The following is a 72,089-nucleotide window of genomic DNA, read 5'->3' as shown; positions in this document are numbered from 1 at the left end:
GCCCAGCAGGTCCAGGCACCAGCACCACCACCCCAATACTCCCAGAAACAGCCAGAAATGGGGGTGAACTGGAGCCCAGTCTGTGATTGTGCTGAAAACGGAGAATACCTCTGAGCTTCTGCCCTGTGGACCACTTCTACCCCAAGACCATGTGGCCTTAAAAACATTAAATCACATAAAGAAGCAGAAAAGTCCCTCTCCTACCTAGACTTCCAGAAAAATGTGCTCTGCCAACATCTAGACTGATCTTAATTCTGCTAAAATAAGCAATTTAGAGCTTCCCTGACAGCTCAGTGCAAAAGAATTTGCCTAAAGTGCAGGAGACTTGGGTTCAATCCGTGGGTCGGGAAGATCCCCTGGAGGAGGAAATGGCAACCCACTCCAGTATTCTTGCCTGGGAAATCCCATGGACAGAGGAGCCTGGTGGGCTACAGTCCATGAGGTCACACAGAGTTGGACACAACTAAAAGCAACCAAACAACAAGAACAATTGAGACACCATGGAGTGAAGCAGGGACCAGAGCTGAGCTGAACTTCAGGAGAGGCAAGTGGTGCCTGACCCTTGCAATGCCCAGGGACCTGCATGAACACGTCCTCTCCAGCCAGGGCAGCCCCCTAGGAGTGGTGAGTGTTCACAAACACCAGCCTGCGACCCTGCTGTCTGGGGTGGAGGGGTTGGTGTACCCAAGTCTCAGCTTTCTCAGGGTCAAGTGGGGATGACGATCTTCAGAGGCCCCCGCACCTGGGAGAGGACACACACCTGTTCCCAAGATAAGTCAGGCTCCTCTGGGACAGGGAGGATGAAGGAGAAAGCAGGGAGGCTCTGTCTTTATGCAGACTATACCCACCCAAGGGGCAGCCTGGACAGTCTGGAGAGTTGTCCAGGACACGCCACTGGGTAGAGTCCCTGAACCCCAGGCCTGCGGGAGGCTCCCCTTACTCTCTCTGTATCCTGCTGTCATCAGAGCATCAGTCACTGTCTGGAACTGTGTGGTTTATCTCTTGACATAGTTCTCTCTCTCCCTCTCTGGAAGGTAAGTTCCAAGAAGGCCAGGCCTAACCTGTGTCACTATGACGTGGCGAGGACTCAGAAGACACGTGGAAGAAAGTGGGGAAGGGAGAGAGGAGTTAAAACTGAGACAACCCCTCACATTCCCCCAAATGGAGACAAAGATAACGCCACGTTATAACCACACCTGAGCATGCCCCCAAAGGTGGTCCCCGTAAACACCTCCTGGCCAGCGCCCAAGCACAGCCCTGGCGCCATGTTTTTAATGGTTCAATTTTTATCTAGTAAAAAAGAATTGGCACCAAACTGATAATTAAAACATTAAAAAGACTGTTGAGTGTTTATTTAAGTTTTTCTAGGCCTATTTTCTTAAGGAAACATGCCTTTCAGCCAGTGATCTTGGTTGAGCTTTAACGACTTATTTATGGATCGCATTTTAAATCCCCGTTCTGCTGATTGAAAATAGCACTGTCTTTGGAGGGAGACTCCAGGGTGAGATAACTTCCTGAAGCTGGTGAACATTCACCCCATGTCCCACTCAGAAGGAAGTGTTACCTGACTTGGATTCGCTTAAGCACACGTCCCCAGTTTCAACTCTATTAAGTTGTACATTTATACACCATTTACAGTAAAGCCTCCAAATTTGATCACCAACTTTCTAAAGTCTGAACAGTCACGGTTGCGCCCTCCCAGTCCCTCTGAACCATGCCCTTCCTGCCCTCTCAGTTGTCCTGTCCACTCCTTCATGAAAACGACAGCTCCTGGCCCCTCATCCACCGTGAACCTCCTCTGTCCTGAGCGGGCACTTCCATCCTGAGAGCTATCTGCCTATGACAGACAGGGCCTGTGTCCTTCCCCTGAGTGTCCAGAGCGTGGTGGCGTGGGCAACCTCACCGTGGACAGCTTGCCCAGAGGAGGCAGTGCAAGAGTGCGGTGACCGTGTGACCACATGACATGAGGACTCCCTGGGTTGAAGGCCACCAGCCGAGGGCACAGACAGCAGCAGGATCCAAGCACCCTGCCCCACAGCTTCAGAGAGGACCGAGGGCGGTGGATACCTTGTTCCAGCCCAGGAACCCCCCTGCTGGCTTCTGATGTACAGAAATGTGAGAGAAACTGGGGTGCTTGAAACCAGTATATTCATGACAACCTGTTACGGCAGCAATGGGAAACCAATATGCCATGGAGAAAAAATAAACTCTTTTGGAGAAAAATAAACACTTTGAGAAATATTTTTTAAATAAATTTTCAAATTCTGTCCTGGTTTTCCTGATTATTAATAAAACTTCTCAATAGGATAAGTTGCAAGAACATGGTAGTTGTTATTCTTAATTTTTCCATCTCTTGCTCTAGTTTCCATGCTGTTCTAAGCTGTAATTTAAGGTGAAGCTGAAAGACCACGAAATGGAAAGCTGTCATAAGTGGTTCTCTCAAGTTGCCTGGACCCTGGGACCAAAACCTTGTTGGTGGCTTTTTTGGTTTGACCCAGTTAATTCTCTGTTCACTGAATTCTTTATTATGAACATACAATGTAATAACCACTTTCTATTTTTAAAATTGTTAATAGATCTTTGCATCAAAGCAAAACCGCAAACTCTTATGCATTAAAACTTCTCTTAAAATGAAAAGAATTTTTTCAAGCATGCTTTTTCTTCTTTTACTCAAAACTCAAGTTTTACTTTATATTTTTCTAAATTTCATTTTTGGTTGCACTGGGTCTTCATTGCTGCAAGTGGGCTTTCTCTAGCTGTGGCAAGCAAGGGCTACTCTTCATTGAGGTACACGGGCTTCTCATTGTTGTGGCTTCTCTTCTTGCAGAGCACGGGCTCTAGAGTGCTCAGGCTTCGGCAGTTGTGGCACACGAGCCTAGTTGCTCCGAGATACACAGAATCTTCCCAGACCTGGGATCAAACTGCTGTCCCCTGCATTGCATGGCAGCACCACCAGAGAGGTCTGATTTAACTTTTATTGGTGTCTAATTGATTTATAATGCTGTGTTGGCTTCTTCTGTACCACACAGTGAACTGTACATCACAGTTCCCTACAATCCTTCTCGGGGCCGTTGATCACTCTGCAAGAGGAGGAGCTGGGTGGCTTCAATAATCACACCTGCCCTGCCTCTGGCCTCTGACCTCAGCATCAGGTGCCTCATTCAGCTGGAGAGCTGCAGCCCAGGGCTAGCAGGAGGCCAAGCCTCAGCCATCACTGTGGCCCTGGCCAACGGCCACCTCGGGTCCTGACCTCAGTCCCTTGCATCTCCCACAGGACATGCACAGCATGCTGAGGTCTGTGGTCACAGCGGGAAGCAGCTATGGTCACTGTGGGACCCCAGTGACGCTGTGGGGTCCCTGCTCTTCCGCATCTGATGAGAGCCTCCCAGATGGTCCTCCTCCGATGCCTCTTGAGAAGCCCGAGCTCAGCACTAAGCTGAGGTGCCAGAAACAAGAAGGGGCGGGGCTGTCCTGCAGGGCCCTGGGGACCCTGACTCACTCTCACAGTCAAATTCCAGACAAGAGGAATGTGGCAGGTGCTGAAGTTGAACCAGAGCTGCTAACAAGGTTCTGTGACTCAAGGAAGAGGCCAGCAGTATCATGAATACTCAAAAGAATGATCTTCCTTGTCCTCTGCATTTGATGCCTTCAAGAAATAAACGCGTTAGCCTGAATTAAAAGAGTATAACATAGTAGTAGTAGTTGAAGCAGTATGAATCGCTTTTTGTGACCCCATGGACTGTAGCCCACCAGGCTCCTCTGTCCATGGGATTTCCCAGGCAAAAATACTGGAGTGGGTAGCCATTCCCTTCTCCAGGATGTATAACATAACAGAAATAAAAACACTAGATAATTTACCATCGTGTATGTGTCTGATACTATCCTGAGAGACTTACAGACACTTTATTTTTCACAACAGCCCTATGAGGCAAGTACCATTAATATTATTACTTTTACTGATGAGAAAACCCAGGCTGAGAGAGATAGGAACTCATGCATGATCACACAGCTCAAAATCACAGTTAAAAGCATGACGGAGGGCGGAGGTCACCTCCAGGCCATCCCCCAGGCCTACCCTGTTCCTTGTAGCCCATTCGAAAAGGCAGCCTCATTCATCACCAACTACATCAGCCTGCAGTCCCCACCCCGGCAAGGGGTACAGGAGGCTGAAGGGATGGACACATGTGGACATGTCTAGACCACAGTGCTCGGGACACCTGCTCCTTTTCCTCTGCCCAACGGCCGTATTTGTGCAGGTCCACACACCCAGCCTCATGGAGAGCATGCCCGCATGGACCCCAGCCAGAGGGGGCCAGCCCTGACCTGGTCCTGCTCACACCACCAGGGCGCTGATGCTGTGGTTCCATGGACTTGACTGAAGCCGGCCATCTAACTACATTCTTCAGTGTAATTTCAGAAGCTGCTATTTCATGAGCATGGGCACTGCTATTACGGCCTAGTCGCTAGGAACCTCTGTTTCCATGATGTGGAGCCTGGACAGGGACAGTCAGGCACAGAGACCCTGAGCTTCGGCCCAGGGGGAATTTTCTTCCTGTGATACTGAGGGCAAACTATTTGGCTGTTTGAAAGCTAAAAATAAATACAACTTACTGGTTCCAAACAGTGTTTGTGGGAGTTCAGCTCCAAGATCCTGGCAGTTTGGAAACGAGTTGTGTTTGTCAAACAATTAGGCCACAAGGTTACAACTGCTTTTTCGATTTTAAATAATAAAAAACAAAGTATTCTGATTAAAAAATGGACAGCTGTACAGTAAACTCTCACTCATTTTCCCGAGGATATCAGGAACCTAGAGACAGGACCTTGAGATGGTCTTTTCAGCATAGAAACTTGCTCCACCAACCACAGCATTCTGCCCAACATTGCAGAAATCCACAGGCTTACTCGCTCAGGATAAAAATTAGGCTGCACCCTCCACAAGCCCTCTATTCTGCCGCAGGACAGAACAAATGGTTTCTGTCTGTTTTAAGCTCCTCATGAGAAAGAAGGAGATTTAGAATGCGGATTAGCAAATGTAAATTCAATGGTTAGGCAACGGGAAGTTTAAGTGTGTTTTGATAACGTGGCCTCTAAGCTGAGCTCCAGTCTCCACGACCCAAACCCACAACCTGGGCTGGCCACCCTTCTCCCCTCCACTCCTTCCCTTAGTCCTGCGACCCTGTGACCGACTGGGAGCTGCCACCTCAGGCCTGTCCTTGCCACCACCCGCAAACCTGGCCCCCTGCTCCCCACACCCTTCCCCACCTGACTCCAGGTGGGGTGAGTGACAGGACAGTCACAGGGAACCAGCTCCTCCCCGGGGTGGGGGTCTGGCCTTGAGCCTCCTTCCTGAACGTCAGAGACCTGGGCGTCTCCCCTGGGCCACTCTGTGCTTGCAGAGAGCACTGCCCCGCACGGTAGTTAGTGATGCGGCAAGAGTTACCACAGCTTCCTGCCGGGGCCATCACGGCCCAAGTGGCCGAGGCCTGCGAGCCCTCAGCGGTGACCCTTCTGGGAGCAGACCCAGGTACCGAGCCCCAAGGTCTCAGAGCTCAGTTAGGGACACGATCGTGTCCACCACCAACACCACACACACACCACGCGCACAGATACACGCACACCACACACACACACATACAAACACAGACACCACACACACACATACAAACACACACACACACACACACCACATACCACGCGCACAGATACACACACACTACACACACAGACATACAAAAACACACACACAGCTCACACACACACACACCACATACCACACACACAGATACACACACACCACACACACACACACACACAAACACAGACACCACACACACACATACAAACACACACACACACACCACATACCACACACACAGATACACACACACTACACACACAGACATACAAACACAGACACCACACACACACATACAAACACACACACACACAACACCACATACCACACACACAGATACACACACACTACACACACAGACATACAAAAACACACACACAGCTCACACACACACACACCACATACCACACACACAGATACACACGCACCACACACACACACAAACACAGACACCACACAGACATACAAAAACACACACACAGCTCACACACACACACACCACATACCACACACACAGATACACACGCACCACACACAGACACACAAACACACACACAGCTCACATACACACATACACACACACACACACACCACATACCACACACACAGATACACACACACCACACACACACATACAAACACAGACACCACACACACACATACAAAACACACGCACAGAGCTCACACACACATACAACGCACACAGATACACACACACCACACACACACATACAAACACAGACACCACACACATACACACACACACACAGCTCACACACACACACCACATACCACACACACAGATACACACGCACCACACACACACACAAACACAGACACCACACACATACAAAAACACACACACAGCTCACACACACACACCACACACAGACATACACAGACACATATACCGCACATATATACACGCACCACACAACCACATCACACACAAATACACACACACCACACAACCACATCACACACAGATACACACACCATATACACAGACACACAAACCACACATACAGACACAAACACATACATCATACACACAGCTCACATACAGATACACACACATCACACATACCACACACACAGCTCACATACACACAGATACATTCACACGGACACACGCAGAGATACACATACACACCACACACAAAGACATACAGCCACACATTACACACACACACACCACACCGCACCAACACCACTTACACTTACACACAGACACCCAACCTCCTCTCCTCCCTTACCTCATCCAGCTCAACAGGCTCCTGCCAGCCCTGAATTCCACAATCAGCCGGAGGTCCCTGCAGGCTGGCTCTGAACCCGCAGCCCCGCCGCACACACTCGCAGCGCTCCCTGCAGGCCCACAGAGAAGACACACGACTGCACCCAGGAGCCCTCTTCTGGCGCCTGCTCAGCAAAACCGAAGGATCAGATCCCATTTCCCCAAATGATGAGAAAGTGAACACGTCTGAATTCGAGAACCTGCGCGTGCCTTCTGACTGGTATGCTTCTGGACACACTCTTTGAAAATAAATCACAGAAAAGGAAACATAAGATGTGAACTGGGATCCGATACTGCACGCTGACTGCGCACATGATGTCTATAGTTTATAAAGTGCTTTCACACGTGTCATCTTATTTGACCATCACAACCACTCTGTACATAGAACAAGTATTTAATTTCCATTTCTCAGAGTCAAGTGGAGGCTCAGTGTGCAGGGGACAAGAATTCAGCAGCCTCAGATCAAGATTGGTCCCACTGTTTAACTTTATACGTTTCCTGTTGCACTTTCTGTAAAACATGCAGGAAAAATTCCAAAACAGTACAAGGCTGAGGTCTCTGTTTATCCAATTTACAGTAAATGTGGATTTCCCCCCTTTTCAAAAGTGACAGGTTGAATGAGAATTGCATGAGTAATCGAGTTATTTGTCTTCTTCATTAAACCACCAGCAAGAGCTGGTTATAAAAGTGCTTCAGCGTGAGGAAGGGGTGGTCCTGGAGGGTCCTCACTCCCCCAGCCACCAGCCCCCTTGTGGATTCAGGAGACCCTGGGGTGGTTTATGAGGACACTTCGTGTGTGGCTGCCAAGATGGCAACATCTATCTGGGTCCTTTGTGTGGGACCACCGTTTCTCCACTTCCCTTGCCTCTCTTGGTTGGTATCTGGACATTAGAAAGAACAGCCCCCTCTCCTGGCCACCGCGACCTAACCACTTCATAGTACAAAGAGGACCCCTACCCAGCCTGGCCAGAGACTCCGGAGGCTTCTTGAATCTCCGTGCTAAACCAAACCACCGCCTGATTCTTAGTGGCACCCTGGAAGCTGGAGCGAGCTGGGCCCGTTGACACCCCCAGGCCAGCAGGATGAACGTTGGCTGTTGTGTTCCTACCCACCTCTGCGGGAAGCAGCTAAGAGCTGGGGGTCCCCTCCTCCTGCAGCCCTGGGTGGGGGAGGGATTACACCTGGAGGAGGTCTCAGATTTTCCTACCAGCTTTAACAGGCACGTGTCCCTGTCAGTGCTGGGCACTGATGGGCACAGACCACCACCTGCTTCACGGCCAGCCCTCGGCACAGAGGGGCCACCCACAGCCCTGGGTGCCAGGGGGCCTCACTCCCCTTTTCTGGAGGTCAGCAAACTTCCTTCAGATCATCACCCTCAGCCCCCATGGGGCCACACATGCTGCGAGCCTGCCACGCCTCTCCCCCTTCGCTCCGCAGCCACGTCCTGGTGGCTCTGAACTGCTCTGCTGGGTGTGACCCTGAGTCACTCCTACGGGCTCCTATCCACACTCCCAGACCAGCCAGAGCCAGAGCGCAGGCCAGGCGTCCAGGTGCCCCCAACCAGGAGGGACAGCCCCCAGGAGGGACATAGGCAGCAGGAACCAGGCCCCATCTGCAGAGGCACTCGCCCTGGAGCCAGACAGCAGCCAGTATTCTGGAGCCGGGACAAAGGCTGGTGAGGAGAGGCCTGGGTGGGCGAGGCCAAGGGCGGGACCAGCCTCTCCAGCCTTTTCCAGTGAAAAGAACTGGGTTTAGTTCTCAAGACCCGACGTGCGGAAGCAGGAGCTGCAGCCAGGGAAGCGGGCAGTTTGGCAGCCCCTGCACTGGTTTCTCAGAATTGCTGTGTCTTCTTCCAGACCAACCTCAGGAGAGCCACAATTTAAAGCTGACTTCATCCGGGAGAGTCAAGTCATGCTGGCAGTTCTCTGCAAGGGGGAAGAAAGACAACTGACTGCTTCCCAACTCCCTCCCGTGGACAAGAAGCGAAGTCACGACACAGGCTTCTGGGAGCTGGAGGCAGAAACATGGGGAGATCTGCTGAGCTGCGCGTGTGTGAGTTTGGAGAAGCAGTGCTGAGGTGAAGCGTCCAGAGACTCTATTGAAGCAGCTGTTTGTCTTTGCCTGGCCAGGCCTGCACCTCAGGGTCACAGGAGAGGCTTCTGTGTCCTCTACAAATCAGGAAACTGGGCCAGTGGAGCAGGACCTTCAGACACCTGGGCCAGGAGGGCAGGACCTGGGCTTCAGGAGCCTGAGGGTGTGCCTCTGCTGCCTGCAGGGAGACAGCCTAGTCTGAGGCCTCCGTTAAGGAGACATACTCGCATTATTAATATACAAGATGCACCTCTGACATATGGCTTCACAATGCACCCAAGACAAAATCTCAGGCTCGCCCAGCATCCCCAGGCACTCGCCCCTCTGGTGCCCACTCTGCACTCAGAGAAAGGCCAGTACAGCGGGAAGCAGCCCAGGGGCCCAGTTAGAATTGAGGGGGGGGGTGTGGCGGGGGAGTGCAGCTTCTACTGGGGAACCATTTGGAGAAACGATGTTGTTCTGTTGTTCAGTCACTAAATCATGTCCAAATCTTTGTGACCCCATGGACTGGAGCACTCCAGGCTTCCCTGTCCATCACCAACTCCCAGAATTTGCCCAAACTCACATCCATCGAGTCAGTGATGTCATCCAACCATCTCATCCTCTGTCACTTCCTTCTCTTCCTGCCTTCTGTCTTTCCCCTTTCCAATGAGTCAGTTCTTCGCATCAGGTGGCCAAAGGATTGGAGCTTCAGCTTCAGCATCAGTCCTTCCAACGAATATTCAGGACTGAGCTCCTTTAGGACTGACTGGTTTGATCTCCTTGCAATCCGAGGGACTCTCAAGAGTCTTCTCCAACACTACAGTTCAAAAGTATCAATTCTTCGGTGCTCAGCTTTCTTTGTGGTCCAACTCTCACATCTGTACTTGACTACTGAAAAAACCACAGCTTTAACTGTATGGAACATTGTTGGCAGAGTGATGTCTCTGCTTTTTAATATGCTGTCTAGGTTTGTCATAGCTTTACTGCCAAAGAGAATGTGTCTTCTAATTTCATGGCTGCAGTCACCGTCTGCAGTGATTCTGGAGCCCAAGAAAATATAATCTCTCACTGCTTCTACTTTTTCCCCATCTATTTGCCCTGAAGTAATTGAAGACAGGAGGAGAAGGAGACGACAGAGGATGAGATGGTTGGATGGCATCACCGACTCGTTGGACATGAGTTTGAGCAAGCTCCGGGAGTCGGTGAAAGACAGAGAACCCTGCCATGCTGCAGTCCATGGGGTCACAAAGGTCAGACACGACTGAGTGACTGAACTGAACTGAATGGGACCAGATGCCATGATATTAGTCTTCTGAATGCTGATGATGACAGAGCACAAACGATTAACCCATGTAACGTCACAAAGGGTGCAAGCCCCTGACAGGAGCCTCAAACTTCCTGGGACAAGGGGTGCCCTACGAACTTCAGGGGTTATTCAGCCTTAGTGGAAGGAGCAGTGAGAGCAGACACACAGCCTGTGAAGTTGCGGACCCCCCAGGCAGGCAAACTGCAGGGAGCGGTGGGCCCCCTCAAGCCCACCTGGGGTCCTTCCCTCTCCTCGCCCCTCCCCACATCAGCACGTCCCACCCTCCACCTCCTCTCACCTCCTGATGCCAACCCAGAGGTTCCCTCAGAACTGCAGCCCCTCCCTGCGGCAGTGAGAGTCCAACCATCCCTTCAGGACTCCAAAGGCTCCCCTGCAGCCACCAAACACTGATGCCCACGGGCAGCTGGCCTGGTCCTGCCACACCAGGAGCCCCAGGCTCCAGCCCCCACCCCAGCCCAGACCCGTGGGAATGCACACTAACCCAGTCCCCAGCACCGTGACCACTGGCGACTTGCCTGCTCACAGCCCTGAGGACCCCACAGTCAAGGTCAGAGCCACATCCAGACCTGGTGCTGGCTCCCCACGGCAGTGTGCAGACAGGAGAGGAAGCTGGGGTCTCACTAATGAGAACACTGATCAGGAACTTGGGCCACTAACTGCAGCATGGGGATGAGAGCCTGTCACCTAGCAACTGTTCCACAAGTATCTTTAGAGGAACGAACATGGCCTGAGAACATGGCCCGTCCAGGAGCCATGGTGTTTGTGTGAGCAGGAGGAGTAACAAGTGACAGAGAACACAGGGGGATGAAAGGTAGAAGGCCAGAGGGGCTAAGACGTGTTCTTTGTCCTGAAACCAGTAAAAAGCTACTGATAGAGCTTGATCCAGTGCAGCAAATGACAGCAAATGGTTCCCAAGAAATCAGAGTAGAGGTGGAGGAAGGGTTAGAAAATAGTTCCACCATTTAGGCCAAGAACATGGCCCAAACCAAGGGGGTGGCTTTGGGACTGGACAGCACAGACTAGGCTGGTTTGTGAGCTGTTAGTGATGAAAACTCAGCTAGGCTTCATCTTCCACTGGATGCCACGTGCAGGAGGGAGGAATCCAGGGTGAATTAAAGATTTCTGAACAGACAGAGGGGCTGCCAGTCAGGAAGCAGGGCACTGAGAAGGGAGCCCTGGTCCAGGTTTGGAGAAAATGAGTCTGATTCTGAAAATGCTGAATCTGACATCACACACCCACATGACGGCGGCCAGTTGCAGTTGGAGGCCCAGGCTTGGTGCTTGGAACAGTTTGAGCTGGAAGCACGGCACGTAGGTTGGATTTAAGCCACAAGAGTGGATGGGCTCATGCAGGAAGGCCATAGAGAACACGGAAAGTAAGAGAAGTCTGAACACAAATCCTAATGAAAACTATGCCGCGGTGCAGGTGGGGAGTGCCATAGGAACAGGAAAGGAGCAGAGAGAGAAAGACCAGGGAGTGGGGTCTCATGGACATCCGGAGAGGGACAGAGGCAGACAGCAGTCCAGTGACTTGGAAGTTGCAGTCCAGTGACTGGGCAGTCGTCTGGAATCTTGGCAACATGACCTCAGGGGATGGCGAGAGTGGGGGAAGGAGGGTGGAAGAGGAGAGGAGACCGCAGAGCGTCCTTGAACCAACCTTCCAGCTTCCAAGTATGTTCCCGTCCGTCAGTATAGAAGTACTGCTGACTGGACAGCGCTGGCATCACTGCCCTAAAATGCCACTAGAAAGGTGACTTAACCTTGTCACATCTACACAGCCATCTTTACTATGAAATCACTTCATTTGGGAGGATGCAACTTTTTACATTTCTAAACTTTATTTTATTTATATTTCTGGTCACACCACAAGGGGATCTTAGTTCCCCTACCAGGGATTGAACCTGGGCCTTGGCGGTGAAAGTGCCGAGTCCTAACCTCTGGACTGCCAGGGAATTCCCAGGGCACAACTTTTAAAAAAAAAGATCACAATATAAAAATAGGAACCACAGAAGTGCGTGTGTGAGGTGTCAGTGGAGAATATGCCGTGGAGAACTTTCTGTGTTTGTATCTATATTTTGCAAAGCCCTACAATATTTCATAAGCTATACACTTGCACTAGAAAGTGCTCACTATCCTCTGACAGAAACGAAGGTGGATATTCCAGGATTCGCTGTGCAGCACTGCAGGGGATATTTAATTTTTATTCATCTTGTGTCCATATGCAAGCATTCATGCAAGTTGTATGCCAAATATGGAATGGCTGAGTCAAAAATGTGCATTTAAAATTTTTCTAGATTCTGCTAAATTGTGATGGCTATTGCCAAAAGCCAGCATGATGACCACAACAATATGCACCTCAGGACCTGACCCCACCAACCCCAGGACAATGTCTATCTTCTTAGCTTCCATAGAGCTAACCAGTGAAATGTGGCATTGTGCTGAGTTTTTAATTTGCAGTCCCCTAATTATTAGGGACATCAAGTAGAAAGGAGAAAGGGGGCATTTCAAGAGAACAGCTCCTCCTCCCAGGGACTGCCAGGGAAGGTGGGAGAAACTAGCCAAATCCTGGTGCTCTGGGTGACGCGGCTTCCATTACTTCTTCAAAGGAAAAGATACGCTTTATCCTGCAAACTTTTGTATACCTCACCAGTGTGCGTGCCTCACCTCTGATGACCTTTCCAAGGCAACTGCCACACGGCCCAGCTCCCACTTATGGCCAACAGCCCAGACGTGTGCCCACATCTCACTGACACAGTGACACAGTCACACTTCTGATTGTTTTCACTGCAGTTTTTAATTCCTCACAGGCCTGGGCCATGTGTGAGGCCTCTGTGTGTGTACCAGACCATCTTCCAAGGAACTGCCACCAATCAGACAACAGACACGAATCCAAACAAACGAACCCCCTCCTCCAGACCTCTGACACAGTGCAGCTTCCAAAACAGCCACAGGCACAGACAGCTCAGATCTCTGTTGAGCCGGAAGAGGTAGAGACACTGAGTTCCAGAGTCCAACACTGGCCCCCCCCACCCCCTGCCAGCCTGAGAAACTCTCTGCATGAGCGTTGGGGTATCCGGGGACCACCAGAGCATCGGCCAGTCTCCTCACTTCGGGGTCCACTGAGCCACGCCCCAGCAGACAGTGCACAGGTGAGGCTTGTCACAGGCACAGGTTCGGGGAGCAGGTGGATGCTGGAGCCGGGCCGGGCAAATCAGGGATTCTGCCTCCACGGCCGTAGACACTGCCCTCGTGCGGGCATGCTAGGTGGCCTCTGGTGTGTCATCACCTTCCCAAATGGGCAGTTTCCTTTCCTGAGAATTTGGGATAATGACCATTTTGGGGGACTCAGAACACCATGGGAATAATTGCAAATTCTGGGCAAACATTATTTGTGACTATTTCATCGCTGCAGTGAACATCCTCAGAGGTATAATCTACACACAGAGACAATGCTGTCAATGCTGCAGCCCTGCCCTGAAAGGCATGACGCCCTGAATGTCCTTCCTGGGAGTGAGGGTGGCCAGCTCTTGTTCCTGAGACTCCACCTGCCCCAAACGTATGAGTAAGGGCTCGGGGATGAGGGGAGAGCTTTGTGAAGAGACAAAGTGAAGAAAACCAGAAGTTGTGACCAGACACATAACAGCAAGAGGCCGTTTCCTTGGGGTCTGGAGCCAAGGGGAGGGCGCAGTGACCAGGTCATCAGGGTCTTAGGGAGAGTGGCACAGGCGTCTCTGGGCTTGGCCAGTCAGCAGGGAGCAGGGATACACACCCTGAGCTCGTGCCTCTGCTCTCCAACATCCCACTGGTCCTCCCATCAACTGAACCCCCAGAACCCGGAAGGAAGCAAACCTGGGGCCTGCAGTCGACGGCAATCAGAAGTCCACTCCCAGAGCACAGAGCACAGCAGGAACGCTGGAAACACAGTGACCTGGACACTCAGGAAAAGGAGATGTCATTCATAGACATATTTTTCTTTTTGCTGCAGCAACAAACAGCCCCAAACCCCAGGGACTTTTGGTAACAGCCACGCGTCTGTCCAGGGATGAACCAGTTCAGGGTGCTCCACACCGTCCTTCCTGAGGCCAGCAGAGCCCCCCCTCACCCCCACCACCGCCCCCGCCCAGAGCACGTCCAGCCTCGCGGACAGAGAGGCAAACCCAGCCAGCTGCAACAGCGCCCCCTGCAGACGGCACCCACTGCCTGAAGCCCAGCACACAGCCGCTCTGGGCCCCAGGATGTGGTGACCACTGTGAGCGGCTTGTAGGAGGACAGCCAGCATATCTAACAGACGTGAACATGATGTAACTACCAGGCTGTGAGGGGTACCCACACCTACCTGGTTCTCACACAAAGAACACGGCTGCCCCTCCCCAGGGAGAGCGGCCCTGAAGACTCACTGGTCACCACCCCCCCCCAAGATGTCCTCACCACCCATCAAGCATAGCTTCTCAGAGCCCAGAGACTTGTGAAAGCCTGACCCCAAAAGCTATCTCCCCCTTAACTCACAGCATGTCAAAGTGTGATAAAACCCCAGTCCCACTGGAAAAGGGAAGGTCAACCCCAGCTAGTGGAATTTTGTGTACGTGTGCGAATTTTTTCGGGAAGCCATCCGTAATCGATAAATGTCTCAAAGAAATTCTGAATTATAAATAAGTTAGGAATTTGAAATAAAAAGCATAGTACCTACTGAGAACTCAAACTTTCTGCTCTGGTAGAAGTCTCTTATGACAAAAGCATCGTTGGAACACACATTTCCAGGTCACAGAAGTTGACTAGGAAGAGAGGTCACCACTTGCGTCTCTGATGCCCTGCTCTCAGGAGTGGAAACTGAGAGGCTTCAAGCAGATGTGACACCTCCGTTTCCAGCACTAACACTATTTTGTCTATTTGCGTGAGCTCTGGGAGTCTGGGCAGAGCCACTTAATAGTTCACCTTTAAATGGTTAATTTTACATTATACAATTTACAATTTTTTAAGAAGTATTTTAACTGCATGTTGATGCAATGTCAGAAATCTAGTAAAACATCTTGGATGCTCAATGTAAAAGGCAGAGGTGGGTCTTTTCTGAGCCCCGGGTGCTCAGTCCCAGACCTGAAGCCCCTCCAGGAGGCTCTGAACTCCAGGGCTCCGAGAAGACTGAAGCCCATCTCCCTGCTTCACACAGAAAAGCACTGAGGACCAAGGATGTAGCAAATGCTTAAGAAGCTCCGGCATTAGTGGAAGATCAGAGACACGTTCCTTGTTTCTCCCATGTGAGAAGACACCTGAGCACAGCAGCGTGGCAATACTTAGAGGTATGTGGACAGCTCGGGGGGAGGCTGGCGCCAGGTCACCAGGCGGCCTGTACCATGGCCGTCATGTCTGAGGACCGAACTAACACAGGGAAGGTGAGTGCAGGAGACGGTGGGGCGGGGTGTGGGGGGTGCAGGAAATAATCTGGTTTATAAAGTGGTGTGAAAGTCGTGCACACACCTGGGCTTCAGATAAAAGACAGACACGCCTGTGTACTTGGGAGTGATGATGTCACAACTGGTCAACACTTGGCCTCGAAACTCGTCATACAGAAGCCAGGACATGTCCCTGGGGCTCCTGTAGCAGAAACACAGCCACCAGGACCAGTGTCTGGACAGGAGGGTGTGGTCCTAGGCTTGGAGCAGGCAGAGTGACCAGCATGGTGTGGACTTAGTCCCCGTGGTGACCGTCAAACCCCCACCCCCCGGCACCTGCTCCCACTCTGATCGCAGATCCTGATCACCAGTAGAGCCCAGGTGGAGGCAGTCCGGTGGCCCTGGGTCACAGCCTGTCAGAGTTACCCTGTAGGTTCTGAAGTCGAGAAGACAGGACTCTTCACTTAGCAGACACACACACTGCCGAGATCCCTCTGTGCTTCCTTCACGGTTATATTCAGAGGCACAGCGACACCTCTGTCCCTGCAGAGCTGAGGTCACATTCAGCGAGAAGATGCCCACACTGCAGGGGAGACAGCAACACTCACCTGTATCCGAGGCATCTGGGTCCCTGTGGACAGGCATCCTTCCCTGGGGAATAGTGTCCTCCGTTCTTTATGAGGGTGGGTACTGCCCTCTGCTGATGACTCAGAATTGGGGGAGGGCAGCTGCCTGGTGCAGGCAGAGCAGGCATCTCCCTGACACCCTCCCCAATCCGTCCCCTCTCGGCTGGTGGGGGGAGGGGACCGGCAGGCAGACCCTCACAGCTGTGTCCAGCCCCCTGCCACCCGCTCATCACCAAGGCAGCGCCCGTCACAGCCTGAACCCTCGTCCCCGCAAAGCTCAGGGTCACCAGGGAGACCCCTGAGCAGAGACATGTCAGGGACCTAGGCTCCTCAAAGGGAACAGGAATCCAGGGGCAACCCTCCTGGAAGTCACGGCCACATACAGGGTCCCTCAGCCCAGCACTGATGCTCAGAGTGGAGCCTGACCCTCACAGAGAAGCTTGTCACTCGGGACAGAGCGCCCTCCCCAGCGAGGCCGTGTGAATGTGTGTCAACCCCATGAGGCGCAGAGCGATACCACCCGGGTCCCCTTCCAGAACAGGGTGCCCCCTTACGGACTGAAACAGAAAGTCAAATAACACACAATATTGGGTTTTCAAATACACGTGTGGGTCTTTACAAGTAGGAAACATAATAAGAAAGGATCTTCTCGAAGTATCTAAGGAGCCTATGCTGTTTCCATCTTTCTAAGTATAGAGAAACCATGTCCTAATATTTAATGGGGCTTCCCAGGTGGTTCAGTTGGTAAAGAACCCACCTGCTAATGCAGGACACTCAAGAGACAAGGGTTCTCTTGTCTTAGTCAGGAAGACCCCTTGAAGGAAGAAATGGCAACCCGCTCCAGTGTCCTTGCCCGAATCCCATGGACAGAGGAGCCTGGTGGGCTACAGTCCATGGGGTCGCAGAGTTGGACAGAACTGAAAGAAAAGTGGATTTGTTAAGATGAGTCTGTTGTCTGATGACTGGGTTAAAATTAAGATTTCAGAACATGATTTCAGTTCAGTTCAGTCGCTCAGTCGTGTCCGACTCTTTGCAACCCCATGAACCACAGCACGCCAGGCCTCCCTGTCCATCACCAGCTCCCGGAGTCCACCCAAACCCATGTCCATTGAGTCGGTGATGCCATCCAACCATCTTATCCTCTGTCGTCCCCTTCTCCTCCTGCCCTCAATCTTTCCCAGCATCATATGATTTAAATCACTACAAATTCTTTCCTTGGAAGAATACTTTAAAAAAAAAATCCTTTTATTTCTTGAGATCCCCTTAGGCCATGAAGTTAATACACTCAACAATGCTTGTTCTGCATTTAATTATCCACGTCCTCCTTATTCCCACACCCAGAAGTATTCACTTCACTTTGTCCCTATTGGAAAGAAACGAAACTTCTTGGCAGGCAACCTGAACGAACAGCATCTAGGGAAGCAGCTCAGACCCGTGGGTCGCAGGAGCCTCGAGAACATCCTGCAGAGGCAGCTCTTGGCCCATCCTCCCCGGCGGCCTGAGTCACGACACAGCACTTCCTCTGGGTCCTGGGCTCAGCTGCATGGCCTCAGTCAAACCTCCGGTCATGTACTGGGTAGGGGGCCACTGTCACTGTCCCTCTTCCAGAGCATCAGCCGGGCCTGGACCCGACTCAGGCCTCCCTCACCCACAACCACCAGGCTGGAGACACAGCAGGAAATGCCCAGGGGCCTCGGCCTGCCCCTCACTCGGGCCCCACAGCACCGTCTGTACACACAGCAGCCCCAGGAGCACCTGCTGAATGCCTGTGCCTCAGGGGCTTGGCCTGGTACTGGCAACTCCTCCTCAGTCTCCCAAGCCCTGCAGTGACCGCTTCAGGTGGTTTTCAACAGGTAACACTGGTCTCATAGAATGAGTGGGAAGTGTTCTCTCCTATTTTTTTGGAAGTCTGTCTGAATTCTCCTTAAATGTCGGGTGCAATCCATCAGTGAAACCTTCTGAGCCTGGGCTTTCCTTCGTGGGAAGTTGTTTTTATTACTAATTCAGTCTCTCTCGTGCTAAGCCTCTTCAGACTTTTTCTTGGTCTGTAACTGGTACTACACAGCTTTCTAGGAATTGGTCTCGGTTAGCTGATGTGTCCCCCAGACCCCCTCTCAGCCCTTTTACTGGGGGCAGAAGAGGGACTGAGAAGATTCCCCCAGGGGTATGGACGCAGTGTTCCCACACAACATGGAGAAGTCCCCAGCCTGCAAAGGTTCTCTATGTGGCCGATCAGCTGCGGGACATGGCCAGGTCTGCGGGAGAGGCCCCAGACCCCTGAATCAAGCCCCAAGCCCGGCTGGGCAGGCGCCCCTGGCTGAGGGGCGGGAAGAGCCAGGCGCAGTTCCTCCACTCCAACCAGCTCAGCCGCAGGGACCCCCGCCCAGGCAGTTGCACGTGCTTGCTGCCCAGCCAGGTCCCACCCCTTACCTGGAGCTCTTCTTACCTGAGAGCCTGGGCTCTGGGACACAATGCTCCTCCATCGGTTCGGGCCATTGAGGGTTCCCCAGGACAGGTGCACACCCAGCTGGGCCCACACACACCTGTGGGCTCTGTACGTCCCAGCACCCACACCCAGGATGCTAAGGGCATGGTGGGGACAGTCAGTGGCTCCGGGAACATTCAGCCTCCAGCTCTCCCACAAGGCTCAGACCCAGAGAAGCCCCCAGTGCACTGAAGGACCAGAGGACAGAAAAAGCCAGGCACCCCACAACGAAGCCCCTCAGAACCAGGCCTGTCCTATTTGCAACCTATTCTTCACCCATATTTCTCCTCCAGTAAATTTAGATTTTAGATTGTAAACATTTGGAGAGAAGCAGAGACCACACCTCCACCCCCATTGCAACTAGTGCACTGAGATACTCACCAGGTGGTGGGAATTAAGTAAATTCTTAATTGAGTGAAGCTGTTGGAGGCTTTCTCAAAAAGCCTTTTCTATTGTGAAACATCACAAACCCAACATCACAGCTGAGCGAATTATCCCCTCAATTCTTAGGACCCTCTCGACAAAACAACAGGATCCACGCTCTTTAGTTTTACCACAGAAGTCTAAACAGTATAGGTCAGGTTCTGCTGTTATTTTTTTAAACAGAATCACACAGTACATGAGCTCCTGTCTTCTCATCCCCATGTCTGTAGCTTCATCCACATTCTTGTATGCTGAGCAACGTATGGACGGAAATACCACAGTGCGTCTCCTGCCCAGAGTCCAGCCACCACCCACACCTCTGGTAACTTTCTTGGGGCCCATGCACAGCAGCTGGTCTATACTTGAGAATGAATGACTGTGCCTTGGGGAAGGTATATCCTAGATTTCAAAAGATGATGCAAGTTTCAAGTGAGAGTGTTTATGCTTCCTCCCTCAGCTGTGCATCCTCACCAGCACTTGTTGTCACTCTAATTTTAACCACTGGGGAAGTATCAGTGATAACTCATCGAGCACATTTTTATGTTTCTGGGCCATGTGTGTATCATCTTGTGTGACTTGTTGATTAGTACCCAAGCTCTTTCTTGCTGCTGATAGGATTTTTACTTTACATTTGCGTTCTTTTTCTGGTTATTTGCAAAGCAAATATCTAACTTTGCTTTTTTTTTTTTTTTTAACTGAAGTATACATGATTTACAATGTTAGTTTCAGGTATATAGCAAAGTGATTCGGTTACACACACACATACTTTTCCATTATAGGTTATTAAAATATACTGAATGGTAGGGCTGAATCCTTTAGCTCTTCACCTGTAACTACCACAACATTGTTAATTGGCTATCCTCCAATACAAAATATGAAGTTTAGTTTGAAAGATAACTGAATATATTTCCCTGGGCTATACAGTAAATCCTTTTAAGCTATTGTATATATTGTACTGTGTATGTGTTAATCTCTAATTTATCCCTCCCCTGCCTTCCCTTTTGGTAACCATAAATTTGTTTTCTGCATGAGTCTGTTTTGTAAATAAACTCATTTGCATTGTTTTTAGACTCCACATAGACGTGGTATCATGCCTTCTCTTATTTCACTTAGTATGATAATCTCTAGGTCCCTCCATGTTGCTGCAAATGGCAATAATTCATTATTTTATGACTGAGTTATATTCCATTTATTTATATGCCACATCTTCATCCATTCATCTGTCAACAGACACGCTGCTTCAATGTGTCTTGGCTATTTAGAGTGCTGCTATGAACATTGGCCATTTTTGTCTTTTCCAGAATGTATGCCCAGGAGTGAGACTGCTGGATCAGATGGTCATTCTATTTTTGGCTTCTTAAGGAAACTTCATTAAGTTTCCATAGTGGCTGTACAACTTACATCCCCACAAACAGTGCAGGAGGGTTCCCTTTTCTCCACACCCAGCATTTATTTCTAGACTTTGATGATGGCCAGTTTTTCCTTTTCTTAATGGTATCTTGGTTCTATTATACATTTCTTATTTATTGACCTCTATTATTATCTTTATTTTCTGTCTACTTTCCTTAAGTTTAATTTTGCTTTCTATGACCTCTTGAAATGAATGTTTAGAGGATCAACCTTCAGCCTCTCACAACTTTAAATATGTGTGTTTTGTGTTTATACACTTGCTTCTGCACAATATTTTTGTTTCATCTCACAGGTTTTAGCATGTAGTATTTTTGTCATCACTCAATTTAAGACATTTCCAGTTTCCACTGTGATTTTTCCACTGACTCATTGGTTACTGACACACAGAATTCCTAGTGTCTAATCTCTTCACTTTCTGGTCATCATTTTGATTTCCTCGATGCTCAGAGAGCACACTCAATGGCAAAGATGTGCTTCCAAGGAGTGTTCACTCTGCAGGTGGCAGGTGCATTTTTCTATATTCACCCTTTAAGTCAAATCTGTTAATCATGTTCAGATCTTCCATAAACTTAATGGCCTGTGCTGTATCTTACACAGAGAGACATATGTTAGTGTGCATGTATTGTTTTCTTAAAGATCTCTAATCTTCTAGCAATTTTTCCTGTGCCTATTCAAGGCTATGTTTCACGGGTATGAACGGAGGATGCAGATGTTTCCTAGTGACCAGCCTGCTTTATCTTCAGCAAGTTGTCTTTGTCTAGTGTTTGTATTGTTACCTTCCTCCATCCTTTTATTTTCAATTTTTCTGTATCCTTATTTTTTAACAGCTTTATTGAGGTAGAATACAATTAAACAGCATATGTTTAAGCTGCTCAATTTTATAAACTTCACGTTTATATAAATGAAACCACCCCCACAATCAAGACAATATTATTATCCATTATCCCAAAGTTCTTGCACAATCATTTATGACTTCTCCCCTCCCAACGTCCTGTTATGAGGCAGCCATCAAGCTGTAGACAGGATAGACTGATACATTTTCTAGAACCTCATAAAATAAAATCACATAGAACGTACTCTTTGTCATCTTTCACTTAATTATTTTGAAACTTCACTTTATTGCTGAATAGCATTCCATTTATGGATGTATCACACAGTTTATCCATTCACTTGATGATAGACATTTGACTATTACATGATAGGTTCTAACTATTGCAAATATTCTGAGTATTCATTTCTTTGCATGGACATATGCTTGTCACTGTCTTTTGAGTGCATACTTGGGAATGGAAATGCTATGTCAGATAGTAGATACTACTTTCAGAAGTCACACCATTTTACAGACCCACCAGCAACATATGAGAACTCGTTTACCTACATCTGCCCCAACATTTGGTATGGTCAATCCTTTTTAATTCAGACATTCATAGGTGTGTAATGCTATCTCATTATAGCTTCTATTTGCATTTCCCTAATGATGAATGATACTAACCGCCTTCTTATGTGCTTGCCACCTGTATATTTTTATTACTCAAGTGTCTGTTCAGTTTGTGCCTATTTTTTTATTGGGTTGTTTTCTTATTGGTGAGTTTTGAGAGTTCTATATATTTTCTTATACCAGTGTATCAGTTTTCAATTTATCATCAGAACAAACCACCACAAACTTAAGTGCTTAAAACCAATGTATTACCTTTCAGTTCTGCAGGTTAGAAGCCTGAAAAGTCTCACTGTTTGGCTAAGACGAAGTTGTGGTTCCTTGCAGACTTGAAAGGAGTGTACTCTTTCTTCAACTTCTAGAGGCTGCTTGCCCTCCTTGCCTTGGGGCCCAGCTCCATCCTCACAGCCAGCTTTGCCCGTCACAGCACCCTCACCCTGACCCTCACTCACGGTCAAGTGTCCCTGTAATCACCCCAGGCTCACATGGACAGCCTCTTCTCAAGGTCAGCTGATGAGCAACCTTGATCCTGTCTGCAACCTGACCCCCTTCTGCCTTGTGATGTAACATTTTCACAGATTTGCAGGATGGGGACATAATATGTCTTCAGGAGACAATTACATGTGTGATTCACAACATTTTCTTCCAGTCATGACTGGTCATTTTCTTCTCTAACAGAGTCTTTCAAAGAGCACAAGTTACTCATTTCAGTGAAGTTCGGGTTTTGAAATTTTGTTCTGCAAATCCTGCTTGTTGTGGTTTGTTATTTAAGATACCTTTGCCTAGTTGTCCCCAAAGTTAACATTTTTCTTTTTTTTTTTCCTCTAATAGTTTGAGGAAAATATAAAAGTTTTACATTGCTATGATCCATTCTGAATTAACTTTTTTATATGGTATGAGGTATATGCGTTTAGTTTTGCATAGTGATCCCAATGGTTCCAGAATCATTTGTGAAAAAGATTATGGTAAGTGACAAAGGGTTCCACTGGTCAGCAATGAGCCTGGCAGAAGCGAAGCTGGGAGGTCACAGACACAGGGGTCGGAGAAAGACGCGAGTAGATAGTCCTCTGGGAGTCTGCACAAAGCATGAAGACCACTGATCACATGTTAATGCCCATTAAGAACATCACCTGAACATCCAAGCAGACAGAACAGTCAGCTGGCCTGCCATCACGACCTCAGTGTGGACAATAGGTATGTGAAGAGAGTGTCTGTGGTGGTGGGTGGGGGCCACAGATGGACTTCTGCTCAGCAAGGCCTGTCTCCAGCTGCAACACCACCCGAGATGGTCAGACACTCAGAATCCACGGGACCTGGTCCACTTTGGGGAAGGCTGGCTTCCTCCTCCACGTTCCCACTCGCTGCCCTACCAAAGCCACCTTGGATCTTCTACCAGCCAACTCAGAGCTGGAGGGGAGGGAAGCTGGCTCCAGGTACCCAGCTATTACTCGTGCTCCTTCAGACTCAAGACAGAAACACATCTGAATGCTGTCAGGACATGAATCTGGCCTCTCACTAGTCTTTCAGGAGCAGCCTGTTTCTCACACACACTCGCTTCACCCAGTCTGGGCTCCCTTCACTGATTCCTACCACGCAACATGACAATCGCAGTTCAACATGTCTGCACATTTTCACATCTACCAAGTTCCTGATACTAAGCAAGTCTGCTGCTTGCACATTTTCAGCGTTTATTTAGCTAAACCCACAGCAAAACAAATAAACAAATGCCTTTTTTCTCTGAGAAACCTGCCTCCTCTGGTCAAGTACATGAATTTTTGCTCCCAGGCGGCCTAGATGGCCTGCGTGTGTGTGAAGAGCAGAGCAGCATTCCTGAAAAGTGACGCATGAGGATGAGTCGTGTCAAGCTGCTTTCTCACTGCAGGCCTTGCATCTTCTTCAGTCAGTGTGGTCCTGTTAGCCACTGTAATCTCCACCAGGACAGAGGAAACAAGATTTCTGTAAGTGGTCCTTCATCTTGAGCTCTGCCAGTTCACACCACTGCCCACTCAGGTTACAGTTTTTCTGGAAACTGTCCAGGTTGACACCCAACACAAAGGAATATAAAGCACTGTCTTCTTCAGGCTTTCTTGCTGTCTGTGCCACTTCCCAGTGCCAGAACCCCATTAGCTCTGGTTTCAGAAACAACCTCACACCATCCTCTGCATCCTGCCACCCAAGGGGCCGCTTCTTACTGGGGCTCCTGACTTGGGCACACAGATGGGGGTGTGGAAGACCTCTCACCAGTGCCTGGCGGCAGCCTTCAACTGTGCAAACGTGACTGCCTCCCTGCTGAGGAACTGCCGGGGTGGCCCAGGACGCAGATCCGCTCCTCTCTGTGATTCGGGAAAATCCACACCTTCACACAATACTAACAGACCCACAAAGAACATTTGTCCTACCACTGCTGATGTCACCTGTCAAGTTTCAGCCCTCCTGGACTTCAATCTCACTTGTACTACAACGATCTCAAAAAAATTGCTGTCTTAAAGTTATTGCTTACTCTAATAAACTCTTTTTTTCCCTCCTCTAATTTTAGGACATTTTTATGTACAGAGAATATCTGTGTACCCCTGCTCCTTGCTGCTTGTCCTTACTAGCATCAAGCGTTAGTTACTGAGGTACTTTAGCTAAAACTGATGAACCAACCCTAATTATTACTAACTCAAGTTCAAAATTACCATGAGGGCTCACCCTCCCTGCTGTACACCATGGGCTGGGACGTGTCTCCACTGTTACGAATGGTGTCACTGTCCTAAGATCTGCACGAGTCATCTCTCTTCCTCCCCAAAACCTGAGCAACCATGTATCTTTTCACTGTTTGCCTTTACCAGAAAGTCACATAACTGGGATCATACAGCATGCAGCCTTTTCAGATTGACTGGACTTCTAGAACAACTTGTTCTCCACAGTTTATTAGCTCCAAGAATGGATAGTACACACTGCTGGAAAGCATACGAGGACTGAAGGAACAAAATCCTATGGACCAGTATTCTAGAACAGAGCATTTCAAGAGTATACTCCCTTGGACTAAAACATAAATACAAACTAAGCCTTTTATCCAATTCATAATGAATGTTACTGCTAGAAATATCTAGATCTACAAAACAAAAAAAGTACTTAATTAAGGAAAGGAAGAAAAAATGATCTAGGAAACTTGAATTAGAAATTATGACTGCAAAAAATAGCAGAAGAGAAATTAGGTTTAAAAAAAAGAAAAAGAAAGACAGAGTGGAAAATAAGGATGACAATCTTTATTGGCAGATGACACAAATCTACATACAGAAAACCCTTAAAAATTGACACCAAAAACCTATCCACACTAGTTAAGTTCAGTAAGATGGCAAACACAAGACTCCAAGCAAAGTGGGTACAAAGAGGATATACCTCAGCACAGTGAAGGCCGCCAAGTGCAGGCTCACAGCTAACAACTCACTCAACAGTGAAAAGCTGAATCTTCCTCCAAGATAAGGAATAAGACAAGGTTGTCTACTTCTACCACTTTTATTCAACACAGCACTGAAAGTTCTAGCCAAAACAATTAGGCAAGAAAAAGAAGTGGAAGGGATGCAAGTGAGAAAGGAGGAAGCACAACCGTACTTGTAGCCGACATGCTATTACGTACACAAAACCTTAACGATCCCACCAAAAACATGCGTGAACTAATCAACATATTCAGTAAAGTCGCAGGATGCAAAATCAATATACAGAAATCCGCTTCATTTCTATACACGAATAATTGGCTCTTAAAAAAAGAAATTAAGAAAATGTTTCATTGAAAATTGCATCAAAAATTAAAATACCTACGAGTAAATTTAAACAACAAAGTGAAAGATTTGTACATTTGAAAATGTACAGGACCCAGAATAACCAAAACAATCTGGAAAAAGAACATAATTGGAGGACTCATAGTTCTTGATCCCAAAACTAACTATAAAACTATAGTAACTACCTGTGCTTCTGGCATTAAGGCTAGATACATAAATCAACGGAACAGAACTGAGAGTCCAGAAATAAACCCATACAGACATATGGTCAAATGATTTTCAACAAAGGTGAACCATTCAACAAATGGTACTAAAAATGGATATGAACATGCAAAAGAATGAATCAAGACCCCTCCCTCACACCATATGCAAAAATTAACTCAAAACAGACCAAAAGCCTAAATGTAAAAGCTACCAGTGTAAATTCTTAGAAGAAAACATAGATGTAAATTTGTTACTGTATCAGTTCGAACACAACATTACAGATAAATGGTAGACAGATTAAAAAAAAAGAGAGGTAGACAGGCATAGAGAGATTTATTTTAAGGAACTGGCCTACGTGACTGTGGGGACAGGCTGGCAATTCAGGTAGCACTGGACACTACATCCTGAAGCAGAACTTCTCTTCCAGGAAACGTTTTTGCTTGAGGCCTTCAGGAGACCAGAGCGGGGTTCGTCATGTTGTTAAGGACAATGTCCTCTACAAAACACTCCAAAGGACCCAGATTAGTGTTTGATTTAGTCACAAGTTACTACAACCTAGCCAAGCTGATACAAAAGTAACCATCACAATGACTTCGGACTAGGCAATAATTTCTTAGACACAGAATTAAAATGACAAGTAACCAAAGTAAAACAAAAATTACACTACATGAAAATTTCAAAATCTGTACATCAAAGAAATAGTACCAAAAACAGTGAAAAGATAGCCTAGAGAACAAGAAAAATATCTGCAAACCATGTATTTAATATAGGTCTAATATCCAGAATATCTAAGACCTCCGGCATGCATGCTAGTTTGCTTCAGTTGTGTCCAACTCTTTGCGACCCCATGGACTATAGCCAACCAGGCTCCCCTTCCACAGGATTCTCCAGGCAAGAATACTGGAGTAGGCTGCCATGTCCTCTTCCGGGGGATCTTCCTGACCCACGAATCAAACCTGTGTCTTTCTCCTGCATTGGCAGGTGGGTTCTTTACCACTAGCGCCACCTGGGTATCTAGACTATCAAAGACCTCTTACAGCTCAACAATAAAACAACAAATAAGCCAGTTTTTCATATGGGCAAAGGACATGAGTACACCTAAAGAAAATAGGCAAATAGCCATTGATCTTATACAAAGATACTCAACATCATTAGTGACTAGGAAAACCTGCAACGAAAACTACTTTACACCTACTAGGATGGTGAGAATCAAAGACAGTAACAGTGTCAGTGAGGACGTGGAAATGTAAAATGGTTTAGCCACTTTAGAAGACAGCCAAGCAGTTCCCCAAATGCCTAAACATGGGGTTACCTTATGACTCAGCAATTCCACCTCGAGGTACCCACCTAAGAGAAATGAAAACATAGGTCCTCACAAACATTTGTACACACGTCTGTAACAGCATAACTTATCATGGCCAAAATACAGAAATAGCTCAACTATCCATCATTCTGGAGTTAGACAGTTAGACACTGCCATTAGACAGTGATGTTTGCAGTCTTGTGGATATGGTAAAAGTCACTGAGCTGAAGTTTAAAAAGTGAATTTTATCACATGTAATTTACATCTCAACTTTGCAAGAAGGACAGGAGTAAGAAATATGACCTGACCGCCTCTCCCGGCTCTCCTGGCCTTGGGCCTGCACTCGAAGGTGGGGTGAAGCTCCGTGCAGTGGGGCTTCAGCTCCAGGGAGCCCCCTCTCCCCAGGTGTTCAAGAGGATCTGACTGAGGTGTCAGTCACTACCCTCCAATAAGGAGCCTACTAGGCAGTATTTCACACCAAGTTAGCACCAAGTTAGCTCAAATGGCTTAGTCCCTTTTGTCCATGGCTTCCTCTATACACCCTGGACAAAAGGGACAGTCCAGTCTCTGCAGGCCTGCTCTAAGATCCAAGTCAGGGTCTGCGTTTCTGGTGGGCCAGCGAGGTGTGTGACCCCATGGTATGAGATGAATGCATGGATGAACCACACCAACACCCCTCCAGGTCCACTTGTAACTTGTATTGGTCAGAAAAATGATGCCAACAATCATAAATGCAGTAATAATGCACACAACACGGGAGGGCAGGAGTGGTGTCCCCACAGGGGTGGACCCACCAGGGCCACTACACCCAGGGGGGTGGGGGAGGGGTGCCAGGCATGCCAGGTCTCACTAGCACGCAGAACACCATCTGTCTGTCTTCAACCATGAGCAGAAATTAACTTCAGAAAGCATGAGTGGTTTAATGAAGCCTACAGAACCTCATATAACCTCTTGGAAAGTCAGCCCATCCCTAATACAGGAGGAAAGACCTGATGTAAATGCATATCTTAACATGATTTAAGTGAATGTTCTTAGATTAAGTAACATTTTTTAATACTACCATTTAATGATAAATCATTCTGCATCTGACTGTGATTAAAAAGCATTTCCACTATTTCATGAAACCATAACTCTACAGGGTAAGCATAACCTCCTCTCAGGAGAAACTGAAGGACACAGGGCTAACTGGCCCAAAGCCACGGGGTAAAAGGACCTAGGATTTGCACCAGCTCAGCTTAGAACCTCATGGTTGACGGCGCTAGGGCTGTCAGTGAGGAGCTTCAGGGGAGGCCCACAGGCCTCATCACTCACTCCATCACCAGGGCTGACTATAACTGGCAGAGGCCTGTAACGTCCATAGTACCGTCTACCTTTATGTCCTCACCAGGACTTAACACAGGGAGGGCTGGAAAACACACCCCTGCCTGTCTGCTGAACAGAACTCAGTAAAATCTGCATCCCATAAAAAGTAACCGGGTTTCTAGCAGTTATGTCAATAATTTTTAATCTAAATAAATTAATTTCAACATTTCTTTGTAGCCAAGTACACTGGTTTCAAAAATGTATTTCTAATAATCTTAAATCTATCTCAAATAAAAAAACACTTTTTGATTTATAGTTTCAAAAAATATGCTTTGAAGATTTTTTTTAATTCAAAAATTATTATAATACATTTATAAATATTATTAAGATTTTATTACTATGATGGGTGACTTAGACGTACTCTCAGAAGCAAATAAAGCGAAAACATCACACAAAAGGATTCAGCTCAGGGTAGGGTCTCTGTTTCTGGTGGCCAGTGAGGTGTGTGCCCCCATGGTGGAGATGAATGCATGCCCTCCCATGGTGTGTGTCAAACAGGACAAGAGTGACAAGTGAGAAGACCTGCAGATCAAGGTGGCAGCAAAGGTTCGAGAGGACCGAGGTAACGAGGGGGTGGGGTAAACAAAGGGCACGCGCAACAAGGAGCCACGCACAGCAGATGGTGTGAGCTAGCACAGCAGATGGTGTGAGCTACCGCTCACAGTGCTAATCACTCAGTCACGTCTGACTCTTTATGACCCCATGGACAGCCTGCCAGGCTCCTCTGTCCATGGGATCTCCCAGGCAAAAATACTGGAGTGGGTTGCCATTTCCTTCTCCAGGGATCTTCCCAACCCAGGGATCAAACCCTGGTCTCCTACACTGCAGGTGCATTCTTTACCATCAGAGCCACCAAGGAAGCCCCATCACGAGTCTTCTTCAAGTCTGTGGTGAGAGCTGATGTGCAGAGAGCACATCCAGGATGATGGAAGAGCAGCTGAGAGGACGGAGCACAGGAGTGGGCTGACGGAGAGGGAGACACAGAGACCACAGGCGAGGGGGACGCACCACAGAGCCATGGACGACAGACTCAGAGGGAGGGCCGCGTTCACCTGCGGTTTACTTTCTAAACCAATGAATGCATTCAGCACTAAGCATGGGGAATCGCAACACTTAGCTGTAACATACAAGGGATTAAACCGTATCACCCAGATTTAAAACGATGTTACTAACAGATCAATTTATGGACCATCACCAATCACAGATTATGTTTATGTCTATACACGGCCATGAACAGAGCAGAGTATCATGGTCATTCTGGAGAACCCAGAGTTTAAAACAACTATGGTCTCAAAGTGAAAGCCAAAAACTCAGGACTTCTAGTTCTCTGGTAAAGAACAGCACAGAGGGGGACTTAATGCAGAAGTGTGTTTATACCAAATGAAGGTCAGATAACACAAAAAAGGTTTTTTTGTACCAGTATGGCAAGAGAAAAAAGATAAAGAAAAAAAAAACTAAGGTCCAGCAGCACATAGTATAGACATGATAACAACAGAAAGCCAAGGAGAGACAACAATATTTACATTTCAAGTAGAGATTAATTCAATAAAACATTTTCAGTATTAAAGTCTTTTACATTTTAATTACTGTGTAACCTTTATAATTTTATTGGGCTTTATAATTTTATAGGACTAAGAAGTATATACATTTGCATTAACAGTTTTATGCATTAAACAATATTTTAACAAAAATAATTCAAAACAATATTGAGTCCAAAAGAATTATTTTCTCCTTAAGGAAGTCCATATGTTACTCAAGGTAAAGAAACCCAGGCAATTAGATACTGCATTTTTCTTGTGAACTCAATTTTTTCACTTGGGTATTCAGATGATTTTTTTAATTAGAGCAATAAAAAGATAATCTATGTTAGTGGATATAATCTGATCACTATTTATCTGGACAATGTAGCTTAAGAAGCAGTCAGACAAGACATTTCTCTTTGTCAGTTATCAACTGCAGAGAAAATCTACTCTTCTCTCATGTTAAGGACAGACAAACCACACAGGCTATAAGACTCCACCCTGTGTAATACAGGTTCACAATGACCAGGTTTGTTGACTGGAAAACAGTGAGTCTTCAGACCCAAAAGCATGACGTAAGTACTGTAACCAACTTTACATTCTAATGCAGGTGTCATGTCAAAACCTCATTTTACTCGGTTAATCTTCAGAACTTGGTAAAGTTATCTACTGTTAAGTGCCTGTTTTAAAAAAAAAAAAATATTAGATTAGATACAGGAAAACTATCCACTCAGTAGTTAGCAGTGTTTCCCCATAACTTCTGGACAATATTTAATTACTCAAGTGCAGTGAACAAGCAATGCAAAGTTTCACTCTCAATGTATTCAACAGTCAGCTTCTTTACTGCCCAAAGGTTTCTGACTTCTGCTTCTCATTGTCAATAATTAGCCCTCCATTGAAGGTGGAATATTAACTTCACTTTATAATATATTGGCTGCCAAAACCTCAGATGTCAGCAGCTGTTCTTACGGAACAAAGAAAAGATGAAGGGATTCACAGTAAGTCTACATCCAGAGCAGAGGAGTCAGTGCCCAGTCCTGACACGCTATCTGGTCAGTCACCACTGGAGGGAGGACAATTCCTGGACTATAAGAAGTGAAATCCATCTGGCTTTAATCACCGACTTGATAAATGAACTTGAAGATAAAATCTTGTACGGATCTTCAGACTGCATGTGAAAATGAGATGGAGCAGACCTTTAGGGAATCTTTAGTGAGACTGTCCTATTAAAGATGTAAACTCCATGGGCAATCTCTTCAGATCCAGTGATTTTTTGTTTTTTTTTTAAATGACATACTCACTCCATGAGTTCCTCAAACTCCCTTAATTCACAGGATGATGGTTTTGACTTGTCATTTACTTTCTGTCATCAAATACCTTCAATACCTTTCTCTTCAGAAAATACTTGTGGTGTACCTTTTCTTTTCCGTACTCTACTATACTTATACAATAACCAACATTTTCAGTATGACTTATAATAACATTTCCATCTATGGTTTAGTAACTTCAGAGGCATATTAATTTAGCGTAAAAGACATTCTATTTCCATATACTTCCTGCATTTGGATAAAAACAGTACTGGTAAGGAATTAACTGCTAATGCTCCTATCAATCCTGTAACACACTGCATCCACTGCTTTTCATGATGCTTCTATTTTTATATACAAAATATATATACTTCCCAAAATCTTAGGACCCGGACTCTTTTTGTGAATATAACCAAAGGCCAACCAAGTTGTTATTGGAAAATCATATTTGTACTTCACACTTTTCTGATAGAAAAGTGAAATCAGTACCTTTTAGATCCTTCCCAGCAATTAATTATACTATAATGCTATACATATGCGTCTAAAAAATATAAAAGGAAATGGGGGGGCGGGAATCCCTTAAGTAACTCACCAATCCTGTAACTCATGACACCAGACGGTATCACACATACTTCTGACATGAGAGCATGGCCGTGTGCCCATCAGAAAGAACACAACTTTGACCAAAGCCAACAATTCACAAGGCTCCTTCCAAAGCCGCCCGCGCCACCACGCACCACATCTAGATTGGAAAATACATTGATATTTTCCAACTGTGTCCTCTAAATTTTCAAAACAATTGAATTTCATGTGTATTTATCAATAACAATATGTACTTAGTGGAAAGTATTTAAGTCAATGAATCGGTATTAAGTAATCCAGACTATAAACTATATGCAAGTCAAACCAATTCTCCACACAATTACTCAAATTTGAAGTGATAAATTCCTTTAAAGAGATTATTTAAAATAACTTTTTCTATTTTATACCCAAAAGATCAAACACCACTGACTACCTGTAACAAAAGTTTATGTTCCAAAATCCTGAAAAGTCGCACATAAACCTGCAACAAATGCCTTTAAATACTAGAAAAAATATTTTTAAAATAAGGGATTCTGAAAATTAGTAATTAAAACCATTCAAGAATAACACTGACCTAACAAGACAAACACTTTACTTATGCAATTTTTATTAACATATGATCATCCCCGAGGGTCTTACCTGCTAGCCTTTCAAAGGCAATGCACACCTGGGGGGGGGGGGGGGAGAGGAGGTGCGGGGAGGCCTTCACAATACTGGATGTGGGAAAATGAGAAGACAAGAGGTCAAGGTGCCCAGGTGCTCAGCTCACTAATGTGGAAACCACAAACAGCATTCAAGTGGTTACTGGCGCCCACGTAGGATAGGACACACTCTCCCTACGAAAGGGGTCACTACACACCAATCCAGACCATCAGGAACCACCACTCTCACATAGGATGTCAGTGGGATTCCACTTAATCTCAACCACTAAAAATTTTTTTAAGAATGTATGCCAAGGTTACAGTCCATTTCAAACCTATTTTTAACAAAGTACACATGCACTAGTATGTATGTATACATTCTCTTATGTGTCACTTTAAACATCTTTGATATTTAAAGTCATACTGAAATTAGTAAATTTAGATACAGTGCTGCTGCCTTTAATGTATTCTAGCTAAGAAAAGGTGGCTCAGAGTTTTACCTCTGAATGCACCTGATAAAAACATGTTGGGGTTGTTTGAGAAATAAGTTCTTATTACATGACCACCTGTCTATTTTCTTCAGAAAACAGAACTCGTAAGAAGGAAGGATTTTCAACAAAGCAGTACACCCAAGTGCCACGAGATGAAAAACAGCGACCCAAAGCCTCAAGTCACTGTGGTCAAAGCAGAGCACAAGTGAACTTTCAGTTCAGAATTATACAGTTGCCAGAGTTAAGAGTAAGTGGACAAAATTAATCCCAGTCAGTACTAAGAGCACTGGGGGCAGATACTATGAAGAAAACTAGAATGTATATTTGGATGATCTGTAATCTAAATTTTATAAAAACTGCTAGAACATCTCTTTTAATAATATTTCTAGTGAAATCAAGTTGAAAACATAATACCTGGGATTATTCCTCCTAACAACAAATTAAAGCCTATTAGGAAATCTGTACTCTGAAATACTCTACAAATTCCAATTTGCAAGAAGTATACCATATGGGATAAATAATGAGAGGTGTGTATAGACGAACAGCTACAAGAATTCCAATTTTTGCAATCTCAGCAAGTTACTGTACACACACATCAATATAACAGAAATGGCACCGTTTCTGAAGACACATTCCACATTTTATTTACAATTTAAGACTAATTTTAATCTCCAAATCACATATCCATACACCTAATTCCTTTTTTATTTCACTTAAACGTAAATGCATGGTCTGTCCAACAAAGACTGTAAACAAATATTTACCACATCTGTTACATGGAACACACAGGAACAGCTTGTAACAGAAATTCATCCACCTCCCCACAACATTTTTTATTATAAATACAGGTATCAAAACAATCCTGAACATATTTTTGATACTACTAGTAGTCAGCACCCATACCGCTTCAAAAATGAACACACTTTGTGACAATATTCATTGTACCTGCTACTTTAGACAATTTCAACTGAAGCTCTTTCTCTAAGCAAGATGATGGAGCACGCCACTCGAGTTTCCTTCTTGGCTTTCTCGTCAGAAACACATCTGCCTGCACAGCCAGCCGACACTTCTTGCCGTGCTCTCACCTGCAAACCTGAGTTCCAGTGAGGACTCCAGGTGCGTGCTTAAGTGGTGGTGCCTTAACAAGAAAAGACTGCTGAATTTTCCTCCTGTTACCTGAAAACATAATGGGTGTACATATATTAAATATATTCTTACAAATGTCCAGGTCATGTTTACCAGCTGGAATTATCTTACTTTAATGTGTGGGTATTTTGCATTGTGATATTTAATCAAGACATTAACATGAGTAGAAGGTTGCTGATTTAAGACAAGTTTGAGATCCACTAAAATTAATTGTTGTATGTTTGTCCTTCTGGTGGCTGTGGAAGCTTCATATTTTCTTTGGACATCATTAGACGTCTTAGCTCTTGAAGTACAACTTTAATGCTATATGAATTTTGCCATTTTGCTAACACCGGTATGCTTCGTGCATCCACCTGAAAGGAGGGGAAAAAGTACAATTAACTACGAAGTGTAAAGTATTTGGGCACCAATTTACTAGATGTACTTTAATAAGAAGGGCTTTAAAAATCCTTTCAGTGCCCAACAGCCAGGCACTATTTTCAGAAAAGCAAACATTATTATAAAACCACAGGTCCACACAGTACTTAGGGCCACAATCCAAGGCCTGGGCAGTTACTCACACCAGGGGATCAGCAGACAGCGGTAACCCTGACTTCTGCTTTCAGATCCCACTCCAGCGTGCTCTTTGCACTGTGCTGAACTCGTCTTCCATTGGGGGAGACAGACAGGCTGGGGCTACAGCTCTTCAAAGCCTCAGCCACAGGTACCTGTCATCACCTGGCCTATCTGGCAGCTCCCTGGAAACTCACCCACTGAGGACCACCTATTCCCTGACCACCCCCTCTCCACCCTGGTACCTGTCAAAAATAACCAGTGTCCAATGTGTAACACCAGAGACACAGGCTACTATGTAGAAAATACACAGGCACCACAGATGTGTTGTATAGCACAGGGAAAGATAACCATAATTTTGCGGTAACTTTAAATGGAGTATAATTTATAAAACTACTGAATCACTATATTATACATCTGAAATAAATATAATATTGTAAATCAACTATACTTCAATAAAAAATACAATTTTTTTTCCATTTTTTTTTTTAATTAAAGAAAAAACTGTTTTAATAGTTCTACTGCCTGAAGCGGCAGCAAGAAGGCAAGCAGGAAGGGGACCAAAGACCTCACAGGAAACACTGGGAGAGGAGATGTCCTGTGTGTGGGAGTCTACAAAGTCCCACACACACCTGAGAGTCCAGGAGACACACACGTGTGCAAGGCTGCACACAGGCTTCAAAGCCTGAGAAAGCCATAAACGCTCACCTATGGCTGACCCTGATCAACACACAGATATTTTGATTATGCACCATAACCAAGTAAAATTTATCCAGGAAGTGCAAGGTTGGCTCAACAAAAGTCAAAAAAACAAAAATCAATATAACAACAAAAATAAAAAAACAAAAATCAATATAACACACCATATTAGCAGAACAAAAGCAAAACCCATGACTATCTCCACAGACACAAAACAGCTTCTGACAAAATCCAACAATCTTTCATAATAAAAATACTCAACTAACTAGGGTTATCAACCCAATAAACAGCTTCCACTTGCTTCTCTGCTGTTTTAATGTTCTCCTGACTATAAACTTATAGGTTGTGTAAAAATAAAATAACGACTTTGACTTACCATTCCACTGGAATTATTTATTCCATTCATATTAATTTTGGTTACAAATCTAACTGATGGAGGAGCTTCTGGGTATTTAGGTCCACATTCTACTTTCAGGCTATATATTCTGTTTTCATAATTTGTCTGGAAGGCAGAAATAATAACAATAATATTCAAGCGCTAATAAACTGGAAAAGCACAAGATAAATGTACTTAATGTTGCCATGTGTGTGATCAAGAATTTATTTTTCAACAAATTTATTTGATCTATATGGCTAGCAAAAATGCAGTTAGTGTACAATTAAAACAAGAAAAACATAAATGAAAGTGACAAATTTAATACCTGTTGATTCTTGTATAAATCTGGAAAAAAGAAGCTGACCATCTATGGATCTGTCACCCCAATGGATTCACAGCTTTCTCTCTCACAGAAAGAGATCCCCCTAGTGGGGGTGGATCTCGGGTGTTAATAACCATGGTTTAAAATGTATACAATCTTGTACATATATTAATAAATGTTTCAGTATTTTTAAAAACTAAACAGCTATAGAAAACTCATCTAAGTTTAACAGCAAGCATATATTAACAGGATGCCTAGGACCCGGAGAGGCTTAAAAAGAACTAAAAAGGTCAAGGAGACACCTGTCTATTGCTCTCCACTCACATGCATACCAGCCTCTCTAGAACTTGCACTAAAAGTATAATAATTAGATAACCAACAAGGACCCCACTATACAGCACAGGGAACTATGCTCAGTATTTTGTGATAATCTTTAAGGGAAAATAATCTGAAATAAAAATAGACACATAGGTAGATAAAACTGAATCACTGTGCCGTACATCTGAAACTAAGACAACATTGTAAATCAACTACAAGAAAAAGAAAACCAAAAAAAGCCCCTGAAAAATCTTACTCTTAAAAATACTCAAAGTACATGGAAACAATCAGAATTCTCATACTTTGCTAGGAATAGGGAATGGTATAACTATTGTGGAAAAAATAAGGCATTTTTTCCTACACATTTCACTACACATTCAACTCCCCTAACTCCCCTACTATGCAGCAACTCCATCCCTAGGCATTTCTGATCCAAGAGAAATGGAAACAAACCTACGTTCACAAGATGACCTGTAATCACAGCAGCTTTATTCGCAGTAACCAGAGAAAACCATGATCGGGGAAGTGACAAACACTGTGGCGTATCCCCACCACAATAAAAAGAAACAAACCACCACGAAGCGCGTGGATGAAACGACGTGGGTGAACCTGAGGAGCGGCACCAGTCAAAAGGAGCAGGCCTCTCGGTACACACGCTACATGATTCCACTCGCACCAAGTTCTGTGACGGGCAGGACTCTAGGGCGTAGGAAGCAGTGACTGGGTCAGCTCTGGGGTCAGGAAGGGGCAAGGGACTCTCTAGGGTGACAGAAATGCTCTGTATCTCGACACAGGTGCAGGTAATAAGATACACCTGTTCAAAGTTATGGTAAGACCTATGCATTTCACTAAATGCTACGGCACTTCACTTACATAAAAGTAAACTTGGAAAAGTTACTAAATCTCTAATGCTAAAAATTTAACAAACATGGAAAAACAAAACTGCTAATTATATAAATCCAAATAAATACTGGCATAATATAAAGCAAGCAGGGATCTTAACAACATAAAAACAAGAAACAACTAACCAAGCAACAGAATGTTAAGGTAGCAATTTTCACATTACCCTAAAGCTGGGACAAAACTATTCTAAATCTGGTACCCTGAAAAGAAAAACCAACCAAGATGAGATGCCAGCTCCTGCAAGTTTAATTAAAAGGCAGTTGAACGAATGCTGGGACCACAACCCTCCCCCAGCCCCCCAGCTCAGCGAGGGGGCTGAAGCCTGGCTGGAGGACAGGATCCACTCAGGCTGGGCCCTCCTGTACCACAAGAAGGGGAAGGGGCTCCAAGTGGACCACCACAGAAAGCAGCAGGAGGCACACCTGTCTCTGGAACGCTGCCAGCTGGCCCACCCCCATGTTACCTGACAACAGCCAGGCCCCCAGTGGGCACAACCGGACACAGTCGTCCTGTGGTGCAGTGACACCAGGGAACAGCTAGTGCGCGGGTCCTGCGGATGGAGAGGTATCTGCAAACTAGGTTATGGGGCTGAGGGTCTTACTTTACACAAACTCCAACACTCTTCGAGTTCCCTCAGAGGAACAAATGGGAGAAAAACCACATCTAAGTAATTTCAGGACTTCCTGCTGGCTCAGTGGTAAACAATCTCCCTGCCAATGCAGAAGACGTGGGTTCGAGCCCTGATACGGGAAGATCCCACATGCCACAGAGCAATTAAGTCCGCGTGCGCAACTCTGGAGCCTACGTGCTGCAAGCCCTAGAGCCGTGTTCCACAACAAGAGAAGTCACGGCAAGGAGAAGCCCGAGCACCACAGCGAGAAAAGCCAAGGCAGCTGTGAAGATCCAGCACAGCCAAAAACAAATACTTAAACAAGAAAAAAATCTAGGTAATTCTGAAAGCATACTCCACTCAGTTCTGACTGTCCAATCTTTAAGTTATTCATTAGTAAGAATCCTCAAAAGTTATAAGCACTTACTTTTACCAAACAGACCATGCTGATACTGTTCACAGGTAGTGAAAAATCAAGGTTTTCATTACAAATACTGAGTTATAAAACAAGAATTTTAAACACCAGCATTTTATTTCCTTCCTTACATGTCTAATGGAAAAATCAAAGCAGTGGAAGAGGGAACTTGTTAGTGCACTTAAGGAGAACGCACGAATTCTACAAAGGAATACCAGAAAATGGTAAACAAACATCTGTCTGAAGTTATCAATGCTAATTACCTGACCATTTTTGTTTTATAAAAATCAAAAAATCTAAATTCTACCCGACAGCAAAACAGTTGAAATAGTCCCATTACAGGTAGCAAACAGTACACAAAACCAAAGACTAAAAAGAAACTTCGAATTTGCGTTCTTTCTAACAAAGTCAAAGGTCATACAAAATGTATTTAAAAGACTTGCTGCAGGGCATACAGCAAATGGGGCCTTTGAGTGAGGAATGCAAGGTACAAAAAAAATTCCCAATTTAAAAAAATTTTGAGTTAAAATAAAAAGTCATGAACTTGAGAAAGACCTAAAAATAAAACAATAGGTCTCTGGCCAACAACACTAGGAAACATGCAAGAATCAGCCTTTCCGACATATTTTACAGGTGAAGACGTCGAAGCCAGAACATTTCCAAGGCCAATCTACTGTCACTGGCTAACAGCAATGTGCACTCAACACAAACCAGTTTAGGAACCCTGTTGATACACACGGCTGGTTAGCAGCATGTTACATGACAGCACACTGTTGGCTCTTCCCAAACACCCCTCCACTCCGTGCCTCACCTTTTCTCCTCTCTATCTCGAATGCTCTCCATCCCCATCATCACCTTCTGAAATCCTACCAGTCAGTCCTTTAGGTACTCCAAAGGCAACTTCCTCCACTGTCCAGCCTTCCTCAATCATTCCAGCTAGAAGAGACATATTCTACAGTCCCACAGTGAACTCGCTCTGCCACATTCAGTTTGTCGTCGGCGTTCATGCCTTCTCCCCTACTGAACTGCAAACACTTTGAGAGCAATGATCAGACCAGTCTTCCCCCCAACTCCTCCAGAAAATCCAGCATCAACAAATGTACAAAAAATAAGTAAAAAGTGAGGAACTGTTTCAGTTACAGTTACCTTTTTACTTTAATATCAATAACATAAAATGAAATGCATACTCTAAAGTTACAATAAACATCCATAGGAAATAAACGTGTTCACTGACCCGTGGTGGCCCAATGATCATGCCTGTCCACCTTGTGAGTGTCATGTCTTCGTCATCTTCCAGGCCCCAGCTAACCGTACCGTCGCCCACTCCTTTCTGTCCTTCTTCAAGTTCTTCCAACAAACGAAAATTACGAGGAACTTTAACACCTATACAAAAGGAAGCCAATGTAAGTAGCTCATAATTATAAGGGCTACACACAATCAAATTCGGCTTTTCCCAAATTAACTGTTAAAAATTATTTACCAAAAAGACAAAATGCTCTTTAAAAAGTGTTCTGTCCCAGGAAATGCTGAATCTAATAATAACTCTTCAAAATAAAAAAGCTAAAGACAGCATGGTTCCAAACATAAGAGCAGCACAGAACATGTATATAAACACCTAAGCCATCAGTTTTACAGTGACATAAATCAATCATAAGGGAATCATAACAAGTGATTATTTTTCCATAATTGAGATTTCTGCCAAGAACAACGCATCAGGTAAACAGGCACAACCAGAAAGTCCATAAAAGTGTCACTGCATTAGCACATACTCTCTAGTGATCTGTAAAAAAGAGACTTATGTTCCATTTGTAAAAATGAACTAAGAGGCACTACTTTCTAGAATGCTGACCCCACCCTTGGTCCTCACCCAATCTGCTGGCTGCCTAATAACCACGATGTCCTGCCTCCCCTGTGAGCAGGTCCGAGGCTGGAGAGCCAGCCTCCTGGTGGGTAATTTCCCATGACAAGTCTGTCCCACCCTGGCCCAACCCAGCAACACTTTCACAGCCCTTCTCACACCTCCACTTCTGAACCCTTTAGACCTCATCACTCTATTTCTCAAATCTTCCCCTCTGCCTAGAACCCCAGCCTTTCACAGTCCCCACCCCCTCATTTCCACTGAACCTAGTTTTGCCACCATCACCATCCTGACCTCCAACCCCTGGAACCAGCAGGGCTGGCGATACAGCATGTGACTTTATCACAGCCTCTCTCAGGATCACTGGCCTGGCCTCTCCAGAGGATGGACCCTGTGGTCTTGCGAGCTCTCAACAGCATCCAGCCTGAAACACTCCCCAGCCCCACTGCACAAGTCCTGAGAACAACCAAGACCCCTCCACTGGCTCTGGAGCACTGCCTCCCTCCCTCCTTTCCCACTCTCAAAAGAAAACACACACACAATTATGAAGCAGGAAAAAAGAGTGACATCTCTTTAAAGGCAGCTGTCATTCTGCATAACTTATCTCTCCTGCTAAAACTAAAATACCTCTTTCAGGGCTTCCCTGGTGGCTCAGTGGTAAAGAATCCGCCTGCCAATGCAAGAGACATAGGTTTGATCCCCGGTCCAGGAGGACCCCACATGCTGCAGAGCAACTAAAACATCTTTCAGTTACTAATTCATAGTAGTCCTTCTAGACAAATAATGAAAAGCCAGTAAGTACCGTAACTTCGAAACAGCAGCCACTTTATGCACTGTGCTTCAGAAAAAGTGCTTTAAAATTCTGGGCCACAGAAACATGAACTTTATGTCATAAACCACAAGAGTAAGCATTATTACAACCATAATAACTATTAATAACCACTTGTTTAGTGTACCTCTGCACTAAATGAATTACCCCATTTGATCCTAAAAGCACCCATTTTACAGCTGTGGAAACTACAGTTGGAAGGAGTTAAGGGACCTACTCAAGGTCACACAGTTTTAAGTGGTAGCAGCTGTTGTTGTACTAAGTCATGTCAGACCCAGTATTAAAGCCCAGTTTCCAAACCAAAGTCCCTCTTAAGCGTTAAGTTCTCCAGGCAGCACCACGGGCACAGACCAGGCCTCCGAACGCCCCCAGCCAGTTCCCAGTGCTGCCGCCTCTATGGCAGGGCCCCTGCAGTTTCCTCATCTATAGAAGTGAGACCACCACAGTTTCTACTTCACAGAGACAGAGTCACTGTAAGGTGAATGATCTCAAACAGGATAAATGATGACTCTCATCATTAGTGCTCACATTAAGAAAAATTACAAAAAGTTTCCCTTCATCTTGACCTACGTTTTGTGAAAATTCAAGCTCTCTGCACTCCTGAAGACTGACCCAGAAGAAGTCCCTGAGCTGAGAGTTTCTATGCACATACACTGTGCACATACCCTGGAACAACAGCCACTGTCAGAATCTCCACCATCTTGTTGCTCCTGATCTGCTTTTTAAAAGAATATTAAAGGAGCCTGATCACCCTCACCATCTATGAAATCATTCCCCAAGAAAAATTCTAAATTTGTGTGTAATTTCCTTTCCTCCTTTTCAAAAACAATTCAGTCAGGAGAGCTTTATAAGCATCCAAAACTACAAAGTAAAAAATATAAAAATAATGTTTCTTTTTATGTAAGTGCCATAAAAGCAATAAACCTAGTGACTGCTAAACTTCTCACCATTTCTCAAAGCAGCATTCTAGGAAAACAGTTCTAAGATTACCCGCAATGTTAACATTTAAAGGGTTACAGCAGCTAAGATTGTTCTGTTTTTTTTAAGTATAAGATTCAAACAAATATCAGAAAGCTCTATTTTCAGGCAGAGGCCTGGAGTACTTCGGCCTCATGTCACCCCCACCAATGTCTGCAAAGAGAACACACCACAAGGTGGCGCTGTGGGGCTATGAAAGCTGCAGCGCGTGCAAAAGCTGCCCTCGATCGCTGGCCATCTTTGAGCCTTTTCCTGTTAGTTCTACTTGCCTTTATTCTGCGTGTCTATGTGTGCGTGGTGGTGTTACTGTTATTATTTAACAATTTTAAATATTTTAAGCCCTTAGTCTGAGATTTTCATTAAAGGAAAAAAACAAAAAGGCCCATATACATGATATGAGTTCCAAAGGCCAACCTCAGCCACGACTCTCGCTGCCTGGGAAAACAAGAATTAAACCCTAAAGACCATCCACCAGACTGAAAAATGTTAAGTCTGGCAACACCTGGTTTGACAAAGATATGGAGATGAAGGCTCTTCCACTGCTGAAGCTGGAATAAACTGCACAACTACGTCGGGAGGAAACTGTCAATATTTACAGAGATGCTGGCCCCGGGCTACAGAAAGGCAGGAACACTCACGCACTGTGATTTCTAACCGTGACAATTTAGAAACAACCCAGACATAACATGGCATAAGACATGACACAATGCTGCTGCAATTAAAATGAAAGAATAAGAGCTACAAGCATCAATTAATGCTAAAATTTTAAAACACATTGTTTAATGAGTGCACAATTTCAGTTTTATGGCTGCACAACAAAGTGAGTATGTAATATTGCTGAAAGGTACAGAGGCAGTTAAGACAGTACACTGTATAGTAAATACACTTTACCATAATCGCAAAGAGAAATAAACAAAAAAGCTATCTATCAACAGACCTTTATACTGTTCTGAGTACGTACATATATAGCAAGAGTACAAAAATACTTGTGGAACAGACTCCAAAATCAGAATACTGACCACCTCTGGGCAAAGAAGAAGTGGCCTAGTACTTGGAAGGGTGCAGGTAATGTCTTGTTTCTTCAAAAAACAAAAACAACCTGAAGCAAGAAAAATTTATTACCATTTGGGAGAGCTGGGGGTGGGTACACGTGTATTCATGCATCTTCTTGTGTTTTAAATCTGTTGTCTACACAGAAAAGGAGAAACAGTATCCAAAAAAGGAGAGAGGGAACTGCAGGAAATGTTTGGGGACAGCAGTTGCAGATAAATGAGCAAAGAGGGACAGGTGTGCTTGCAAATTCAGACTTAACCTGTGGTGACAAGGACCCAGGGAGGGGCTGAAGCCCAGACTTTAAGGACAGGGAGAAGGGGTTGGGGGGACAGTATCAGCTGTGATGAAAGAGGAATCAGGGAAAAAACACCACATGCCTCCACTAAGGAAAATGTGGTACATTTTATTGTAATTCTGTGATTTTGTAATCTGACAACCAAAACTAAACATCAAGTACCAGCTAGGGACTGCGCTAGGCCAGTGGGATCTCACACTGACGGCCCTGCCCTCACGGCGCACAGAGCGTATGAGGGCAGCAGGACACGGAAAACAAGGCGCAGGAGAAGCACCGAGATAACCAAGGCCAAAGGGAGGGTTCCGTAAAGCAGTGGTTCTGCTCTACCACAAAAGCAGACAGCTGCATACTGCGATGTCAAATACGGAGCTAAAACTCACGGGCGACGACATGCAACCTTCTGCCAACTCCACCCCAGCTCAAGGACCAACATATGTAAGCCTCCTTCAGGAGGAAGTCCACTGGATTGCGCAGAAAGGAGAATTCATGTCCCCGGTCTCTGCCCCCCACACCTCCATCCTCGGGTTCAGAATCCCTGCAGAACCACAGTATTCCCAAAGCTCCTCCCAGGTTTAGGACCCTTGAATTCCATTTGGAGGAGTTTCAGAACAAGAGATATGACCCCTTTTTTTTAAAAAAAAAAAAAAAAAGCAAAGGGGGAAAAGTAATAAATATAAGGTGCAAAAATTTTAAAAAGTGAAAGTCGCTCAGTTGTGTCCGACTCTTTGCGACCCCATAGACTATACAGTTTATGGAATTCTCCAGGCCAGAATACTGGAGTGGGTAGCCTTTCCCTTCTCCAGGGGATCTTCCCAACACAGGGACTGAACAAACCCAGGCCTCTCGCACTGCAAACTTTTTACCAGCTGAGCCACAAGGGAAGCCCAAGAATCCTGGAGTGGGTAGCCTATCCCTTCTCCAGTGGATCGTCCCGACCCAGGAAGTGAACCGGGGTCTCTTGCATTGCAGGCAGATTCCTTACCAACTGAACTATCAGGGAAAAATTTAAAGCTGATTTTTAAACAACTAAAACCCTATATAAATAACCAGTCTCACTTAAGTAGTACATGGATAATATACTTCACAGATGTGAAACACAAATAATTGAACAAGAAAAATATGCAGATAAAAAAAATTATTAAACTCCCATCAAAAAATAAAATTAACACCATGTAAACACAATGACAGCAAAACAGCGGAAAAACTCTATCCACCTCAACACATCACTGAAAACTGAAAACACCTTGCTGAAGAGGTAAACTGACAAAACATCACAAGAATTTTTAAATATTCATATGCACTGACTTAAAATCCCACTGAGTGAAATTCGCCCCCAAGAACAAAGCACAAGGAGGCAGACAGCTTCCAGAGCAGAGAGTCAGCGCTTCTCCGGGCTCCAGGCTGTGCCCCTTCCGGCCTCCCCTGAATCTGGGCTGCTTTTGCCACTTGTTCTGGTAGAATGTGACACTGGTGCGCTTCTGGGACCAGCCTTGTTAGAGCCCCAATACCTTCTGTTTGGTCTCCTGGAAGCCAACTACCATCTAAGTTCTGACTCCCAGACACTACTGGAATGCAAGTAAGTCCAAACAAGACACCTAGACTGACCACACGGACAAGAAACAAGGCCCTGGGCAAAAGGCCGAGCCCGTCGTCAAGTGAAGGGAGACAACCAGGTTCAGTCAGTCAACCCCCAAATCATAACAATAAATCCCTGTCTGAAGCCATATATCCATTTAAGATATTAAAATTTGTCTTAGACTTGATGAACTATAGTAAATAAAAAATAAACCTGAAAAATTTTCAACTCAACGGTGTACCTGTGAAGCATCTGAATTTACCTTCAAACACCAGGAAGACAGACCTCTGCGTTACAAGGTTTGTGAAGTACCTAAACCAAGGTATGGAGGCTGCACTACATACAGCAGGGGGTAAATCACGCTACTGGTGCTCTAAGTTACAGCCAAAACCACTCTGCCCCCAGCCAGTCCCCAAATTCTGGAACTCTTTGTAATCCCGCTTGCGATACACTAACTCAGGGAAGGAAGAAAACAAGCAGCTTCGTGTGTTTATTTAATGAATGCATCCGAACACAAAATATCCTTTGTACTGTTTCACTTCAGAAAAGTAAGCTCAAAACAAAATTTATGAGTAAATCATTATAATACACCAAGGGGGAAAGCTATTTGAGCCATCTGTCTTCTCATGATTAAATAAATCACTTACATAGAAACTGGACCGTAAGTGATGCTGAGAGTACCAGAGGCACTCAATAAACCCAGGGTGCGTTTCCGGCAGATGCTTACTGTCAACCTCTCTGTCCACACTTAAGGGCCTGTCCTGTAAGAAGTGTTGCTGATGGAGGACACAGACTCCTTTGCCTGGCATCTTGGCAGAGAAGGCAAGTGAGGACAACCACGGAAGCAGACGCATTCAAATGCAGTAGCTGTCCCAAAAGATTTGCTCAAACACACTGCTGGTATCTCCGTGGGACAGACAAGCCAGTGAGAACAGAGTGACTCAATGTTCTCCAGGAGAGCTGCCAGCACTGTCTACTTCAGCGCTCAGGAGGAATGCCTCCCTCAGAAGAAACAGGGTGGAGGGCGGTCGGGCCACCTCTGGTCCCTTGCTAGCAGGGACTTCTAAGTGGAGCGAGAGCTGGCACACTCTCCCCTGACAGCGACCACTTCCAGGAGCACACCTGCTCACCTGGGACTCCTGGGAGCTGCAGCTAGAAACAAAGGCGAGATCCTGCCAAGTCACTGCTGGTAGGTAAACACTTCAGAAAATTAAAAACTTTTCAATAATTTAAGTATATCCTCTCAGGAAACAACCACTTATATCAATACTGGTTAGTCAACCATAACTGATAATTGAGGGAGCAGGTGATACTACCATGAAAAACAAACAGTAAACCAAACTATGCATTGTTGGTCCTTTTCAACAGCATTCCAGTCACTAGGTTGAAAAAAATCTTTGCATGATTATATACTCACCAAGAATAAACTGCTTGGAGCATGCCTGTTACCTGGCTATACTTCTCTGTTAATGTAACCTTAAACCTCACACCTGGCAAGGCAGGGTTTAGACTTCTGCCCTCTGTCAGATGGTAATCATGTACAGTAATCACAACCAGACCATCACTGAGAACTCACATATATCAACATCATGTTTTTAAAACAAAGAGTCAGACAATGAAGCACATATCAAAAGCCAGACTTCCCATCTTAATAAAGTAGAAAAAAATAAATTGGACTTCATCAAAATGTACACCTCTGGGGTTTCAAAGGACGCCATCAAGAAGGTAAAAGAAAATGCAAACACATTTCTAACAAACCTGTATCCAGAATATATAAAGAAATTCTTACTACTCAACAATAAAAAGACAATTAACACAATTTTTAAACATGGGTAAACCAGAAATGAGCCGACACTTACATGAGCAATTAATCTACAACGGAGATAAGAATATACAAAGGAGCAAAGACAGTGACTTCAATAAATGGTGCTGGAGAACTGGACAGCAATACGGCCATGAATCATACTAGACTCTTCCTTTACACCATCTACAGAAATACACTCAAAACTGATTCAAAGACTTAAACCTAAGACCTGATGCCTTAAAACTCCTAGAAGACACAGGCAGTACGCTCTCTGACATCAGTCTTAGCAATAATTTTCTCGATCTGTCTCCTCGGCAAGGGGGAAAAAAAGCAAAAATAAACAAAACGAGACTACATCAACTAAGTTTCTGCACAGCAAAGGAAACTATCAACTAAACAAAAAGGAAGCCTATGGAATGGAAGACATTTGCAAACGCTGGATCTGACAAGCAGTTAATACCCAAAATACACAAAGAACTCATACCATTCAACACTAAAAACAAACAAAAAAAATCCAATTTAAAAAAGTGGGGAGAGGATTTGAATAGGACACTTTCCCAAAGATGACACACAGATGGCCAACAAACACATGAAAAGATGATGCTCAACGTCACTAGTCATCTGGGAAATGCAAATAAAAACCAAAATGATACCACCTCACACCTGTCAGAATGGCTGTCATCACAAGTGGAGAAAAGGGAACCCATGTGCACTGCTCATAGGAATGTAAATTGGTTCCGCCACCATGTAAAACAGTATAGAGCTTCCTCAAAAAATTAAAAATAGAACTATCATACAATTTAGCAATTCTACTCCTGGGTATTTAAGGAAAGAGAACAAAAACACTATTTTAAAAAGATACACACACCCTTATGTTCACTGCAGCATGATGTACAATAGCCAAGATGTGGAAGCAACCTAAGTTCCCATCAATACAGGAATGACTGAAGAAACTGTGGCAGGCACGCACATACACTGCAACACTACTCAGCCATAAAAAAGAATGGAATCTTGCCATTGCAACATGGATGGACCTAGACAGTATTATGCTATGTGAAATAAGCTTCTCCAAGAGAGGCTTCAACAGTATAGTTAGAACCAGGAACAACACACTGGTTCCAAATTGGGAAAGGAGTATGTTAAGGCTGTATGTTGTCACTCTGCTTATTTAACTTAAATGCAGAGTACATAATGTGAAACGCTGAGCTGGATGAAGCAAAAGCTGGAATCAAGATTGCCAGGAGAAATATCAATAACCTAAGATATGCAGATGATACCACCCTTATGGCAGAAAGCGAAGAAGAACTAAAGAACCCCTTGATGAAAGTGAAAAGAGGAGAGTGAAAAGTTGGCTTAAAATTCAACATTCAGAAAAAGAAGGACATGGCGTCTGGTCCCATCACTTCATGGCAAATAGATGGGGAACTAGTGGAAAACAGTGAGAGACTTTATTTTCTTGGGCTCCAAAATCACTGCAGATGGTGACTGCAGCCATGAAGTTAAAAGACACTTGCTTTTTGGAAGAAAAGCTATGACCAGTCTAGACAACATATTAAAAAGCAGAGACATTACTTGGCTGACAAAGGTCTGTTTAGTCAAAGCTATGGCTTTTCCAGTAGTCATGTACGGATGTGAGAGGTAGACTATAAAGAAAGGTGAGCACCAAAGAATTGATTCTTTTGAACTGTGGTGTCGGGGAAAACTCTTCAGAGTCCGTTGGACTGTAAGGAGATCAAACCAGTCAATCCTAAAGGAAATCAGTCCTGAATATTCATTGGAAGGACTGATGCTGAAGATGAAGCTCCAATCTTTGGTCACCTGATGCGAAGAACTGACTCATTGGAAAAGTCCCTGATGCTGGGAAAGATTGAAGGCAGGAGAAGGGGACAACAGAGGATGATACAGTTGGATGGCATCAGTGGCTCGATGGACATGAGTTTGAGCAAGCTCCAAGAGCTGGTGATGGATAGGGAAGCCTGGTGTGCTGCAGTCCACGGGGTCGCAAAGAGTCAAACATGACTGACCAACTGAACTGACTGAAGTGAAATAAGTCACACAGAAAAAGACAGATGCTGTATGATTTCATTTATATGCAGCAACCAAAAGTTTACAGAATACAATGTGATACAGAAGCAGCATCAAAGAAGCTGAAATCAAGAAACCAGTCTGGAATCAAAACCGAGTTAAATAATCTTGGAAAACTCATTTTATATCTATATATTCACTGCTCATCTATAAAATGAACTTGGCTAGAGCCTAGATGATTCATAATGTACTTTCTATGAGAACTACTATTCCAATGTATGTAAGCACCTATACAAAGCCCTAAGAATTTTTCCCCTTCTGTGGTTTGAAATTTTGCTGAGTTACAACTGAAACTGAAAATAATGTCCACTTTAACACAAGTCAGCAGAGACCTTGTAAACAAGAACACACTCCCGAATCCAGTCTTGCAGTGCCATCTTACAGTATCTCAAAGATCTTATAAATATATTGGCTCTTTTCAGTCAACTACTTTTAAAACAAACTTTTAGACGCTGGGTTTCATTCCATTTATTCTATCAATTTTGAAGCTTTGTGTCAAAAAGCTCCCCAAATACTTGCTAAATGGATGTCTCCACATATGGGCAATCTCTGCTTTTCATGGTTTCCATATGTGTGACTTTCATTTACCATGATTTAAACGCCAATCTCCAACAAGAGGGTTCAGACTCCAGCCTCCAGGGCACACACACCATAAGTAAGGCTGAGTACACACGGCTGCCACTCTCCTGTCCACAAGACCAACAAGAGAGCTCGGACTCCAGTCTGCAGGGCACACACACCGTGAGTAAGGCAGAGCACACACGGCTGCCACTCTCCTGTCCACAAGCCACTATGTGAGTAACAGCCGAGCAATCCCGACCAGCAGCCACACGTCACCTCTCTCAGTCTGCAGGTGATGGTGCACCACACAGCTTACTCAATTCACAGACAACAAAGCAGGTAGTAGAGTTGCCTCCTTGTGATTAAACTTCTGAATCACACATACTAAATATACTGACAAATTTCTATTCTATAGAGTCATGTTTCTTAAGTTGTGCCCTATGAAATTATCTTGATTCCCAGAGGTGACTGTCTCTTGGGAAAGGGAAACCTAGCCAGTGAAGTCTCCACCACAGTCCTACTTCCATCCATGAGAAGCACTTGACAGTCTGAGACAAGGAACCTGCAGAGAGAAGTATGAAAGCCACTCTCAAGTCTCAAAGGAAGTAAGATTCCTCATTTCACAATTATTCCAAATTCACAATTCCAGACTGAGTAAGACACCTGAATTCTGATTTGGACTCTACTGCTAACCAATTATGTAAAAGCTTATACCTCCTTAGGCCTCAGTCTTCTCAACTGCAAAACAAGAGAACCAAGTGGTATGGCAAAGTATTTTACAGCTTAGAGGTCTCAGCCTAATTAGTGCTAAGTCACCTCAGTCATGTCTGACTCTGTGTGATCCTATGAACTGTAGCCTGTCAGGCTCCTCCGTCCATGGAATTCTCCAGGCAAGAATACTAGAGTGGGTTGCCATGCCTTCCTCCAGGGATTCTTCCAGACCCAGGGATCAAACCTGAGTCTCTTATGTCTCCTGCATTGGCAAGCAGAGACTCTCTACCACTAGAGCCCCCTGGGAAGCCCCAAGTCTAATTAAAATTCTTTCCAATTTTTCTTTAGTTACAGCAAATGTAAAAGCTATGACTTAAATAATGCATGTTAAAATAAAATGCTTTAAATAAGATTTTTTAAAAATCCGTTGGGTGTTTTCTTTTTGGCCTGCCAAACAGTTATTTTTACATTAATTTGGCTTAAAAAACACGTACAGCACATCCATCTAGCTCATCTATTTTAAATTTCAAGCTTTATCATATTTACTTCACAAACAGGTACTGTTTCCCTCCCTTGCTACCAAGAAGCAAGCAATACAAAAGTATAACTAAGCGAAAATGTAATTTAAAAATAGTTATTTACAAAGCATAGTCTAAAACTGCTTCTGCACTCCTCTCTCCCCATGCTGGATGATACTGTCAATGTTACAAAACACAGAAGAGAAATAAATCTGATATTGGCCAAGGCAATTTTCAGCAACAGTGTCAAAACAAGTTTCAGGGGTTTAAGAAAAAAAAATCAATTAACTGTCCTAACGTTATTCTTCCTAGTCACGCTAAGATTTCAAAACTCATAAACATAAAATCAGTTTAAATGTAACAACTGAAATGCTGAAATATAAACTAGAAAACTCAAGCTTCAGATGTACAACAAAATATGCTAATAATCTCTCAGCAACTTCTTTATAATTCATATTCAACTTCCAAAAATAATTTAAATGTTGTTACCAAGAAGTATCTGCCATTAATATAACCTAACCACTGGTTTTTTAAAAATATTTCCACACTCTTTCATATATACAATGGTAGAGGGGAGAAAAACTGTTTAAAAAATGAAATCTACAAAATGAAAACTATCAAGTTAAAATACACCATTTTATTACTAATTTTTTCAAGAACCTAAAGACAGGATGCACAAGTCTTAAAAAAGACATGGCCCCATTCATGAGCACACTCAATTTCAAACAGCAAGGACAACAGCAGAGTCTCAACACTAAAACGTCACTTTTTAATCACCTATGCTTTACCTCTTAGCTCTGACCCTAAGCGTGAAATCGTTCCGCAATGCTAAAATCGTTAAACAGCTTATCCTGACACCTACACGGAACAGAGACACAAAAGACGCAATTTTCCATTAAAAGGTAGCTAGAAAGGTACTACTTTGAAAGTACCAATCGCAACATACAATAAAATATTCCACTTAACGAAAATTCATGCAATGATGGCAAGAAATACAAAACTACACTGTTCTCTAGTCTGGTTTCAGTAACGATCAGAAAAACGAAAGACCACACGTACTAACGTTTTAGGTGATACAGTTTTCAATGTTTTTAACATTTCTAAATAGTCAAATTTCTAAAACCTCAGTGCTAACATCTAATTTCAAAATCTGTGCTTACAGAAAACCAAAATTGTATTCAATAGGAGAGAGGAGTTGAAAAGCTAATCTAAGAAGTCGCTTTTTCTTCAATGAGCGTTCACCTTGCTCGTTGCTTTTACTCAGTCGGCACCGCAGTTTTCCACTCCCAGGAAAGACAGACAACACGCATTCAGTCAGGTAAGAATGGGCCCTCCGCCCACGTCAGGACGAGCCGTAGGATCCGACTGGCTCCATCCACGACCCCCACACGGGCCATCGCGCGCGGAGGTGGACAGAGGGCCGACCCAGACTCCTCTCCTCGCTCCCGCATCACCCGCGGAACCCCGCCAGTCGGACCCTGCACCGCCTGCCGGACCCCCGGCGAGCCCGGCCCAGCCCAGCCCCCCGGCGCGCAGCCGACGCGGGGCACGACCGCCGCCCCGACGGTCGCCAGGACCCTCCCTGCTCCGCCTGCGCTCCGCAGGAAGTCTGGCGGTCGAGGGGCCGTACTGTGGCTTCCCTCACACCGCCAGGCTGGCCGCCAGCTGCAAGATGAGGCGCCGCGCGGGTCGGGGTGAAAATGCAAGTAGCCCGGCAAGGAACCGACCTGTGGAGACCGCCATCTTCTCCTGCAGCCCGACGCACCGCTCAGACGCACGCGACGTCCGCGCCACTTCCGGGAGCGCCACCGCCCGCCCCGCGGCTTCCGGCCCCAGGCTCCCTCTCCGCGGCTTCCGCTGCGTCACCGCGGACCCGTCCTGGGGCTTCCGGCTTCCTGAGACGCAGCTGCTAACTCTGACGGGAAGGTTGAAGGCTATGATCATGGAACAGACTTGAGTCAGTCACCGTGAAAGAGCAAGAGCGTGAGGCGAAAATGCTCTGTGAGGGAGCTCGTCCTCCTGGAGCTGCCGCCGGGGCTAACGTCACAGGCGTGTGTTGGAGCAGGTGCGCGAGCGCCGTGCGCTAGCGCCGCCCAGAGGGCTGTCCTCTGTCGGGGAGAGGGTGGCATCTGTGTTGAGGTACACGAAGTGCTTGTGGAAATGAAGCCCTGACAGGGGCGTTGACGGTTCTGCCGAAAATGATTCAAGGAGTGACAGAATGTTTAAAGAGACCTTAGAATTAAACCGCCGTATTCATATTTTCTTTTTAGATCGGAATGGTGGCGAAACATGATTAAAGGTTCTCTGTGGCTCTAGAAAGTTCTTTCCGTTTCTGAGTGATTAGGGAGCATGACTGCGTCTGGAGGGCCGAGGTGCCCACGGGGCTTGGGCGGCCGCCGGCACGGGGCGGTTCCCGGCGGTGACAGCCAGGACGACCCCGAGGATACGACTTCCCCGGGGCGCGCCGACCTCTCCCCGCCCCGCGCGTCCCCGCGGGCCGAGCTCCCGCCGGAGTGGGACTCGTTCTGCGCAGGGCGGTGGTCCCTGCTGGGTGGACCTCTTCTTTCCATCCTGCGTACTCATTTACCCATGCCCTAGCACGTCCGAGGCTTGGGGAGAAGACAGGCCCTAGTCGTAGTTCTGAACGTGAAGTGTCAGCTGCTGCTTCTTCTGAGTTGGTCCCAGCTACCTCCCTAATGTGAAGTGACACTGCTGGGCGCTCTGTTACTATTCTTTTCACTCTGGTAGAAAACTCTACCGTGTCTCTCCGCTTGGCTTTCCTGTCTTGTTCTTTATAATCCTCTCACCTTGTGTGTGGGCTGGGTTTACTGACCAGCTTCCTTGAATAAAATAACAGAAGGTGGGGAGGTCGGGTGACGTAGGTAATCACTTCTGAGATTTTGTTTTAGAAGACTAGATCGCCGGGAATTCCCCGCAATCCAGTGGTTAGTGCTCAGCTCTTTAACTGTCAGGGGCCCTGGGTTGGAACCTTGGTTGGGGAACTGAGGGAATTAAGATCCCACAGCCCTGGTCCGGGCCAAAAAATAAATAGATTGCATGTGTTGCTGTCCCTTGCTCCAGTCCTCCCTTTGAGGGAGGCCAGCGCTCAGTTATGGCAGCTGCCTTATAGAGAAGCCCGCATGGCAAGGAATTGAGATCAATCTCTAGTCTATAAACTTGAGGATGTGAGGTGCTCAGTTCAACAGCTGGAGAAGCTGAATCTTGTCAACAAACATGGCGGTGAGCTTTAAAGTAGATCCTCCCCAGTCAGGTCTTAGATGACTCTTTAGTCTGCCCCAACATCTTAATGGCAACTCTGCTAGAGACCTTGAGGCAGAGGAACCCAGCTGGTCACCCCATTCCTGACCCTTAAAAATTGAGATAACAAATGTTTGGTGTTTTGAGCCAGGACATTTTGGGATAATATGTTATGCCGCAATAGGAAACTGCTGCTGCAGCTAAGTCGCTTCAGTCGTGTCCAACTCTGTGCGACCCCATAGACGGCAGCCCACCAGTCTCCCCGGTCCCTGGGATTCTCCAGGCAAGAACACTGAAGTGGGTTGCCATTTCCTTTTCCAATGCACGAAAGTGAAAAGTGAAAGGGAAGTCGCTTAGTCATGTCCGACCCTTAAGGATCCCATGGACTGCAGCCCACCAGGCTCCTCCCTCCATGGGATTGTCCAGGCAAGAGTACTGGAGGGGGTTGCCATTGCCTTCTCCAATAGGAAACTAATACACTCTTAATAGTAGCCAAGATATGGAAGCAACCTAAGTGTCCATCAACTGATGAATGGATAAAAGTGCAGAATGTGTGTGCAATGCAGTATCACTCACCCTTTAAAAAGAAAGATTACAGGACTTTCCTGGTGGTCCAGTGGTTAAGAATCCACCTTCTAATTCAGGAGATGCAGTTCGATCTCTGATCAGGGAACTAAGATCTTACATGTCGAGGGGCAACTAAGCCTGTGTGCTGCAAGAACTGAGCCCATGTGCTCTAGAGCCCCTGTGCCATAACTAAGACCTGACACAGCCAAATAAATAATTTTTTTAATGAAATTTTATCACTGTCAAGAACGTGGATGAACCTGGAAGGTATTACACTAAGTGAAGTGAGACAAAAACAAATACTCAAATGTTTTCACTTCTATGTGGAATCTAAAAAAATGAAACAAAGAAATAGATACAACAAAACAGAAACAGACTTTCAGATGTGGAGAATAAACTAGTAGTTACCAGTGGTGAGAAGAAAGGAGGGACAAGATAGGGGGAATGGATTAAGAGGTACAAACTACTATATATAAAATAACCTACAAGGACAGGACAGGAAATATAGCCAATGTTTTATAATAACCTTAAATGGAATATAACATAAAAATTTAGAATCACTATGTTGTACACCTGAAACTAGTAAATCAACTATACCTGAATTTAAAATAAACTTTGTAAATTTCTCTTGAGATTTTTTTTATCTTTGCCTCTGCTGTTATAGAAGTGTGCTATTCAGTCTCCATATATTTTGGGAGTCAGTGAACTTTTTTGACGTATGGTAATAGTTACTCAGTATTATAAGATGAGCTAATGTACAATAACAATAAGCAGTTATATTCTTGCCTTCTTTGTTGTAGATTAATTGACCCTAAAAGCATGGGTTTATTACTGGGGCCTCCATTCTGTCCCATTGATCTATGTGCCTGTGTTTGTGCCCATTTCATACTGTTTATGGGTTTTTTTTTGGGGGGGGATGCTTGTCAAAAAGTTTATTTGGACTGTTTTGACAGAAACATCTGTACATCAGCCTCCTGGTAATCCAGTGATGTTTGTTAGTGCTTTTACCTTGTGCACCGTGGGTTAGGGGCAGAGGAGGAAGCAGACGGTCCAGGAGAAAGGGAACCTTCACTTGCATGTACTGGTGTTTTCCACATAGCTCATCTAATGGGAGTTGTTAGACCTGGACTAGCTCTGTCTTCAGCATTATCTAACTGTGCAGGCCTCTGTAGATCTCAGCTGCCTCATCAGCAGCTGAGAGGTGAGGAGTGAATGATGCTGTGTCATACTGTTTTGATTAGTGTAGTCCTATAGTGTAGTCTGAAGGCTGGAAGCATGCTGCCTCCAGCTCTGTTCTTCTTGCTCAAGATGGCTTTAGCTATTCAGGGTCTTTTATTGTTTCTATACAAATTTTAGAATTATTTGTTCTAGTTATGTGAAAAACATCATTGGTGTTTTGATAGGGATTGCGAGAAAGCTTTTTTTCTTCCTGTGCCACACTGTAAGGCTTGTGGGATCATAGTTCCCCAACCAGGAATTGAACCCAGACCCTGGCAATGAAAGCGCTGAAACCTAACCACTGGACTGCCAGGGAATTCCTGGGATTGCTGTAAAGCATTTTAAATAAGTGAAAACACAACTTAATCAAAATTTGTGAGATACAGTGAAAGCATTCCTTAAAGGGAAATTTAGAGCATTGTATGCAATATTAGAAAAGAAGAGAGAACTTAAATCAATCATGGAATCTTTCACCTTAGGAAACCAGAAAAAGAGCCAGTTAAATCCAAAGTAAGTGGAAGAAAGATAAAAAAAGAAAAAATTACAGTAGAGAGCAATGAAGTTGAAAACAAGAAATCAATAGAGAAAATCAGTAAAACCAAAAGTTGGTTCTTTGAAAAGATCAATAAGCTTCTAGCCAGACAAACAAGAAAAAAGAGAGAAGACACAAATTACTAATGTCAGAAATGAAAGCACTTCCCCACAGATTCTATGGATATTAAAAGGATAATAAAGGAATGAAGTGAAAGTGTTAGGCACACAGTTGTGTCTGACTCTTACGACCTCATGGACTGTGGCCTGTCAGGCTCCTCTGTCCATGGAATTCTCCAGGCAAGAATACTGGAGTGGGGAGCCATTCCCTTCTCCAGGGGATCTTTCCAACCAAGGGATTGAACCTGGATCTCCTGTATTGCAGGCAGATTCTTTACTGTCTCAGCCACCAGGGAAGCTCTAATAAAAGAATAGTATGAACAAATCTGTGCCCCACATTTGACAACCCAGATGAAATGGATCAATTCCTTGAAAGGTATAGTCTGCCAAAGCTTACAGACCAGACTATATGAATAAGTCTATGTGTATTGAAGAAGATAATAATCACCTTTCAAAACAAAGCACCAGCTGCAGATGTGTTCACTGGTAAAATATATCAAACATTTAAGGGAAAAATTACATCAATCCTCTGCAGTCTGTTTCAGAGAAAAACAAACTGAATATGTTCTACCTCATTGTATGAGGTAGGTCAACATTACCCTACCAGCAAAACCAAAGACATAAGAAAAGAAAACTGTGATCTGTCTCTTCAACATAGGTACAAAATCTTCAACAAAATATTTGCAAATAGAATTCAGTAATATATAAAAAGAATTACACATTGCAACCAAGTAGGATTTATCTCACGAATACAAAGCTATTTCACCATTCAAAAATCAATTAATATAGTTCATGATATCAACAGGTTAAAAACAAAAACCATATGATCATATCAATAGATACAGAAAAGCATATGATGAAATTTAAGATTTCATTCATGACAAAAACTGTCAGTAAAATAGGAATAGAGGTAGGGCTTCCCTGGTGGTCCAGTGGTTAAGAATCTGCCTTGCAGTGCAAGGGACACCAGTTCAGTCCCTGGTCCTTTTTAACATTGTACTGGAAACCAAAGAAATAAACTATTTGTTTGCCAATTACATGATTTTCTGTGTAAAAAATCTGAAAAAAATCAAAAAATCTTCTGGAACTAATAATCGATTATAGCCAGGTTGCAGGATACAAAGTTATCATACAAAAGTCTGTCAGTTTCTCATGTATCAGCAATGATCAACTCAACTTGAAGTGAAAAAAACACAATACTAACATAAGTACCCCCCCCAAATTAAACATTTAGATACAAACCTAACAAACTGCATATAATATATATCTGAGTAAACTTACAAAACTCTGATAAACAAAATCAAAGAACTAAATAAGTGGAGAGATATCTCATGTTCATGGATTGGAAGACAGTATTTTCAAGATGTCAGTTCTTTCCAAATTAATCTGTTATCAAAATGTGATCCCCATCAAAATTCTGGTAAGTTAGTTTGTGAATGTGGACAGCCTGATTCTAAAGTTTAGATAGGCAAAGATCCAGGGGAGCCAACACAATATTAAAGAACAAAATTGGAAGACCGACACTGCTCAAATTCAAGAATTACTATGAAGATGCAGTATTCAAGATAAAATCATTAGAGATTCCATAAATAGACCTCTATAAATAGAGTCAACTGATCTTTGATAGACAGCAGAGTCTGTACAATGGAGGAAAGAATCTTTTCAACAAATGGTACTTGGACAACTGAACATTCAGGTGCAAAAAAAAAATCTAGACACAGACCTTATGTCCTTCACAAAAATGAACTTGAAATGTATCACAGACTGAAGTATATAATGCAATACTCTAAAATTCCTGAAGTTAACATGGGAAAAGCCTAGATGACCTTGGGTTTGGCAGTGACTTTTTAGATAGGACCCTGAGGGCACCATCCATAAAAGAACTGATAAGCTGGACTTAAGTAAAATTAAAATTTTTCTTCTTTGCAAAAAACACTGTCAAAAGAATGTAAAGACAAGCCACAAGCAGGAGAAACATTTGTAAAAGACCCATCTGATAAAGAACTGTTATCCAAAATATAAGAACTTTTAAAATTCAACAACAAGAAAGCAAACAACCTAGTTTAAAAAAATGAGCTGGAGATCTTAGCAGTCCCCTCAGGAAAGAAGAAATACTAATAGCAAGTAAGCATATGAGAAGATGCTCCACATCATGTGTCATCAGGGAAAGGTAAACTAAAAGAGCAGTGAGATGTTGCCACATACCTTTTAGAAAGGCCAAAACCCAGAACCCTGATAGCACCAAATGCCAGTGAGGAAGCAATGGGACTTCTCATTCCTTGCTGGTGGCAATGAAAAATGGTGCAGCCACTTTGGAAGAAGTTTGGCAGTTTCTTACAAAACTAAACATACTCTTCATGTACAATCCAGCAGTTTTGCTCCTTGATATTTACCCAAAGGAGCTGAAAACTTATGTTCACTCAAAACCTACACATTAATGATTACAGAAGCTTTGTTCATGATTGCCAAAACTTGGAAGCAACCAATGTTACTAGATGCTTGGATATATAAATTGTCATGTATGTAGACAATGGAATACTGTTCAGTGCTTTTAAAAAATGAGCTATGAAATCATGGAAGAAACCTAAATGCGTATTACTGCATATTAGGTGAAAGGAGCGAATCTGAAAAAGGTTACATACTGTTTGACATTCTGAAAGTCAAAATTGTGGAGTTCATTAAAAGATGGGCAGTTGCTCGAAGTAATGGGAGAGGGAGGGGTGAATAAACAGAGGACTTTAGGGCAGTGAGATTATTCTGTGTGATTCTGTAGTGGTGGATTTGTGTCATACATTCGTCCAACCCGTGGAGTTAACAACACCAAGAGTGAACCCTAATATAAACTGTGGACTTGGGTGATTATGATGTTCAGTGTATGCTTATTAATTGTGACAAGTTTACCATCTGGTCAGGGGTGTTGATAACAGTGGGGGTGGGGGTACTATGCAAGGTGGGGGCAGGGAGGTATACGGGAAATCACTCAGTTGTACTATGAACCTAGACTGCTCTTAAAAAAAAAAGATTTTTAAAAAAACCTTACTAGTGGCTTTCCTTGTCCTCAGCTAAGGTTCCTGCAGTGGCCTAGAAGGTTCCACATGGTCTGTTTCCATGCTTGCTTCCTTATCTCCCATGCTCACCTCTTGGTCTTCTCCTCTCTGCTCTTTCACATATAGTCCATGTGCTTCCTCACTGTCTGTCCAACAGTGTAGATTCAGAGTCAGTTCTGGGTCTGTCCCCTGGCCATTGCTCCTATGTGGACTCCTTTCCTCCCAGTACATTGCAGCTGAACGTCCTCCCTGCCCACTCCTTGCATCCTGATGCTCGCCTGTTCTCAGTCAGGCGGATGAGAGCCCATCACCTGTGATTTGGATTACCGCTGGCTGTGCTCTGCTGAGAGCAGCCCCGTAGGGGGAGGTCTGCATGTTTCTGCTGCCCTGGGTTAGAGCATCCTTTCTGGAGTGTCCAAGCAGGCAGAGCTGTGGGATGAGAGTAGATTCATCCTTCACCATCTGCTGCAAGCTCCACATCAAGCCCCAAGCTCCATAAGTAAGCACTCACACCCCAGTGGTGGGCACTCTCAGGTCTTCTCCTGTTTGTTAGAATAGTGACTGATGTCATGCTGTTAATTTCAAATTCACTGGGTCCATTCTCCCTCCTCTCTTTCAGCAGCTGGAGTATTCTTAAATCTAAATAAACAGGAGATAATGAAAACTAAGATAATACAGATGGAATTTTTTCTTACTCCAGTGTATTTTTTTCTCACTATGAAGGAGATTCTTAGGAACATTGGTAACATTTGAAGTTTTAAGTCCATAACTGGAAAGAATGGACAACCACTGAAATAACACGAACTATGCATGCTAACGGAGAAGGCAATGGCATCCCACTCTAGTACTCTTGCCTGGAAAATCCCATGGACGGAGGAGCCTGGTAGGCTGCAGCCCATGGGGTCTCGAAGAGTCGCACATGACTGAGCGACTTCACTTTCACTTTTCACTTTTATGCATTAGAGAAGGAAATGGCAACTCACTCCAGTGTTCTTGCCTGGAGAATCTCAGGGACAGGGGAGCCTGGTGGGCTGCCATTTATGGGGTCGCACAGAGTCGGACACGACTGAAGTGACTTAGCAGTAGCATGCATGCTAAAAGTAGGGAGAGGACTCAGTTAGACTTACAAAGAACTCTAAAAGAGAGGATCTGACATAAAGTCATACATTTCTTAAATATCTAAACTCCTTTTTTAAAGTGATAACAAAATATTTTGTTAATAATGCTATAATAACTTGTTCATGACTATTAGTTTGAAAGTGAAAGTGCTAGTCACTCGTGTCCAACTCTTTGTGACCCCACGGGCCATAGCCCGCCAGGCTTCTCTGTCAAAGGGATTCTCCAGGCAGGAATACTGGAATGGGTTGCCATTTCCTTCTTCAGGGGATCTTCCTGACCCGGGGATCAAACTCAGGTCTCCTGCATTGCAGGCAAATTCTTTATTATCTGAGCCACCAGGGAAACTAGCACATCTATTTTTAGTTTCTTATACACCTTTCACATAAACATACTTTTTATCACTGCTCTTCCATCCTACATATTATTTACTACTTGCAGTAAAACATTTTTTTCCACTCAGTTTCCAGAAGTACAATTTTTAAGGCTTTAAATATTAATATTTATTACCTTATCAAGACATTTTCTTCTCTGGACATTTGTCACAGGTTCCAAGACTCTTCTAGGATAAGATCTTCTGTCCACATCTTTAGGCAGTTAGGGGAAAGGTCAAAGGCTCTTCCTGAGTCTTCAGGGCCTTAAACATAATCAGCCTAAATTAATCCTCATGCTGCCAAGCCAAACTCAGGTTTGCTCACTTGATAAGTGGCAAAGCCAGTCTACCTGGTTGTGGTGAAGGAAAGTAGAGGGTTTACTCATAGGCGCCAAGCAAGGAGAACAAGCAGCTGGTGCTGGAAAGACTTGAACACCCCAAGGACTTCCAGGGAAGGTTTTTAAGGTAACAACTGGGGTGAGGGTCTCAGGGTGTGGGACCAACTCAGGTACATTCTTCTGAATGTACCTCACCTAGTGGTGAGGTCACAGGGTGATGTTTCGGGAATATTAATCATCAGTCTTCTGGTTCCAACTGAAACCACACAGCTGGTCTCAGCTTAATGAAGGTTTGGTTCTTTATGTCTCAACACAGAAGGAATTTGGTCAGAGACAAAGTGAGAGGTAAGAAGTGGATTTGTTAGTATAGGGTTCTTGTGAAGGATATGAGCAGGCAGGCAGAAGAATACTCCAAGTTACGGACTATACATTTATAATCAGAGGAAAAGTGGGGCAGGAGAGAAGGCCATCTTCCCCCTCATTCTTTGAATAAATTCCAGGCTTATGTCACTAGCTTCTCCTTTGAGTCTTAAAAGCAGAAATAAGCAGTTCTGCATAACATTTGGGAGTCTTTGGCACCCCACTTCTGATAATGGAGACAACCATGAAGCAGAAGATTGGGAAAGAAATTAAGGGCCAAGCAATAGTATGGACAAGTTGGACATTTGACTCATCAATAGTATCACCCACAGTTTTCTCAAGTGCACATGGAACAGTCTCCAGGATGAGTATCTGTCAAAAAACAAGTCTTAAGTTTTAAAAGATAAGAACCATACAGAGTATCTTTTCCTATCACAATGAAATGAAATTTAAATCATTAACAGAAGAAAAACTGGATAATTCACAAGTATGTAGAAGTTAATCAATATAGTCTTAACCAATGTGTCAAAAGAGGAATCACAAGGGAAATTTTCTAATTTCCCAAGAATACAATTTACCAAAACTTATGGGATGCAGTGAAAGCAGTGTAAACCAGGAAATGTATAACTGTAAATATATAAATTAAAAAATAAAAAGATCTCAATTACCTAATTTTATAGCATAAGGAACCAGGCAAAGAAGCAAAAACTAAACCCAAAGCTGGTAGAAAGAAAGAAACGATTAGAGTGGAGAAATACAGAAAATAAGAAAACAGTCAAGAAAATCAATGTAATTACATGATGGCTCTTTGAGAGGATCAGTGAAACTGACAAACACTTAGCTATCAGTTCAGTTCCATTGCTCAGTCTTGTCCGACTCTTTGCGACCCCATGAACCACAGCACTCCAGGCCTCCCTGTTCATCACCAACTCCCGGAGTCCACCAAAACCCATGTCCATCGGGTCAATGATGCCATCCAACCATCTCATCTTTTGTCGTCCCCTTCTCCACGTGCCCTCAATCTTTCCCAGCATCAGGGTCTTTTCCAATGAGTCAGCTCTTCCCACAGGTGACCAAAGTGTTGGACTTTCAGCTTCAGCATCAGTCCTTCCAATGAACACCCAGGACTGATCTCCTTCAGGATGGACTGATTGGATTTCCTTGCAGTTCAAGGGAATCTCAAGAGTCTTCTCCAACACCACAGTTCAAAAGCATCAATTCTTCGGCGCTCAGCTTTCTTTATAGTCCAGCTCTCACATCCATACATGACCACTGGAAAAACCACAGCCTTGACTAGACAGACCTTTGTTGGCAAAGTAATGTCTCTGCTTTTTAATATGCTGTCTAAGTTGGTCATAACTTTCCTTCCAAGGAGTAAGTGTCTTTTAATTTCATGGCTGCAATCACAATCTGCAGTGATTTTGAAGCCCAGAAAAATTAAGTCTGACACTGTTTCCACTGTTTCCCCTTCTATCTGCCATGAAGTGATGGGACCAGATACCAAGATCTTAGTTTTCTGAATGTTGAGCTTTAAGCCAACTTTTTCACTCTCCTCTTTCACTTGCATCAAGAGGCTCTTTAGTTCTTCTTCACTTTCTGCCATGAGGGTGGTGTCATCTACATATCTGAGGTTATTGATATTTCTCCCAGCAATCGTGATTCCAGCTTGTGCTTCCTCCAGCACAGCGTTTCTCATGATGTACAATGCCTTGCTCATAACCCTTAGCTATATTGACTAAGAAAAAGACTACTTTTGTTTCATTAAACTGACAAATGTTTAGCTACATTGAATAAGAAAAAGACTACTTTTTTATGGTTAAAATAGGAAATAAAAGTGGGGATGTAACAAAACTATACAGAAATAAAAAGTACTATAAGAGACTCATGAACAGTTGTACAAAAGAAAAGTGAGATAACCTAGATGAAAGGGACAGATTCCTAGAAACACAAAATCTCCTGAAACTGAATTGTGAAGAAATAGCAAATCTAAATAGAGCTAGAACTAGTAAGATTGAATCAGTAATTTTAAAAAAATCTCCCAAAAAAGAAAAGCCCCAGATCAAGATGGCTTCACTTTACCAAGGATTTAAGCAAGGATTTAATGCCAGTCCTCTCAAATTTTCCCACAAAATTAAAGATGAGGGAACACTTTCTAATGGGTGCTATGAAGTCGGCATTCAGTTCAGTTCAGTTCAGTCGCTCAGTCGTGTCCGACTCTTTGTGACCCCATGAATCACAGCACACCAGGCCTCCCTGTCCATCACAAACTGCCGGAGTTTACTCAAACTTATGCCCATCGAGTCAGTGATGCCATCCAGCCATCTCATCCTCTTGTCATCTCCTTCTCCTGCTGCCCCCAATCCCTCCCAGCATCAGGGTCTTTTCCAATCAGTCAACTCTTCACATGAGGTGGCCAAAGTATTGGAGTTTCAGCTTCAGCATCAGTCCTTCCAATGAACACCCAGGACTTATCTCCTTCAGGATGGACTGGTTGGATCTCCTTGCAGTCCAAGGGACTCTCAAGAGTCTTCTCCAACACCACAGTTCAAAAGCATCCATTTTTTGGCACTCAGGTTTCTTCACAGTCCAACTCACATCCATACATGACCACTGGAAAAACCACAGCCTTGACTAGACAGACCTTTGTTGGCAAAGTAATGTCTCTGCTTTTTAATATGCTATCTAGATTGGTCATAACTTTCCTTCCAAGGAATAGTGTGTTTTAATTTCATGGCTGCAGTCACCATCTGCAGTGATTTTGGAGCCCCAAAAAATAAAGTCTGACACTGTTTCCACTGTTTCCCCATCTATTTGCCATGAAGTGATGGGACCAGATGCCATGATCTTAGTTTTCTTAAGGTTGAGTTTTAGGTCAACTTTTTCACTGTCCTCTTTCACTTTCAACAAGAGGCTCTTTAGTTCTTCTTCACTTTCTGCCATAAGGGTGGTGTCATCTGCATATCTGAGGTTATTGATATTTCTCCTGGCAATCTTGATTCCAGCTTGTGCTTCTTCCAGCCCAGCATTTCTCATGATGTACTCTGCATATATGTTAAATAAGCAAGGTGACAATATACAGCCTTGACGTACTCCTTTTCCTATTTGGAACCAGTCTGTTGTTCCATGTCCAGTTCTAACTGTTGCTTCCTGACATGCATACAGATTTCTCAAGAGGCAGGTCAGGTGGTCTGGTATTCCCATCTCCTTCAGAATTTTCCACAGTTTATTGTGATCCACACAGTCGAAGGCTTTGACATAGTCAATAAAGCAGAAATAGATATTTTTCTGGAACTCTCTTGCTTTTTCGATGATCCAGCAGATTTTGGCAATTTGATCTCTGGTTCCTCTGCCTTTTCTAAAACCAGCTTGAACATCTGGAAGTTCTCAGTTCACGTATTCAAAGCCAGGCAAAGACACTGCAAGAAGAGGAAACTGCAGACCAACATCCCTCATGAATATTGAAGCAAGAAATCTCAACAAAATGTCAGAAAGCTAAAATCAGCTGCATAGTGAGAGGATTGTACACATGACCAAGTGGGACTTGTTGCAGGAATGCAAAGTGTGTTCACATGATACCCACATTAATATGATGAAGAAAAAAATCACATTGTAATCCCAACTGGTACAGTAGAAGCCTTAGACAAATTCAGTACACTTTCATGATTAAAAAACACTCAAAAAACTAGAAATAAAATGAAACTTCCTCAATATCATAAAGTCCACATCTGAAAATGCTACATCTAACATCATTCTCAGTAGTGAAAGACTGAAAGCTTTTCCCATAAGGTCAGCAGTAAGATAAGAATACCCACTTTGCCACTTCCATTTAAAGCATTATTGGAAGTTTTAGAAGAATTAGGCAAGAAAAGGGGATCAAAGTTAACCAAATTGGAAAGGAAGAAATAAAATTAATCTCTGTTCACTGATGACTTGATCTTATATGTAGAAAATCCTTAAAAATGCCACAAAAGAACGTTTAGAACTAAGAACCTAATAGAGCAAAGGGGCAGGATACAATCATCACACAAAAGTCAGAAGCATTTCTATACACTAACAATGAAGAATTTGTAATGGAAATTCTGAAAACCATTTCATTTGCAATAGCATAAAAATAAAAGACTGAACAGTGTTGAAAACATTGCTGAAAGAAACTAAAAAAGACATACCTAAATGGAAAGACAGCCCATGTTCACAGATTGGAAGACCTAATCTTATTTAAAAAGATGTCCTTTTGAGAAATAGATTTAAGGGACTAGATCTGATAGACAAAGTACCTGATGACCTATGGATGGAGGTTCGTGACACTGTACAGGAGACAGGAATCAAGACCAAACCAAGAAAAAGAAATGCAAAAAAGCAAAACAGCTGTCTGAAGAGGCCTTACAAATAACTGTGAAAAGACGGGAAGTGGAAAGCAAAGGAGAAAAGGAAAGATATACCCATTTGAATACAGAGTTCCAAAGAATAGCAAGGAGAGATAAGAAAGCCTTCCTCAGTGATCAATGCAAAGAAACAGAGGAGAACAACAGAATGGGAATGACTAGAGATCTCTTCAGAAAATTAGAGATACTAAGGGAACATTTCATGCAAAGATGGGCTCAGTAAAGGACAGAAGTTGTATGGACCCAACAGAAGCAGAAGATATTAAGAAGAGGTAGCGAAAATACACAGAAGAACTGTACAAAAAAGATCTTCACAACCCAGATAATCATGATGGTGTGATCACTCACCTAGAGCCAGATCCTGGAATGTGAAGTCAGGTGGGCCTTAGGAAGCATCACTACGAGCAAAGCTAGTAGAGGTGATGGAATTCCGGTTGAGCTATTTCAAATCCTGAAAGATGATGCTGTGAAAGTGCTGCACTCAACATGTCAGCAAATACGGAAAACACAGCAGTGAGTGGCCACAGGACTGGAAAAGGTCAGTTTTCATCCAATCCCAAAGAAAGGCAATCCCAAAGAATGCTCAAACTACTGCACAATTGCACTCATCTCACATGCTAGTGAAGTAATGCTTAAAATTCTCCAAGCCAGGCTTCAGCAATACTTGAATCATGAACTTCCAGATGTTCAAGCTGGTTTTAGAAAAGGCAGAGGAACCAGAGATCAAATTACCAACATCCACTGGATCATCGAAAAAGCAAGAGAGTTCCAGAAAAACATCTATTTCTGCTTTATTGACTATACCAAAGCCTTTGACTGTGTGGATCACAATAAACTGGAAAATTCTGAAGGAGATGGGAATACCAGACCACCTGACCTGCCTCTTGAGAAACCTGTATGCAGATCAGGAAGCAACAGTTAGAACTGGACATGGAACAACAGACTGGTTCCAAATAGGAAAAGGAGTACATCAAGGCTGTATATTGTCACCTTGCTTATTTAACTTATATGCAGAGTACATCATGAGAAATGCTGGGCTGGAAGAAGCACAAGCTGGAATCAAGATTGCTGGGAGAAATATCAATATCAGATATGCAGATGACACCACCCGTATGGCAGAAAGTGAAGAAGAACTAAAGAGCCTCTTGATACAAGTGAAAGAGGAGAGTGAAAAAGTTGGCTTAAAGCTCAACATTAAGAAAACTAAGATCATGGCATCTAGTCCCATCACTTCATGGCAAATAGATGGGGAAACAGTGGAAACAGTGGCTGAATTATTTTGGGGGGGGGCTCCAAAATCACTGCAGATGGTGATTGCAGCCATGAAATTAAAAGACACTTACTCCTTGGAAGGAAAGTTATGACCAACCTAGACAGCATATTAAAAAGCAGAGACATTACTTTGCCAACAAAGGTCCGTCTAGTCAAGGCTGTGGTTTTTCCAGTGGTCATGTATGGTTGTGAGATTTGGACTATAAAGAAAGCTGAGCACTGAAGAATTGATGCTTTTTTTTTCCATTTATTTTTATTCGTTGGAGGCTAATTACTTTACAATATTGTAGTGGTATTTGCCATACATTGACATGAATCAGCCATGGATTTACATGTGTTCCCCGTTCCGATCCCCCCTCCCGCCTCCCTCTCCATCCCATCCCTCTAGGTCTTCCCAGTGCACCAGCCCTGATGCTTTTGAACTGTGGTGTTGGAGAAGACTCTTGAGAGTCCCTTGGACTGCATGGAATCCAACCTGTCCGTCCTAAAGGAGATCAGTCCTGGGTATTCATTGGAAGGATTGATGTTGAAGCTGAAACTCCAATACTTTGGCCACCTGTGGGAAGAGCTGACTCATTGGAAAAAACCCTGATGCTGGGAAAGATTGAGGGCAGGAGGAGAAGGGGACAACAGAGGAGGAGATGGTTGGATGGCATCACTGACTCAATGGACATGGGTTTGGGTAAACTCCGGGATTGGTGATGGACAGGGAGGCCTGGCATGCTGCGGTTCATGGGGTCGCATAGAGTCGGACATGACTGAGCAACTGAACTGAACTGAACTGTTCCTTGTTAAGATGAGAGTATGCTGATGTGGCCGTAGTTCAGCACTCAGGTGAGAACATAGGCAGGTGGGCCAGGATCTGAAGGGAAGGAGGTGCCTCTGCCGCAGGGCTGTGCTCACACCTGCTCCCAAAGAAGATATCTGCCTCCTCCCCATAGGGAGCCAGCAGCTCTGCACCTGGGAAGGGGTGCACCTGAGGACAGAGTGGCTACTCCTTTATTGCCCCCTGGGTCTCTGGCTGACCACTCCTGTGGCCAGAGCAGCCCAGACAGCCCAGGGAAGGAATTGCACAAAACATAGTCCCAGGGCTTCCCCAGTGGCTCAGTGGTAAAGAATCTGTCTGCCACTGCAGGAGACATGGGTTTGATCCCTGATCTGGGAACATCCTACATCCCACCAAGCCAGGGCACCACAACTATTGAGCCTGTGTTCTAGAGCCCGGGAACCGCAATTACTGAGCCCGCACCACAGCTGCTGAAGCCAACATGCCCTAGAGCCTGTGCTCCGCAACAAAAGAAGCCAACGAGCTGAGAAGCCCAGGCACCGCAACTAGAGAGCAGCTCCTGTTCTCTGCAACTAGAGAAAGCCTGCACAGCAAGGAAGACCCAGCACAGCCAAAAAGAATAAATACAATTATATTTTATAAAAACATAGTTCCAACTTAACTAAATTGACAGGGAACACAGCCACCACACATCCAAAATATTATAACCCAAGAAATAAAGTTTGCTTGTTGACAAGTCAAGAGGCTGCAAATGCTTCACGTGAGGCCGTTGGACTGTGTTCTAGCTTTGATTTTAACTGACATATCCTGTCAGTTGTCTAAGAAATTCAAGGTGCAGAGTTGAGGATACTCATCATGTTGGTTTGCAGAGAGCCTCTTTTTATCCATTCAAACTATAATTTTATACTTGAAGAGATATAAGAAGGATTTATGAAATATATTTTAGATTATTTCCAAATTCATAAAATTTTTGATAGTTCTAACTTGTATGCATATCTGATTATTTAGGTACATCTGAACTTACAATGAAGTCACTCTTTCCTTTTTCTTTTCCACCTTAATCTAGAGTAGTTTTTTTCACATACCGCTTTCAAAACTAAATATATCAGGCTTCCCTCATGATCCAGGGGTTAAAAATCTACCTGCCAATGTAGGGGACATGGGTTTAACCCCTTGCGTGGGAAAATCCCACATGCTAAGGGGCAAGTAAGCCTGTGCACCACAACTATTGAGCCTGCACACCCTAGAGCCCATGCTTTGCAACGAGAGAAGCCACCGCAATGAGAAACCAGTGAACCACAGCTACACAGTAGCCCCTGCTCACTGCAACTATAGAAAGACCATGTGCAACAACAAGGACCTAGCGCAGCCAAAATAAAAATAAATAAAGAAGTAAAATTGTAAAAAAAAAAAAAAGCATCTTCTGATGGTTGAAATATGTGTTTCAATTGCCATCTCCCTGCTGTTGCCATTTATAAAACACTTGAAATTTTTTTTAACATTTTTGACAGTTTCAAACTTAAAGCAATAAAAGGAAAAATTGTAGAAAAGAAAAAAAAATAATGAAATGGACTGAGAAGCTCATTGTGTATATGCGATGGAAACATGTTGTCTGGGTAACCTGATTCTGCAGGCTCTCTGCTCCTTTTGCTGTCTTAACGCTATTTCACAACTCATCGATTTGTTAAAAAAAACAAAAAACTAGTAACTATCCATGATTTTTGTCCACAGAAATACAAATCAATTGTGTCCAACGGTTTGCTATTGATTATTCCCATGGTGGGATTCCCAGGTGGCTCAGTGGTAGTGAATCTGCCTGCACATGCAGGAGACACGGGAGACGTGGATTTAATCCCTGGGTAGGGAAGATTCCCTGGAGAAGGAAATGGTAACCCACTCTAGTATTCTTGCCTGGGAAATCCCATAGACAGAGGAGCCTGGCAGTCTACACTCCATGGCGTTGCAAATAGTCGTACATGGCTGAACACACCACATGCATCCCTTGTGTGTAGTTCCATTTTGCTTCAATTTATAAATTAATGCCAATATTCTTCCATTTTTCATTTGAACCAGTTGTAATTTCTTTTTGATTCTCTGATTAATAAGTTAAAATCTTTGACAGTCATTTTATCTTTCTCCATGTCTTGATTGTATCTTTTTTAAAAATCACCTTTTACCAACAGCAAGAGTGAACCAAGAACTTCCAGATGTCCAAGCTGGGTTTAGAAAAAGAAGAGGAACTAGAGATCAAATTGCCAACATTTGCTAGATTATAAAGAAAGCAAGAGAGTTTCAAAAATCATCTCTCTCTGTTTCATCAACTACACTAAAGCCTTAGACTGTGTGGATCATGACAGACTGTGGAAAGTTCTAAGAGAGATGAGAATACCAGACCATCTTACTTGTCTCCTGAGAAACCTGTATGCAGGTCAAGAAGCAACAGTTAGAACCCTGTATGGGACAGTTGATTGGTTCAAGATTGAGAAAGGAGTACAACAGGGCTGTCTGCTGTCACCCTGTTTGTTTAACTTATATGCTGAGCACATCATGAGAAAAGCTGGGATGGATGAGTTACAAGCTGGAGTCAAGATAAGTGGGAGAAACAACCACCACCTCAGATATACAGATGATACCCCTGTAATGGCAGAAAATGAAGAGGAACTAAAGAGCCTCTTGATGAGAGTGAAGGAGGAGAGTGAAAGAACTGACTTAAGACTAAATATTAAAAAAATTAAAATCATGGCATCTGGCCCCCATACTTCATGGCAAATAGAAGGAGAAAAGGTGGAAGTAGTGACAGATTTTCTCTTCTTGGGCTCCAAAATCACTGCAGATGGTGACTGCAGTCATGAAATCAGAAGATGATTGCTTCTTGGCAGGACAGTGATCACAAACGTAGACATTGTGTTGAAAAGTGGAGACATTACTCTGCTGACAAAGATCCATACAGTCAAGGCTATGGTCTTCCCAGTGGTCATGTACAGTTGTGAGAGCTGGACTGTAAAGAAGGCAGAACACCAAAGAATTGATGCCTTTGAACTGTGGTGCTGGAGAAGACTCCTGAAAGTCCCTTGGACAGCAAGGAGATCAAACCAGTCAATCTTAAGGGAGATCAACCCTGAATATTCACTGGAAGGACTGATGCTGAAGCTGAAGCTCCAGTATTTTGGTTATCTGATGTGCACAGATGACTCACTGGAAAAGTCCCTGATGCTGGGAAAGATCAAGGGCAGAAGGAAAGAGGGTGTCAGAGGATGAGATGGCTGGATGGCATCACCAATTCAATGAACATGAACTTGGGCAAACTCCAGTAGATGGTGAGGGACAGGGAGACCTGGCCTGCTGCAGTCCACGAGGTTGCAAAGAGCTGGACATGACTGGGCGACTGAACAACAACATAGAGTGAGTGATAATTACTCAGTCACGTCTGACTCTTTGTGACCCCATGGACTGTAGGCTGCCAGTCTCCTGTGTCCATGGAATTCTGCAGGCAAGAACACTGAATTGGGTTGCCATTTCTTTCTCCAGGGGATCTTCCCAATCCAAGGGTCAACACACAGGTCTGCATTGCAGGCAGATTCTTTACCATCTGAGCCACCAGGAAGCCTACTAAGAGACATTTCTAAGTATAAAAGATCAACTTAAAAAGTGTCAGCAGATACGTGCTTGACTTTATCTTATAATCTATAGACAGTACATTAGAATATGTAATGAATCTATACACCTTTTCCAGGGATACCCGAGTTAGAAGTAGCGATAAAGTTATAACTGACAGTCATCAATCAGATGAAATAATTTAGATGAAGCTTACCTCTCTCGAAGAGATGAACTCTGGGCAAGTG

The 72,089-nt window shown here is 44.3% G+C and overlaps 1 protein-coding gene across 1 annotated transcript; it reads right to left on the bottom strand.

Moving 5' to 3' along the window:
* Positions 1–33,887: 33,887 nt before the first annotated feature.
* On the bottom strand, positions 33,888–53,088 carry UBE2V2 (ubiquitin conjugating enzyme E2 V2). The gene is made up of 4 exons (XM_020876132.2): positions 52,606–53,088; positions 39,845–39,993; positions 36,043–36,168; positions 33,888–34,768 (listed from the first exon to the last, which is right to left on the bottom strand). Exons 1-4 carry the CDS (start codon positions 52,820–52,822, stop codon positions 34,622–34,624), a joined length of 639 nt encoding a protein of 212 aa, XP_020731791.2. The 5' UTR covers positions 52,823–53,088; the 3' UTR covers positions 33,888–34,621.
* Positions 53,089–72,089: the final 19,001 nt, after the last annotated feature.

Source organism: Odocoileus virginianus, chromosome 15, assembly GCF_023699985.2.
Source record: "Odocoileus virginianus isolate 20LAN1187 ecotype Illinois chromosome 15, Ovbor_1.2, whole genome shotgun sequence".
Classification (NCBI taxonomy): domain Eukaryota; kingdom Metazoa; phylum Chordata; class Mammalia; order Artiodactyla; family Cervidae; genus Odocoileus; species Odocoileus virginianus.
This window is presented reverse-complemented; position numbering and strand designations above follow the sequence as displayed.

Bases quoted from the DNA above. Each gene is read 5' to 3' on its own strand.
- UBE2V2 (XM_020876132.2), bottom strand. From the start codon at position 52,822: ATGATCATAGCCTTCAACCTTCCCGTCAGAGTTAGCAGCTGCGTCTCA. The intron at 39,994-52,605 runs GTCGGTTCCTTG...CCTTTTGTATAG, and splicing joins GAAGATGGCGGTCTCCACAG to GTGTTAAAGTTCCTCGTAAT. The intron at 34,769-36,042 runs GTAAGTCAAAGT...CCCTCCTTTCAG, and splicing joins TAAATAATTCCAGTGGAATG to GTGGATGCACGAAGCATACC.